Source organism: Lutjanus erythropterus, chromosome 14 (genome assembly GCF_056507025.1).
Source record: "Lutjanus erythropterus isolate fLutEry1 chromosome 14, fLutEry1.hap2, whole genome shotgun sequence".
Lineage (NCBI taxonomy): Eukaryota > Metazoa > Chordata > Actinopteri > Lutjaniformes > Lutjanidae > Lutjanus > Lutjanus erythropterus.
The window spans coordinates 3,651,850-3,723,128 of record NC_139330.1 but is presented as its reverse complement, the minus strand read 5'-3'; the positions used below and the strand labels follow the sequence as shown (position 1 = coordinate 3,723,128).

The following is a 71,279-nucleotide window of genomic DNA, read 5'->3' as shown; positions in this document are numbered from 1 at the left end:
TGTTTGGTGGACCAGAGCCTGCAGCGTAACACTGATGCGTGTCTGTGTTCAGGTGGAGTTTGGGGATTTTGAGCGCCCGTTCTCGGCTCCTGGATCATCACAGACCAAGTCCAACCAAACCCTGAAACAGGTTCTGGACCGATTCTATCCCAAACATTACCGCAGGACGACGTCTGAGGAACAGCTCAGGTACCAGAACACACTGAGAGCTGGCTGTGATTCAGTCCACACACACACTTCCTCCTCCTGCAGCGCGGAGGCATCAGATATCAGATGAAATAATCCAGTACAAAGTAGAACTGAAACTTCTCCAGATGAACCTGATAACTGTTCAGATCTTCTGTGCTGCAGCTGGGTTGAAGATGTGTGTGAAGCGTCCATGTTTTAGAATTTTTAGTGTTGCAGTCGACCACAAACTGGTTTTGATGTTTTTTGGCCATATTTAATCACAACTCAGTTTTTGACAGTTGCTGGTATAAAGCATGTGGTGCATTCAGAGCGTGTGCAGCTCCACTCTGCAGCACTAAGGAAGTCACAAAAGTCACAAAAGGATTTTATTTCGTCTCTTAATTAATCGCATGTGTTTTGGGCGTAACATGAATTAAACCAATCAGAGTGTAATCTCCTGTTCCCTTTGAGAACCAGGTTCCTGCCTGAGGCACATTTCTATTTAAATGACGGATTCTTAGCACTTCTTAAAACCCATTTTTATAGATTTCCCTTTATGTAATCTTGTCTATTGACATAATACAAAGTTGCCTTTTTAACCTTCTGTTTCTAAGTATGTAGAAATAAAAGAATAGTTTTATTGTTCTTTTTGTGCTGTACCTCTTTCATAGTTCTCTCTAATATCTTGTATGTTCTGGTGCTTGTGTTATAATTTCACCTCAGTTTTAACTTCATTAACTTCTGATCTTGCTTTGTAAACTCTGTTTTACAAAGTGCTGATTAATAACGGATGTGCTGCAGGATGAAGCGTGGGAAGAAGGAGATGCTGTGTGCACACAGCAACATGAATTCTGTGACATTGCTGCACACATGGAAATATTTCCACTTAAATGGCCAAAAGAAATTGATAAAGATGACATTCACACATCAAAAACACAATAAAGAAATCACCTGGGAAGTTTGCTCTGCCCAACATAATTTAACAGATGGTTTAATGATGAGACGTCCATGGACGCAGTAATGTCACTGCAGCAAATATCAGTGATATTTAAGCAGCAAAAAACTACAAACTGTAGTTAAAAACTTGACAGGGCAGAGGAAATTATTTTTTAGACAGTTCTGATGGATTTATACGGCTGCTTTATTTCACTGTATGAACTCTGACAGTTTCAAACAGAAGACTGTTTTCATGAAGAAATGTTTCTGATGGATTTATTCTCCTCCGTCCTCCTCTCAGACAACTGCTGCAGCGTCTCTCTGCTCGCTGGGCCTCCCTCAGGGGTCGAAGTTCATCAGAGTGTGTCAGGATCTACCTGACCGTCGCCAGGAAGTGGCCTTTCTTCGGTGCCAAGCTGTTTGAAGCCGAGGTAAGTGAACTGTAATCTCCTGTAAATTCAAGTTATCTTATCGTCGGCCGAGATATAAACAGTGTTAGAGAGAATTGTTATTTGCTCTCACACTAAAAACAGTGTTGAACAAACAAAGGTAAAAATATGAACTAAATAAACTCTTAGTTTACAGAAAAGGGAAAGAGAAAGGAAAGGAATAGAAACCTCTGTGCACTGTGGGAGTCTGTGATGTTTTATCTTGGCTGATCTTCACAATAGTCACAGTAAAAAAAATGAACATTTGACTGACGCTGTATCAACAGGAACTGATTGCACTTGTGCACGGTGGTTTCCTGTTTTTTTGTCACCGATAAAACAAAGCGTGACTGTGGTGTGTACACAGTAGTGTACAGCACCGTCTGCACGATGATTGAATTGCAGTGATTGTTGGAAATCATCCTGAAATCCCTTCGTTAAAGGGTTACTCGAAAGAAACAATTGTCTGGAATGATGAACTTTGAATCACTGCTATAAAGTAATAACTACTGCATGGATTGAAATCAGAGTGTATAACATGCAAATGAAGAGGAAGTCTGACTCGCTTGCATTTTTTTTATTTTAGGTAGACCATTTTTTTTAAGTGGCTAAAACACATTTTGCTGTCGATCCTGTCCTCAGCAGTTCATTGTTTAGCTTCCTACAGTCTGCTGCTGCGTCAGCAAACTGGAGGCATGTCGACCAACATTTCCTGTAAATAATGCACTGACTATCAATAAAGTACCTCATACAACCAGACTTAAAAAAAACTGAACTATCCCTTTAATATTTAGGAGTTATAATCCACTACCGTGTTTTTAATAAACCATCTAAAACATCTGGTACGTCCACTTCAAGTGTCTCCAGTTCAGTGAGGATCAACAACAGCAGCTCTGTAACATGTTTATACAACATACTGTGTGTAGTGCATCATGTTTAAGTATATTCTGACAGTGAATTAGTGATCGATCTTGCTTGTTTGTCTGTTTTCAGTCCATCACTCCGTCTCCAGAGCAGGGTGTTCGTGTCTGGCTGGCAGTGCATGAAGATGGTATCAGTGTTCTGGAGCACAACTCTGTGGTAAGCATTTCTTTTTTACCTCCTCTGCAACTTTTCAGACATTACATCTCTTGATATCCTGAGAAAGTTCCTGTGAATCGGGGGGTGGTTATCTATTTTGTCACACAATCTGTTAAAACTTATCTGATGCTTCATGTTTTGATGTTGAGCAATAGTGAGGCGGTGTTTAATCCAAGACCTTGGAAATCAACATTTCTTATTGGTTTCTTGCTATAATTTAGCTTAATTAATACAGAACGACTGGCTGTTTGTATGTATGGACTAAGATGTCACACAAATGCTGATAAGTGAAACTTTCGCTCACATGCTAAAGAAAATAGTTCACGTGAAGATGTAAATAAAACTATAAGAGATGAGTAAGGTGTGATTTTTGTGTGTCTCTCGTTGTTTTCTGTCTCTCGCTGTCATAATAACACAAACGTCTGTGTGTCTGTGTGCTCAGAAGCTGCTGGTGTCTCACCCCTACAAGAACCTGATGACGTTCGGAGGCTGCAAACAGGACTTCATGCTGGTTGTGGGACAGAGCATCGGCACCAACGCGAGCAAAGACAAACCTACGGAGAAACATCTGTTTGCTATGGACGCCTCCAAGGTCAGAGACAGATCAGACACACGTGACATCAGACGCTCAAGTCGTGGTCAGAGAGTCCATGAGGAGTTATTTCATCCAAATTCTTACACAGTTTCTTTATTGTTGAGCCGATCAAACATGTTTCACCTTTATGAGATGAAGTTACACACCGTGTGCATGAAGTGAATACATGTTTCTGAGCTGGTGCTGATTTTAAGGGGATTTTAATTTGTTTACTACCAGAAGATGCTATAAAAAGTACCTGTTGAATCTGTGCTCTACTGTGCAGTTTGAGGTGTTTCTGGAGAGCAGCATGTCTGCCCAACCCGAGTCAATTTTAGATCCTCAATTAAGATCCGGTTTGTTGTGTCTTTTCCATCTGCCTGCTCATCAGCTCTGTGACCCCTGAGAGGAGTTCACATTATAGATATGATCTGGATGGTGATACGACATGATGCTGTGATGTTTACACAGACTTGACTTTCTGCTCTCATTTTGATCTCTGCAGCTCCTGCAGACTCTCACTGCAACCTCAAGTGTTTCTTTATGCTATTTTTTTAGGTATCTAAAATACATTTTGCTCATCACTTCCAATACTGACTACCTCATATAACCCCACTTCAAATAATCCGAACACTGTGTTGACAATGTTTTTTTGTGGCATTAAAGTTTTCAGTGCCCTGATCAGCTGAAACAAACCATAACAAGGATGTCTTCACAGTCACTCACCCGTTGAAACACCCCAAACACACACTGACATCCCTTTTGGTTTTGTTTGGTCGACAGATCAGGGAGATCACCCTCCTCATCTCCAGTTACATCAACAGCGCACATCAGCAGAAGGCCGCCGCCCACCACCTCTCCGCGCCCGCCCTGATGGTGGCCCAGCCCGTCAACCTGAAGAGCAAAGAGCTGAGGAGCAAATCTCCGCCGGCGCTGGGACGCCCCAGCAAGGCGCCCACGCTGCTGTGATGGCAGGAGAATGTCACGCCACGATGTCTCTGAGAAATATCCACCTCACCGAGCTGCCTTTATTTTACCTTATTTAAGTTTTACAGCTGCACTCGGCCTGATTTTAACCTCATGTAGCTCTTCTTTCTTATCAGTCAGATCCTGTACATTTGTCTCACTGGGACAGATTCATCTCTGGTATGTCTGGTATGAAAATGTCACTTCTCAGCCTGTTTACACCTGCATTAGCCTGCATCTTATGTGATCCAGTCACAAGTACACAGTTGTGCAATGTGTCCCCACATGCACCTCGAGTGTTTGCTCTATATTTTTTTTTTTACAGAAAAAGATAATTTACTATATAATATTTGCCGAATTTACAAGAAAACCAAAATAATTCAGAATTTGTCGAAGACTTTGCTTCACAAAGTTTCTAATGTTTCTCCTCACTCAACAACTCACAAAATCGTGCGATTTTTTAAGGGAGTCTGGTAGACTTTCTCCACACAGACGCAGCCTTTACTGTGTTGTTTAGGACAGATCCCCAGGATGATGTGTCCAACTAATCAATCAAGAATTAAAATAACAACATCTAATTATATAGAATTATATATTTTATTTCAATAAAGATTTAATTAAATTATGTGATTTACAAAATATATAATAAAAAATAATTCACACATAAACACAACACTCTTAAGTGGTATGAACCACATTCGTCACTTTTTTCTACTTCTGTCATTTTGTGGTAAAAGTTTATGAAATCAGCACAAACATTTGTCTCAAAATAAGAGAAGCAGAAAAATGTTTCAGTTTCACTTCCTGTGTCACTTTAAGCTGTTACAGGGTTGATTATTAGAGGGTAGTTCAGCTCTATTTATGTGAATTATTAACGTTAAATTATCCCTCTGCAGTCTTTCAGGTTGACTGTTGAACCAAATTCCAGCTGTTTTATGGAAAGGCTTTTTTTCCACACAGTTTCACTGTGACTGGTACTTTGTCTTCCTTCACTTGCATCAACAGGAACAATCAGCACACGTCATTATCTCAGAAACATCATTAACTAGCCTGCGGTTAATTTGATTGCCTCAGATGTACGTGTATCAGCTGGCCTGCATGTGATTCATACCACTTAGCAGGAAAGTCTAAGATAAACAAAATCTTAAAAAAGTGTTGTGTTCATGTGCAAATTATTTTTTTATTCTATATATTTTCAATCAAAAATGTATGCAAGTTATTGAAATAAAAATAAAATAAAATCTCCTGTCAGGCTGTTGTCGGCTGATGGAAAAGTTCAGTTGCTGAACTTAAAAAAAGGAACAAGTTAAAGTCCAAATGGACGATGATGGACGTTTAACTGTTTATTTGCATACAGAGCGAGAAGTGAGATCTGATCACAAATGGTGACTGGAGATGTATTGTGATGGCACTGGACAAAAAAGCCACCAACACCCACTAACATCTGGCTTTTTTCCTCCGTGGGACAGGAAACAATCAGCATTCACTTCAGTAGACGCGTGTTTCTCATCTCCAGCTCTGATCTGCAGTAACATAAACATGAACTATTTTCACCACTTCACACTGGACGTGATGAAGGCTTCTCACCTCTTTTGTTCCTCTTGTTGTATAAACTTTTCACTTCCTATAAATTCTTCACAAGAAAAGCCTGCCCCCTTGTGATCAGATTAGCGAGCACGCATGTTAATACCAGGTGTAAACAGGGCCCGGTGCTGTCTTCTTAAAACGTGGGAGCTCCATCCAGATAAGGTGGGAGTTTTCTCATCCATTTGGTATAATTTTACGTCATATCTTTCATTTTAAGGTGTCTCCCTCAGAGAACACGTGACATTTGGGTGTGAAACTGGAGCTGTGAGCTGTACACATACTGTCGGTACAAACTTTTCTTTTCTCCACATTCACCGGGGAGATTTTTTTCCATTCCATCCCTGATGGATGTGTTGCTTTCATGTGCTGACTCCAAAGGGAAAAAGTCAACGGTATTTATTGACAGACTGTCTCATTAATCTATCTGTGCTGTGTGGTACATTCCCTTTTTGTAAAGACGCTGTTTGAAGTTCCTTTTTTTTTTTTATTCCTCCCTTAATGCACGGCCATGCACGATGCAGAGGAGGTGATGACGCTTTGTTCAGGAGGGTATTTATGTGTGTTTTTTTGTAGTGCTCAGTGATTTTACCAGGAGCTGAAACCCTCTCAGTGTTAGATCATGTTGTGTAATGAAGGATACTGAACACTACGATGAAAGCGGGAGACAATAACTGCAAAGAAAATGTGTATGTTTCTTGTTTGTAATGCAGCAGGTGGGTGACCTGTTGGGAAAGTTCATAAGAGGAAACCAGGTTGGACTCTGTGTGCTCTGAGTTACTGAATAGCCAGCGGAGTGGTGGAACTTTAGTCACATACAAACGTCCCTGTCGGAGTGAAGAAGAATTAAGAATGACGTCGGCAGGAGAAGTAACACAGGGCTGCGGTTTGGTCAGATCGTGTTTCTGTGGGTTAATACAGAGGAAGATGGTGAGAGGATGTGACAAATGTCGAGGGAACAGGATGGTGGAAATGTCCGGGGCTTTTCTGAAGGGGTTTAAGTGTTCTCTACCTGTGTTCTCACACAGAACATGAAGGTGTTCTAAAGTAATGAAGTAACAGGATCGTCTGGAGGCCCATTTCTGCCAGTGAAAACAATATCTAACTTCCCAAAAATAATTACTCAGATTCAAAGACATTAACCCGCTAATTTGAGAAACTGAATTATTATTTTTTTGTTAAAGTTTCTCATTATTTTGATACAAACTCAAGATACTGAATCATTATTTGTCATTATTTTTAGATACTCAGTCATTAATTTGAGATATTAAATCATTATTTTGAGGAAGTTTATGATTATTTTTAGACACTAAATCATTATTTTGATATTAAGTCATAATATCACAATACTAACTCATTGTTTTCTGACACTAAGTCATTATTTTTAGTTTGTCATTATTTTGAGATATTAAATAACTTTTTTCTGATGCAAAGTGATTATTTTGTAATATAAAGTCATTATTTTGAGATACTAACTTATTATTTAATGATTTTAACTGAATGTGAGAAAGTTTTCATTACTTTGAGATATAATCCATTATTTTGTAATGATTTTTCATTATTTTAAGATATAACTCATTATTTTGTGATACTAAGTCATTATTTTTGAGAAAGTTTCTCATTATATTTATTTATTTACAGGAACTTTTTTACCATCATATTGGCAGAGATGGGTTTCCATAGGATCAGATATTTACGGTGACCCATGTAACCTAAAGATAAACTGGAAAAACAGGACATTTTCTAATGTTAGGTACTTAAAAAAAAAAATGTTCCCTCCCAGTATTATCTGAAGCCTGTACAGAGTGAGTATATGTCAGGTGTTATATTTATTTGTCTTATAAAATAATCATCTTTGGAATGACTGTTAACATTATTGCTTGAATAAACTGAACTACAGGAAACAAGCGGCTGGTTTCACTGAGTGAATTAAATCCCTGCTTTCATATATGTCCTCTGGTAATCTGTCCAAATCCATAGAAACCAGTCAGACACTCATTTTCTCTTCCCACTTCACCGTTTCTCTGCTGTCCGGCGTCCTGATTGGTGCGAGCGCCGCTGACGTGCTGATACCTGCAACAGGTGCCTGACGGCGTCTGACACACCCTCATTCCTGTAGTCTTTCACAGAGGACGGCGGAGGGGGGAGGGGCAGGTGGAGGATATATGATACTGACCTGTCTGAACTAGTTACAGACATGCTTTTGTCCCTGCGTTGCTATGGAGACGAGGGGAGGCGTGGGGGAGGGGGAGAAAGAGTGGGTGAGACAAGGAAACCAAGGACTTGACAGACAAATGAAGAGTGCAAAAACTGTAGAAACACAGAGGAATCAAACAGGAAGTCCATGTTCATGTCCACAATGCAAATAAACTGCTGATGTGTCCTTTCAAAATATAAGATAAGATATTTTTTGTGACTGAAAAACGAAGCTTTAACTTTCAGCGGGGCTTCATTGTGACTTAAAGGTTAAACAGGGACGGCCTCCTTCACTGCTGCCTTCAGCCGTGAGCACAGACACACAAGACGTTGCTCATGTTGTGACAGGACACCCAGAGGAATGTTCTCACCTACATCTCTGCTCAGTGCGACATAATAAGTCTCCGGTTTGTTTTGCACCCATTTCCCATCTCACACTCTTCGGACTCTGACCTCTCGCCTGTGAATAAATTTTCCTGCAGTGTTGCTTTTAGTCCCTTTAATCTCCCGTCTTTCTCCTGTTTGTTGTGTACATACTGAGTGAGTAAGTTAATGAGTGAGTCAGAACCTGACCGACAGGTTGGACGCGATGCCAAACAGTTTCAGAGATACAGCTGGAAATGACTAACCACTTCCCTCGACACTGAGCTGTTGTCATATAGCGAGGTAGTCTCAGCCGAACAGTATCACCAACACATACAGAGTCTGTAAAAAGTTCTGGGTGTTTCCCCTTTTATTGCTTTCATAAATTGAATCATGGTCAATATAATCTAAAAACAGATTTCTGCAAAGTAACATCACTTAATTAAAAATATGCAGTATATAATAAGTGATTGCATAATTATTCACCCCCTCTAAAGTGACTGATTTAATTCAGCAGAGGTTCAGCCAATTAATGAAATGGAGATCACCTGAGTGCAGTGAACGTGTCGCAAGTGATTGTAGTATAAAGACACGTGTGTCTGTAAAGTCCAGTCACTGGTTAATCAGTATTTCTGGCTACAATTACACCGTGAAGACAAAAGGACACCCCAAGCAACTCTGAGAAAAGGTTATGAGTCAGGGGACGGATACAAAAAAATGTCCAAGTCACTTAACAGTCAACTGCATCATTAAGAAATGGAAGGAATATGGCACATGTGTAAATCTGTGGCCGTGCAAGAAGAAGACTAGCGAAGGAGGCCACTAAGACGCCTATGAAGACTCTGAAGGAGTTTAAAGCGTCAGCAGCTGAGATGGGAGAGACTCTGCAGACAACAAGTGTTGCCCGGGTCCTTCACCAGTCAAAGCTTTATGGGAGAGTGACAAAGAGAAAAGCCGCTGTTGAGGAAAGCTCAGATTAAATCTCGACTGGAGTTCACCCAAAGGCATGTGGGAGACTCCATGGTCAAGTAGAAGGTTCTTCGGTCCGATGAGACCAAAATGCAGCTTTTTTGGGCATCAGACCGGACGGTATGTTTGGCGGACACCAAACACTGCACATCACCACAAACACACCATCCCCTCTGCAGCAACATACAGGGAAATGTCCTGCTGGACGATCTGATTCAGTCTGCAAGAGAACTACAACCTGGGAGAAGATTTATTTTCCAGCAAGACAATGACCTGAAGCACACACCGAAAACCACACAGAAATAGTTTAAAGAGAACCGGGTGAATGTTCTGGAGGGGCCGAGTCAAAGCTCAGACCTCAATCCAACAGAGAATTTGTGGCAGGATTTAAAAAGGGCTGTTCACACCTGACAGAACTTGAGCAGTTTTGCAAAGAAGAACGGAGTAAAACTGCAGTTTCCAGATGTGTAAACCTGACTGAGACCTGTCCACACAGACTCAGTGCTGTGATTACAAACACTCATGTTTGAGTTTGAGCTCAAACATCCTTCACACAGGTAGTGGAGGATGTTTAAGTAAAAAACAAACCAAAATCCCAAACTCATGATAAATGACGCTAGAAGTCACATACAAATTTTATTGAAGACAAAAGGTTACAATTTCAATATTATATGAAGTTAAAGATCTTTTAAATCAATCAAGAATTTTGACTTTTATAAGACAGAATTAAACTTATTAGTTACATTATAAGAAAACCAGACAAAAGTGAAAGTTTAAAAAAGTAAATGAGATGAGACGAGTAGCAGCTCTGCAGGTTGCTGCCCAGTAAGACACAAACTGATTAATCAGTTATCAAATAGTTTATGGTTTCTACTAGAATTAATTGTTGCAGCTCTGTAACTAATCAATGATTTATTTTCAACATGTGCAACTATCAATTAAGGGAAATGCACAAAATCTGCAGCCGTAGTTCATGAAGGTAAGGAAATGAAGGAAATGATCTACAGGTGCAGCAGGGTTAGTTCACGCTGTAGTTACATCAAAAGGGTTTAATGCCACCTTTTACTGAGGATTTTCAGAAAAATTAAATATCAAATGTGAAAATATATGCCTGCTCTTTTGAGTAAATACATACTGTTAGTTGGTGGATTTAAAGAACATTTGTCCAAATGTGTTTATTAGCAAAAAACTAGACATGTGAATGCTGCCTCTAAATAAATTAAATGTTTACTTAAGAATTTAACTAATACTTTGATCCCTTATATTTTAACTTTTTAAGGCCCTGCAGCAACCCTGAATTAAAGTGGCCAATGAAGAGGATGAAATTTTTCCTCCAACAACTAAAACTAATACCAGGACAGTGACGCATTCAAAACAGGTCTGCCACACCCATTCAAAAAGTCACCTGGGCAGAAAATCTTCATTCAAGCTGCCTCCATGTAAACACATCCACCATCATCCAGGCAGCCTGAGATTTAAGAAAAAAATCCAATATACTGTAATGTTTGAGCATGAGAACATGACAGGACATTTTCAAACCAGAAAACCACAACATGCCAGTGTTCCCACCACAGTTTCCTCTAGCTCCTCCTCTAGTTCCCTTCCCCCGCGGCTCCATGTCATCTCTGCTGTACTTTTCCACTACAACCAAAGAACAAAGTCGCTCTCTACAATACAAAAAAAACCCTGCACCACATCATCTTTGTCTTTTAAAACATTTTTTATTAAAAACAATTCAACAAACACACATTAGTAAGAAAAGAAACTGTACAATCTATGAATTAAACCATTTGACAAGTTCTAACATAAAAACGGTGGCAGGAATATTTTAAAAAGCACAGTTCTTTATGGCATATAGATTGGATGATGATGCATTAAGACTTTACATAATTTATAAATAAATGTACCAATAGTGCCAACATTTAAAACAAAAAAACAATAAAGCAAGTTGATTGTTCCTTTTACAATTTACGTTCCTCAAGTAAAATGGTGAAAATGGCACACTCCCACTGCAGACAAGGTCACCAAAGCTGATGTACAAGCTGAATCTTCACAGCGATGAGATGAAGACTTTACATGGCGTCCATCTCCCTTTGCTGCATTACAAAGAAGAACATGTTAAAAATCGACAATTATGATGCAAAGATTAAGATTTAAAGAGTCTGACTTGCTCTAAAAAGTTCAAGGAAGTTGGTCTCACCTGAGCCTTGTTGTACCGCTGGTTCTCCCTCCTCCTGGCAAAGAACTACACAAACAAAAAGAAAAATTAGGACTCATTGATCAAAGAAAACATCACACTTAAGCCAAATAAATAATATATTAGGTAGCCAAAGCACTCACAAGGACAAGTAGGCCAGCGATGACAGCCAGGACAACAACCACGATGACGGCGATGATACCGCCTGACAGGTTCTTCATGGTGAAAGTGGGAGCCTCCTCGTCCACGTAGTACACCAGGATGTTCTCCATCTCCAGCTTCTGGCTGCCCAGAACCGGCTCGAACTTCTGCTGGTCCTTGAACAGAGGCAGAACCTTCACCTGCAGGAGGAGAGGAGATTTAAAATGATTAGAAGAATTGAAAAATGAACCACTCTTTGAGCCACGAACGCCGTGTAAACCGCTTCAACGTACATCTTTCTCCATGTAGTACGCCATGTTGGTCAGGTCAGACTTGCGCTCTCCCATCGGCTTCTTCACGTCCACCACAATCATGCGGGCGTCGGGGTCGTACTGCAGGACGACAGACGAGACTGTTCGTTAGTACTCTGTGTTTTTCTAATACTGTGCTGAGAATTTAGTATTTGAGATGGTATTTCTGTAATAATGTCCTGAAAAAGCACATTTACTGAGGTACTTCTGTAATATGACAAAAATTGTACATTTAATGAGGTATTTTGTTAATATTCATATGAAAGTAGAATATTTAATGAAGAATTTTGTAACACTGTGGCAAATTTGTGAAATTTAATAGGGTATTTTTGTAATACCACTCCATAAATTCACTATTTAATGAGGTGAATTTGTAAAACTGTTTCCTAATATTTAATGTTATTTTGCCAATACTCTAAGAAAATGAGGCATTTTCCATCTTTTACCGTTCTATAAGTTTAATATTTAATGAGATACATTTGTAATACTATTTTGAAAATTGAATATTTAATGGAGTAGTTTTGTAAAACTCTTCTCAACTTGAATATGTGAGGTATTTTTGTGAGAAAAACATTTTTGCACACACTCACCTCGACTTTGTCCACCATGTCCTTGTTGAAGTTGCTGTAACGTTTGTGAATGGCATCTGCGATGGCGCTGTATTAAGGAAAGAAATCAGTTATGAAATGTTGAAGCTGTGATGTTTATGTGGTTATGATTTTTTATGCTTGTTAAATAAATTTCACCTTTTCAGATTGGCGGCGTTCACTTGACCGCTCACTGGTTTGTGTTTCAGCTGAAGACGGATCCAGCTGGAGAAAAACGACAAAACATTTTAGACATTTAAATCATTCTAGACTTTCTTTGATCCTGACAGTGAACTGAATATCTAATCGATTAATCAGGATGAAATACTCACTAGGTCTCCACGAGTTTCTCACACTGGAGGTTCTTGTCTCCCTTGTCAGTTCTGCGAACGCCGGCGCTGTTCACGCACCAGCACTCCTCAGTGTTGTTGCACTGCTTGGCCTTGAACTTGCCGTCGCTCTCGCAATCCGGGTCGTAGATGCCGTCGTTGTCCACGAAGGCGGTCTCCACGGGCTTCCCTCCGAGCGTACGGGTGTCCAGGCCCTTTTTCGCTCTGTACATCTCGGCCTTCATCAGGAAGCACTTGGGGATCACTGAAGTAAAAAAAAAACAAATCAGCATGAAGCGAGAGCTACACGACCTGCAGGGAGAAGGAAGGCTGCTGCAGGGATCTTATACTCACATGTGCTGCAGTCCAGTACTTGTTTCTCGTTGTTGCCGACCAGGACGAAACACTGACATGGGGATCCATCACAGGTGGCCCACTTCATGGTGTCACATGAACCTGAGCAGAGACACAAAGGAAACAAAACACACACATCAATATTAAAGCCACAGCAATTAATACAGGACCTCTAGTAAAGGTTAAAAATCACTGGGTGTATTTTATTTTAAAGCAACAATGCCTGCATGTCCCAACTAAATAAATAAATAAAACAATTATGTCAGCAAGTGCTTTCATGTTAAATATCACTTAACATTTTATGTTTTTTAAAAACACTATATGAATTTTGAATTTTAATAATATACTAGAATAAAAAAAAATTTTCAATACCATGGCAAGAAGAAAAAAGTCTCACACACAAATAAATATATTTCCTTTCTTTGTTAACAACCTGCACACAGTGCTGGAAAAGAAAAAGCTGCATGCAAGACAATCAAAACTGAACCGGGGTCTCGACTGAGCACTTTTTAATAGTTTCAATACTATTAAATATTGGTGTTGTGTAGTTTTTAAACATGTGGTATTGAAAAGTATTGACAACGTTATGCTATACTGCGATTGTGTTTGACAATATACAAAAAAGGAGCCATTTCTACAGTGTAATTTGATTAAGAGTCTAGAAAAACACTTGATATGTGGGTGAATAATCATTAATTGATAACTCTGTGTTTTAATTTAACGGATTAAAAATGTATGTTTTATTTTTTTGTCTGTCTGAACCGTTTGCTGAACAAGGAAACTTTACATGAGTATTTATATTCTTATTAATGATTAATCAATTCTCTGCGTTTTCAACTATCAGTTAAATAAAATGCACAAGTTAGCAACCCTTACAAACACGCAAACTGTATCAGAGGCCTGCTTCATTAAGGATTTATTGTAGTCTTGTTCTATAGGCCTGTAAACTGCGGGGGGGAGGAGGGGGCAGGTAGACCAGCAGGTTTCTGGAACACCTGGGCGTTGGTTTCTCCAAACAGACAAGTCCCCGGAGAGCGGGACAAACCCTCCCAACCCCCACTCAGCAACGAAACTACCTGCGTTTGACATCCAAACACCTTCTGATCACACCTTTATCCCCCATTTTAAACTGCGAATACACGAGCGAACATTACACTGAAGGCAAGAAAAGTGAGGAGAGCTCATAAAAAGTTATTTTCTAGCTTTCTATTTCCGTTTTCGCGCTAATTCAAGCACTAATAAAGCGTTTTTTGCATTTAAAATAATATAGAATCACAATTAAGCCCAAAGTGCGTTGTTGTGAGACAGTTTTAGAGTAATAAAGTTGAATACATCAAACTTACAGGACTGAGCTGCTGCTCCCATTGCAAAGGCAGCGAGAAAAAGAGCAATCCACATCTTCATGATGAAAATAATAAAAAACTGAAAGAACTAAAAGAGAAAAAAATAAAACAAGTTTCCACTGGTGGTTTTCTGTCCGTCCGCAGAGTCCAAAGATTGACTCAAGAATGGCGTCCGACCTCTCACAGCTTCCTTTTTCTCTCCTCCTGTCGCGGGTGTGTCTCACCTCGTCAAACCTGTTCTGGGAGAAACGCGGCGAGCTCGCGCGCACACAGGTGATGGTCAAAACCGCACGAGCCCGCACGGAAGTTAAGAAAAAATATAAGCTACAGCCGTTTATCGATTATATAGACTTTTGTTTGTTGTTGTCGCACTGATAGAAAGCTATTATGTAGTAAATTTATTAAACAACAAGTCTCGTTACGTCACTCTGATTTGCATAGTCAATGACGAGAGGACAAGGTGGGTGAGTCAAACGCTCAACAACTTTTTCCGGTATGACCATATTTGGTGTCTCTCTCTCAGTCTCTATTGACATTTTACTGTTTCTTTATCAAGCAATGTAAATATTTATCCTTAATTTTCTTTGATACTTTTGCTTAAAATAGACTTTACTGAAAAGAAAACCTCTTACTTTTGTGGTTTATTTCCTACAGAATATTCTCATACGTCTATTTTATTATATGGCTTTGTTGAATTCTGGAGGAACAACAAAGTTACTGTGAAGTCATTTTAAAATAAATATGTTGTGTCACATAAATGTGCAACTTTTTTGTTAAGCCACCATGTAATACGTGGGATAATGTACAGTTAGCAGGTCATTATTGTGAAATAAGCCTCTTCTGGATAATCTTAGACCAGCATCATCCTGTCAGGATATATTTCACAATAATGATCTGCTCTTTGCATAATATTCTTGTAGGATGTCATAATACGAAACTAATTACTTATGTCATTCTATTCATATATTCACATTATAATATATTGTATTATTATACTATTATTTGATTAGTTAACACACTGTATTTTTAGCATTTTCCCTCAGATAGATCTCTCAGGTAGAAATCCCAGGGGGGACACGACCCCCCAATCCTGGGTAAAATATGATTTGTCCCCCCAGTATATCACTATAAACACAAATATGTAATTTAACTAATATAACTTTAGTCAGTAAGAACACTTATGCTGATTACAGACACTTAATCGTGTGTTTTTAAGTTTCAATTCAGTGTTGGCTCACTGGAAAGGCTCTGATACACTAAATGGAACGGGACCCTAATTGTTATCATTGGTAACATCTGAGTTTCACCTGTTTTTTCATATCTGCTGTAAAAAATGCGCTCTTGCTCTTGCTTTTTTTTTAAAAAACCCAAAATACCCCAGTATGTGCAAAAAATTGCACAGTATTTAAGTTAAAAACTCTAAACTCTGTATGCAGTCTGTTTTGTTCATTGTAAACAGAGGAAAACTGTGTGACGTGATGACATCATCAACTTTACGGACAGGTATCATACCTGACAGAAACCAGAGGCTGGAAAAACATTTCTCAGGTGAGTCAACGCGCTCTGTTGGATGACACAGCTGAGTCACAGCCTCAGGCTTCACGCAGATTATCTGTCTACGAAAAAGTATTGCACCCAATGTTTTAGTCCTTATTCATTAATCAGTGTCAGTCAACAATCACGTGGGTCAGAGGTTTCCAAACCTTTCATACAGAGCAAATCTACACTGTGATCTTTAGGATATTATAATGAGTGAGTGCTGCAAAATAATGATGTTATCTTAAAATAATATTTTTGTATCTAACAATGACTTAGTATCTCAAAGTGATAAGTCATTATCTAAAAATCACGAGTTAGTATCTAAAAAAAGTGAGTTCGTATTTCAAAATAATGAGTCAGATACTGAGTCAGAGAAGTTTCTGGCCCTGTCAACACCTACATAGGAATTTTTTAAAAACATAGCTTTTTCTATGCGTGTGGGCCTTTTGTCTACACAAAAGTGACATTACTGACACTAATGACTCTAAAACTGAGCTTTTTGAAAACTCCTCTCAACACTCAAAAGAAAAAATAAATATAAAATCCTTGACTCTGTGCATTTTAATTAGATGTAAATTTTCCATGTAATTTTATTACATAATTTTAATGTAAAGGGTTGTGTTAAACACAATGTTTTTCTATCATGTTGAGTCAGTGTGAATAAATTAAATACCTAAAGCCAAATTTAATGCAAACTTGTACATAAATTGTGTTGGAGTGTGATGCACATCGCCTCCTTGTGTGATCTAGTAAATAAAGTTTACTTGATTTGTTACATTCAGTTTATTCTAAACATATTCACATTATGTTTATTTTTTGGGACGCATAAACTTTATATATTTTAGCTGCATTTTATTTAAAAATATTGTTCCATGTTTATTAGAGCCAAGAGACATTGCTCAAGTGGAGGTGAAGATATTTAAAATCACCATTTTCAGTGTTGTGGCGTAGACAGGGAAACCGGTGTTTCTGGGTTATAACGTTGCCGCTTTCTCCTTTTGTTGACGCTGGCGTGCTCTCGTCTCCATCGTTTGTCATGAGAGATCTGAAATAAGGAGCCTGAACAATGACTCTGTGTTTCTTTGATTAGCCTTTGCAAAAGGATCAGCTCACAGACTCATGCAACCAAATGAAAGGTGTGTAAGAATAACATGGTGAGGAGCATTAACATGACAGCGTATTATAGGTAAGATGTTCTGCAGTTAAAGACAGTTTCACTTCCTACAGAGTAAAGTCATAATAAAGTATGTAAAAGGTCACACAGGTTATTCACAGGTCAGGTCATTTTGCATCACAGGTTACCCTGTTTGTTTATGAGGGGCTGTTTTGTGGAGGATGCTTAATGGTGAGGAAACTTTTCAATGATCGGCCTGATCAGCCTTAATGAAAGACTGCGTCTGCATGAGGAGGGAGCAACAATAAAAACAAGCCCTGTGGATGTCTGCTGTACCATCTTCCTGCATCCAGACTTCATCAAAAACCCTGAGTACAGAGCTGGAAGTGCAGGATCTTGTCATCAGGACCGCGTTCAGCCTTAATAAAACATAGCAAAACATTCATTTAAACAGAAACGGTGCTGTGTTGAACACCCTGTTGTGTATGCAAGCTCACTGCACTGTTGCACACCGCTGCACACCATTTAAAGGAGACGTGCCCTTCAATCTGGAAACCGTAGCAAAGCGGTGCACAGGTGTTTTCAGGCTGAACGTGCCTCAACTTTTACCTAACACACGGTATTGATGCCACACTTAAGTAAAATAACTCTGAGCTGCATCCATTTAATTTAAACTAATTTCATTTATTTGTTTAAAATAAGGGCGGATTGAGATGTAAATGAGATGTTGCTCAAACCAGGAGAGAAGGCCATTAGAGTTGTGCTCAGAGTGCCAAGTGTTAAAGTGACAGGTGCTAAAGTGTTCATGTTATTGCACATGATGTGTATCCAAACGCAGACACATTATTAGACACTAACAATATTCTTTAGCGTTCACGTTGAAGCAGCAATATTAGCTCTTTTTTTGTGCCACGTGTCAAAACAAGCCGTTGGTCTTAATTCGCAACACATCCTGTTTGCTTTTTGTGTGTTTCACTGACTGTAATCCTAAACTCCTCTTCATAATGCCTCTGGTCTCCTGCAACAAATGACTCCTGGCTGTTTTAGTGGTGTGACTGCAGGGACGACCAGCATATAATGAGAATAATGAGACTCCCAAATCAGAACAACAAGAAGTTTTCATTTTCTTTCCATTGTGCAGGTATTTCATGCACCTCACAATACATAATACACACTAGAGAGACTTCTTTATGGCAAAGACGACCACAAACACAGGTGTAACCAACTATCACAGGTCACTCAGTAGAGAACAGATGATGAAGCACCAACTGCAATGCTACCACAACTGAAACAAAATATACACAAATATGAATAGATCCTTAGTTTGATAATGATGTACAATGAAATGACGTCTTTTACTGTTACTCATGTTTGTTATTATCATTATTTATTCACAACATTTATTATTATATCATGATATACTTGTGATCTTCCAAGTAGCTTTTAAAATAAAAATATATCAGTAGTTTTGGGATGTTTTTGAAGCTACTAATGTTTATATCCAGATAAAATAAAATTGGAATTTTAAATGTGAGAGGCAATATGCTGCAATAGAATAAATATGAAATACCATCAAACCTTTTCCCACAAAACATGGCAGTGATTGCTTAGTTTTAATGCATTTTCAGACCTGTGATCAGAGTCATAGTGGCGAGTCTGACAGTTAATCTGTGGTTTTACTCTAATATTTTTCTATACTGTTCTCATATAGTATGTAGTACTATAATGCAGTTCACATATTAGTTTATTTTCTTGCTGTATTTTACGTCCGAATACAGTAACTGAAGTTACTGTGGTTTGCGGCCGTTTCTTAACAGCTTTTTGCAGTTACTGTAATTACTACCCTCTATTTTCTCCAAAATAAAACAAATTTGAGAAAAGATATTTGTCCACATGGACGTCTTGAATGTCACAAAAATAATGTTAACTCATTTTTGATAAAAAAAAAAAAATGAAGTATACCTTTTTCCCATGTAGGGCAGATTACTGTGTGCTGTTAGTTTGTGTTAATGTTGTCAGCTTTGGGACGAGTAAAGTGATTCAGAAAACTGTCCTGTCCTGTGTCCTGGAGCATATCCTATTTTGTCTACTGGAAGTGGACCCTATAGGGTACTTAACCATGTTGCCATAGAGAATCTAAGGAAATCAAAGGTTGTTTAGGGCATAAACTTCCATTTAAAAACTGCATACAAGATTGATGAAGATGTGTTAACCGCCAGCTAAAAACGGCATAAAAGCAGTTAAAAGCAACCTGTGGGGACACAGACTTATATGTCATGTACATGTACTGTCAAAGCAGATCACATTCATAAGATTGATTTATGTAACAATCCCCATCTGTGTTTGACCAAATCGAGGTTAAATTAGGGGCAAATATGTGCGTCTGTGACTGTTTGGTGGCTCATGAGAAAAGTGGTATCACATCACTGGAATCAGAAGTGATTGAAATATGAGCCACATGTTTTTATACAAGCTGATATTTGTAACAAATACAGAAGAATCAAACAGTAAAATATCACTACAAGGCTCCAAATCTCTTTCTCCCCTGATGAGCAGGTGAATGAAAGTCATTTTGGTGTCCTGCTTCTTTCTTGTCTCCAGCAGAGGAAGACAAACGAAGGCCTCGGGGCACAGGTCCACCTCATTGTGCGAGAGCTGACACATAAGCAGGGGAATATGGGTGTTCCTCTTCCCAGAGGTTTAAGATGTCAGGGCAGTACATGGCACCGTGAGGTGGGCCATTGTCCCGAGTCCCATGGGTGGAGGAATCAAGACAGAGGTGGAGGAGAGTTAGGCGGAGGGTGCTGCTGGACGACAGAGAGAGTCGAAGAGAAGGAGAAAGATCCAGAGGAGGGGAGTTCGCACTTTCTCCCCCACGAAAGACTCAAAGACCACCAGGAGACGGGGAAACATGCGGTGAGTGAAAATCACTCCTATCCTGTATTTTTATTTTTCTGTCTTTCTTGTTTTTGTCATTGGGTCCTTTTTTAGCGGAGACTGTTGAGACAATTTATAGTTACCCTAGTTTATAGTTTATAGTGACCCTGACCCACATTTTATATTTCTATTTTTCACCAGTTTTAATATTTTTAATGATTAAAGCATAAAGGCTTAATCATAAAATATGGACAGTATTATGTTAAATATAACCTTAAACCTGTTATTGACTTACTTACATGATTTTGTTACTCGATGTTTATTGTGTTTAAGTTATTTAAAACATTTGCTTTAAGTTATTAATACAGTTTTAATTCTCATTAAGAATTTTCTTACATATATGTTATGTACAAAGTCCTTTTCTTGGACTGTTCTATTTATTTATCCCTCTTAGTGGGGCTGCATGATTTGGTAAAAAAAAGCCATGTTGACTGAAATTGACAAGAAAAAATGTGGAGATGTGATATTTAAACCAACATGTTTTCTTTCATCTGGAGAAGAAGATTTTTAGGTCAGGACACCTCTGCAGCTCTACAGTACCTCATTATAATGATGTTTTCTCTCATTGTTTTTTTTTTCAACAAATGACGTTCTGGTTCTACGATTTGGATAAATTGGGCACCACGACCTCTTAGTTATTTAATGGTAATTTAGTGTCAGTAATAAATTGGTTTTTAATTCTTCTATTCACTGATGACATTTATTTAGGCCTATTAATTAGTCAAATGGATTTCACTCATGTATAATGAACAACTGGCCAAAATGGTCAGATTAACTAGGATGTTTTGGTAAATACTGAATTTATCAAAAAAAAAAAAACAAGCAAAACAACAAAACAAAATACATACAGAGTATTTCATTCATCCCAAAAGGAAATCACAGTTACAGCAGATAAGTCACATTAATACAGAAGATGAAGATTCAGGTAAATAAGAAACATACAAAAAACAGCCCAATTATTATTATTTTAATTAATTTATTTTACTTTAAATCACTATATTTTTTACTACTTTGTTGAAGCTACTTTATTTATTTCATTCTTATCAATCTTATATTTTCACTCCTCTACTGTAGTGTCTGTGTTTTTGTTCTTAAATAGGCATCTATAGCTGTTTTACAACATTTGTAATAAAATGAAAGCTGAGAAAAGAGCCTCAACAGGACAGTAAACTCTTATATGCACTGAATACACAGTGAGGGTAGATTAATAGTACAAGTCAGTAGATGATGTATTCAACGATCAGTTTGACACCGGTCTTTCATCGAGCCTTAATGGACAGTTTGACGATATGTTTATTCATTAGGAAATAAAACTGGAAATACTGCATCCGTCTTACAATCGAGAACAGGCCAACCCACGCCTGGATAATTCATTAAAACAAGATCCTCTGAATGTACAAATGATCGTTAATAAAAATAAATAATAAATACTAAATTTATCTAATGAGTTATCATGTAATGTGGGCTGTCTTCCAGAGCGAGAACATGTTTATCCTACCTAATAAGCAAAAGGTTGCAGTGTGATATAAGATTCGTCTTCCAGTTTAAGAACGACAGGAAAAAGGAAGAAATTGTGGTGGAATTTAATCCATCAATCCACCCTGTCCTCTCTTCCCTATGTACTTCCAAAATGTTCTTATTTCAACCAAAACCATGATTATTCCTTAATATAACCAAAACTGTGAATGTTTAATAACATTATCTGCGTCATGTATGTCACTAGACCTGGGCGATATAGCTAAAAAGTCTATCACGATAGTGAAGTTCCTTATCAGTAGATATTGATAATTATCGATCATGTAGCTTGTGACTGATGACATGTTTTGTACTCTGAAGGCTGGAAGCAGCTGAGGTTTTAAAAAAAGTTTGTTGTATAATAGTGTTGATCAGGACGTTATCTTTGTACTTTACACACAACGCTGTCCTGATAGTTGTCGATCCGTCTATTCGTCCATTTTTTTCCCCACGTATCAGCAGTTGGGTCCTCTCAACGTGAAAGACCAGCGGTTCTACTCCGAGTTCTGTCCGTATGAATGAGCCCCTTATCCTCTGATAGTTGTTCTCTGACTTAAAAAACAACAACAGACTGTCACACACACTTAAACAAACAAGATATAACATGTTAGAAAGCCTTAGACTTTTTTTTTTATCGTACCCTTGAGCAGAACCAGGATGTTTCATACTGTTTACACTCTTTATGTGAACCTGAGCTAACTGGATGATGGCTGTAGCTTCATATTTAATTTAATTAAATGTAAAAGTGGTATCAATCTTCTCATGTAACTCTTGGTAAGAAAGGAAGTAAACATATTTCCCAAAACGCCAAACTACTTTGTTAAAATAAGATTAATTGTAAAAGATATATTTACACTCACAGGAGGAAAATAAATGATAGATAAGGTCAGTTTAGGGTAAAGCTGAGTGTTATAGAGTAAAACAGGAAACATCAGAGTTATAAAATGCTTAAAGTATCAGTACTTGCAAAAATAGACTTTCCTTGGTGCACTTTTATGTCATGAACAGTAACGTTTCTGTACATTTCAAATGTTGTCTTGAAGCTATAAATGTTGCAGATGGTGGGACATTATGGCAGCTGTCACACTCAGCTCTGTCCTGGCTGCAGACCCTCAGGGAGGCTCAGTATGATTTACTGTAAAGCAGACAGGTTTGCATTTATGTAATGGGAGTCTCACTTCTCTCGCTGTCCATCCAGAGGGGTCTCCGGAGACACAGACAATAGTCCTGCGTGGCCTGGAGGGAATAATGGCATTCAGATGGAAACCTAATCAGAACAATAGGTTTTGGGAGGATTGTTGTCATTATTCTTAGGATTCAGCTCAACTATTTCCCTAAGCTTTGTCTGTAGAAAATATTGGGGTGATTGACAGACTTGCATGGAGCTTTGTGGGAAAACAATGTTCAAACCAGACGCCTTTGGTGTTTCTTGTAAAACACCATTTCAGTCTTTCCATTGAAACTGTAGCAGTAAGGAGTGTCTGGAAAGTTTCAAGACATCTGAACCAAAAAACACAAATGAAAAAAATCCTCCAATCAGCTCATGGAGCACTCTTAAATCATGTGATTATGGTGCGTTCCATTTATCTCAGGGGTTGGAAGTTGGAGCTTAGAATGATGTCACACTCGCAGGGTTCAGCAGTAAGGATTATCCGCGTGCCAGTGGCAAGTGAAGTGCCATGGTGGGCAAGTTAATTCAACAACTCACTCGCACTTGTAAAAACAAATAAGACAAGACACAGCACATTTTTTGTTTGGGTTTTTTTGGTGTACAAACACAATAGTTGAATGTCTACAGTACTGTTGCTGATTTGATGAAACACAAAAGACAGTTACTAACTAAAGACTAACTTTAACTTTAAAGTTATCCTCAACAAAAAAAAGTAAAATATGTGAACAAAAGATAGCTGCCAAAACATAAAATTCTTAGTTAATCTAACTTTAACTTTCAAGTTTTTCTAAATAAGAAAATTAAATTATCTGAACAAAACATTATTAGTTGGTAAAACTATTAGTTGGTAGTAAGTAAGTCTTCTCAGCTTTATCATTGTTAGTGAATTATAATGCTGATAAATCTAATTTTGAGGGAAGGACAAAGGACAAAATTGAAAAACCTTAAACTTTCATATTAAATATTTATGCTGTTGAAGCAAAGTAAAGTGTGTATGTCATCAGACTTCAGCCAGCAGGAAACTTTATCAAGAGCAGAATTACAGTAAATGACCTGTTTGGGTGGTGAGTCAGGATAAGACAAAAAGTTTATCTGTGTTACATCAGCTGTAACAATAGACAGCCAACCATTGTTCAGTGGGATGAAAGTAGGTTGTGTGGAAACACAAAGTGCAGTAAGAAAGGCAACACAATCAAGACTTTGCTTCTTATTTCAGGAACAGAACAGGGTGACATTTCAGACTTCATGTAACACACAGCTACAGAAATGAACTCACTACATGTTACAACAAAAGTGTGATAGCAACAGGCAACATGGCTGAAACTTACATTTCTTCCATGAATTATTGAAAAACAGAGCGACCTGTTAAAGCAGCCAGAACATCTGGCTCCAATCTGTCCTCCCAGATGACTTTGGAAAGTGTAAGAAATTGCAGAGCAGTCACTGATTCCACAGACATCAGACAACATAGTGTCAATCAGCAGCTTCAGTACAAAATAATCTGTATGAGACTGATATCTTAAAATAATACCGGTGGAGTCCTGTTGCTAAAGCACTACTAAACCTCATTACTTGTGAATGTTTTCAGAATGTACTTGCACTTCTTTGAACTAAAAAAGGAAACCTTAGGAGACGTTATTTATAGGTTATTATCCTGTGACTTTAATGGATCCACCCAGCTGAGATCAAATTGGACTGTATGAAGTAAAGTGAGTTTGACACCCCTGCTATAAATGGTCGTTTCTCATGATCTTCTGTTCTTTGCTTTCACAGGTTTCCACTCCTGTGGCTGATAAGTCTGTTTGCAGTAATGAAGTACTGCTGTGCAGGTAACTTACCTTCAGTGAAACTATGGTTGCTGTTTTTAACAGCTCACAGTTAACATCAAAGTGAAAAGGCTCCCTAAAAATATTTAACAGGATAGTTAGGATTATGATGATGATGGTGATGATGATAATGATGATGATGATGATGATGATGATGATGATGATGATGATGATGATGGTGATGTGGAAGTGTATGAGGTACTCATGGATAGTTGGTGTATTAGCTACAGTAAATGGCGGTTGCAAAGCAGAAAGCAGCACCAGCATGAAAGCATTTTCTGAAGCTCTTTTCTCTCTTTCTTCTTCTTCTGTCCAGTCGCTGACCGGAGGGACTGCGAGGCAGCAGGCAGCAGGTGCCACACTCAGGCCAACTGTCTGAAGGTCAAAAACAACTTCACCTGTGAGTGCAACATGGGCTACCAGGGCGACGGCGTGGTGTGCAACGACATCGACGAATGTCTCACTGGCCTGCACAGTTGTCACCCAAAGGCCCGCTGCAATAACACCCTGGGCAGCTACATCTGCGTGTGCCTCAGCGGGTACATCGGAGATGGCACCAACTGCCAGGACATCGACGAGTGCCAAAAAGAAAATGGGGGTTGCCATGCCAATGCCATCTGCACTAACTTCAAGGGTGGGCGACAGTGCCAATGTAAAGGTGGCTACAAGGGTAATGGCTTCCAGTGCACTGATGTTAACGAATGCGCCAACCAAAAGATCTGCCACTGGAACGCCACCTGCACCAACAACCCTGGCTCCTACGTCTGCACCTGTAATCCTGGTTACAAAGGCAACGGAAACTATCTGTGTCTTGACATCGATGAATGTTCAGAGACTCCTCACGTATGCTCCTCTTCGCTTGGCTACAGAGGCTGTAAAAATCTGCCTGGAAGCTACCGATGCACATGCAGCAGTGGCTTTGAGAGTAACGGGCAGAGCTGTGTGGACATTGATGAATGTGCGAGCAACATCTGCAGCCTATATGCTGATTGTGTGAACACCATGGGGTCGTATCGGTGCACCTGCGACAGCGGTTTTGTAGGAAACGGACTGACGTGTGCAGACATAAATGAATGCAGTCAAGCTAATCAATGCGATCCCAATGCTGCTTGTATCAACAGGCTGGGGAGCTATGAGTGCGTCTGCCAGGGAGGTTTTGTAGGAGATGGACGACAGTGTGAAGACGTCAATGAGTGTGCAACACCTAACATCTGCCCTTCTACCACCACCTGTGTCAACACTGGTGGGTCGTATTACTGTGACTGTGGCAGCGGCTTTGTCTTTAATGACTCCAGGTGCCAGGACCTGGATGAGTGCACGGCAGGTCGCTGCAGCCCCTACGCAACCTGCACGAACTCACCTGGCTCCTTCTCCTGCCAGTGTGCAGCAGGGTACAGAGGGGACGGCTTCACCTGCGTGGACGTGGATGAGTGCTCGCTGGTGAAGCAGTGCCACTCCAATGCCGTTTGCGTTAACTATCCTGGCTCCTTCAACTGCACCTGCCTGGCAGGTTACTCTGGCAATGGGATGATCCAGTGCAGCGATGTGAATGAGTGCCTGGTGGATAACGGAGGCTGCAGAAACAAAGCTACATGCGTCAACGACCAGGGCTCCTTCTCCTGCTTGTGCCAGCCAGGCTTCATTTTGATTAACCGGACTGTTTGCCAGGATATAAACGAGTGTAAGGAGCTGGACAATCCATGTGGAGTTAACGAAGAGTGCAAGAACATCGACGGCTCATTCGAGTGCCCCTGCCAGGTTGGCTACTACCGCCCTGCCAGCAACATGAACTGCGTAGACATGGACGAGTGTAAAGACAATCCTTGCCATGTCAACGCCACTTGCCTCAACACCATTGGCTCGCACACGTGCACCTGTAAGCGAGGTTTTACAGCAAATGGCACCCAGTGTGAAGACATAAACGAGTGTTCTGTTGAGGGTACATGCCACCCACGGGCTCTGTGCACCAACTTCATGGGGGACTTCTTGTGCTCCTGTCAGCAGGGTTTCATAGGGGATGGCTTCTCCTGTGAGGACGTGGACGAGTGTGTGCTCTCTGACACCCGCTGCCCCGCCTTCTCAAAGTGTATCAACTCCCCCGGTGCTCACGTCTGCTCATGTCTGAATGGCACGGTGGCTTCCAATGATACCTGTGTGCCGCCCAGCCCACTGTGTGACCCCGCCTGCCATGTCCACGGCCTGTGCCACCGTTCACCTGCTGGATACCAGTGTGTGTGCGACCTGGGTTACATGGGTGACGGGTTGACGTGCTCCGACATAGATGAGTGCCAGAGGGAAAATGTTTGTCCTGACAATGAAACGGAGTGTCTCAATATCCCGGGATCGTATTCTTGTGTCTGCAAAAAAGGCTACGTTCTCAATGGGACACGGTGTTTAGGTAAAACAAACTTAGCTTTCCAACTTAAATTCGTCAACTAACCCTGGTTTCACACTCGGAGTCAGTCATGAAGTGAAACAAAAGTGGCAGCTCAGTCTGATTTTTAGACTATGAAAGACTGAAAAAATTAAGGAATTTGTGAGGCAAATAGGATGTGGATTGTCCTAAAAACATATTTTCCATCCAATAAGCATCAAATATTGTATGATTTAGGTGTTTTAAGATTTTAGTTCGGATTCACCAAAGTCACACAATAATACAAACAGATCAACAGATTGAGGCAGGCAGCAAGCAGCTCCCATGTTCTGTGAGTTAAAATGACTGATTTTTCCAAAGGAGTTCAGTTGGTGTGGAGAAAGTGATATTTGACTTATATAACAGTAGTTTCCTTTTTGGAACAGGGTGGCTGATGGAAAGGTAAAGCTGTGAAAATATTCTAAATATAGCAAAGACATTTTTAGGTGGTTAAAATACATTTTGCTGCTTAAAAATCCACTTCAAATGATCAGAACTGCCCCTTTCACCACTAGACTATCAAGACACCCCAGAGACTTAGTTTAAACAATACTATAGAGGAAAAGAGATGATTTTCTTTCCAGTACAGGGAGTGTTTCAACTTGACATGACAGTACCAGTATAAGTTATTTGTTTTACCTCTGTAAAACTTTTTTAAATAAAACTTGGCTTTAACAAGACACAGAAATCATTAACTCTCATGATGGATTGTCCTCTACTACGATGCTGTTGAAATGAATTGTCTCCCTCTTTTTCTCTCTACCTCCCCATGTGTTCATCACCCTCGTAGATGTGGACGAGTGTGAGACAGGGCAGCAGGAGTGCAGTGAGTTTGCACAGTGTGTCAACACGATGGGCAGCCACTCCTGCTTCTGTCTCAGCGGCTTCACCGGTGACGGGAGGAACTGCTCTGGTAGGTATCGACTTCTCATTATAAACATCCATTGCCCCAGTTGCTTGTTTGTTTTTCCCCCTGAGTTCAGTCTCCTGTCAGCTTTCTTTTAGCACCATTTGGGGCTGTTTCCCTGACACTGTCCCGTTTTGGATAAATTATAGACTTTGATGAATGCCAAGTCCAAAATGGAGGATGCCACCCAGTTGCCAGCTGCACTAACATGCCTGGATCTTTCTACTGCGCCTGTCCACCTGGCATGGAGGGCGATGGCTTCGACTGCCAAGATGTGAACGAGTGCGAGCAGAACTCCACCCTGCCACACAACTGCAGTGCCCAGGCTTTGTGCTTCAACACAAACGGGTCGTACATCTGCCAATGCCAGGATGGATACCAGGGTGATGGCTTTGTTTGTGAGGACGTGGATGAATGTCAGCTCAACACGACCTGCAGCAGGAACATGACATGCAGCAACACCCCCGGCTCCTACACGTGTTCCTGCATCCTGGATTTGGTGTATGACGAGGGCACATGTGTGAGTGAAGACACCTGCGTGAATGCTAGTAGCCTCTGCCACCCTCTCGCTGAGTGTAACTCACACCAGGGGTCCTTCTACTGCCAGTGTGTGGAAGGTTATGAAGGAAGTGGCACCGAATGCTTGGATGTCAACGAATGCAACCAAACACAAGTCTGCCCTGCCTTCTCCTACTGCTTCAACACCAACGGCTCCTACATCTGTGACTGCTGGGAGGGATTTCAAGACAACGGGACACATTGTCAAGACGTAGACGAGTGTGTGACAGGGAACTTCACCTGCCCTGATAACAGCACCTGTGCAAACACAGAGGGGAGCTATGAATGTACCTGCGAACCCGGCTTCTCAGGGAACGGCTCCCTGTGTTTGGACATAAACGAGTGCTCCCTCGGCCTCGTCCAGTGCCCTAACTTTTCCGACTGCCTCAACACAGTTGGATCTGTTGCCTGCGAGTGCTGGGAAGGTTACCAAGGCAACAGCACCTACTGTGAGGACATCAATGAGTGCCTAGTCAACTCAAGCTGCCCTGATCACAGCATGTGCATCAACACCAACGGAAGCCACCTGTGCGTCTGTGATGCTGGATTTTCCAGCGTGTATGGCTTGTGTTTGGATGTTGATGAATGCAGTGACACAGAGTTTGGGGAGCTTTGCACCAATGGCACATGTATGAATGCTGTTGGATCATATTACTGCGAATGCAACCAAGGATTCTGGAGTAATACGACAGAGTGTGTGGATGTAGATGAATGCTCCCTCAACTCTTCAGTGTGTCAGCCTCATTCTACGTGCATCAACACCCTGGGGTCGTATCTGTGCCCCTGTAATGACGGATTTAGACTGAATGGTACAGAGTGTCAGGATGTGGATGAGTGTAATGACCCTGATGGTGCCCCTTGCCCTGAGAACTCAGTATGTAACAATACAGCAGGATCCTTCTCCTGTGTGTGCTCTCCTGGGTACGAACCGTTTAGCCTGGGCTGTGAGGATACCGATGAATGCAAGGACAACACCACCTGCCGCTTCGACCAGGTGTGCACCAACCTGCCTGGCACGTACAACTGCTCTTGTCCACGGGGATATCACGAGGAGAAACAGGCATGTGTCGACACCGATGAATGTGAGAGTTCACCGTGCCACTCCTCGGCACGGTGCTGGAACATGCCTGGCTCCTTTTCATGCCACTGCCCTCTGGGATTTGCAGGAAACGGCTCCTGGTGCAAAGACGTGGACGAGTGCGTCGCCCTGTCCAAACCATGCCACCCCCGAGCTCGCTGCCTTAACACCGTGGGGTCGTTTGTATGCGTGTGTAGTCCTGGCTTCCTGAGTATTGGGCCGCTGTGTGTAGATTTTGATGAGTGCCAGCAGGATAATGGGCAGTGTCACTCTGCTGCCACCTGCTCCAACCACATAGGAGGTTTCATATGTTCCTGTGGTCATGGCTGGAAGGCTACTAAAGACAATGGTCACGGAAAAGGAGGATGTGAGGACGTGGACGAGTGTGTGTCACCCATGACATGTCCAGGGCAAACGTCCTGCACCAACCTGCCAGGGTCTTACAACTGTTCCTGTCCCAAAAACAGCATAGAGTGCAGGATGATGACTCAGACGGGTTGGCTATCATTTGATAATCATTCCTAGATGACTGTGTTTTTTTATTAATAAGTCCTAAACCCTACTCACACGGGACTTGTATTACCTTGGGCCCTCTTCTAATTTGTGATCACATGAGGTCCCCTGGTATTACCAGTCCTGTGCAAATAGGGCTTTAGTACTTATTACTTGTCTTCGACTGACAGAACTGTTAGGCATTCTTGATGTGTTACATGATTGCTGTCACTGTTTGATTAGCCAAAATTATCCTTGGGTCAAAGCAGGAATCTGCATTTTTAGGTTTAGCCTATTTGTAGGTGAAATAAAAAACAGAAAAATAAAGTTTTCATATTGATAACAGCAACAATATGCTCCCATGTAGTGTGAAGCTAACTATATTTGCAAATGCCACTTTTAACTCAGATTCTCACTTCTTCAAAAAAATAAACGTGAACAAATGTGACAGGTGAAATACAGTACCTATATCTATAAGACAGGCGACAGAAATACACTCATTAAGGTGAGAAACGCGCAGAGATTAGATTAATGCCGCAGACCTTGAGATGGTCACCCAGCCAGACGGCCATTGCCTCAGAAAGAGAGCCGGGGTTAAGCAATAAGCTGACTTGCTTAAACCTCAGGGAGCGAGCCAGAGGAATGCATTATTGTGGGGTCACTTTGATTCTACACCAGTCCACATCCTCCTCCTCAAACCCCCCACATAACAAATCACAATGTCACACAGGGTGGGAATATGCCATGAGTTTGGAAAATGCAGTGGTAACACAAGTTTGTCTGGAGGTAGTGTTACTGCTGCTAGTAATCTAGTTAGCTGGACATGCTATTGTGTGCAGTGTAGTGTTAGTAGAGCAGATAAACACAAAGTTTAATCCATTTCTCACGTATGTTCTTGTGTTGCAGGTTTTCAAAGACTACAAAAACCTGAACTGCATTATAATATCCCACATATCACAATGGAATATGCTGTTTACATGACCTTTATCAAATTGAGAATATTGTCGTATTCTAAATAATAATGGGGATTTGTTGTGCATAGAAGTGTGATCAGTGACAGCACAGCCCGTTCAAGTGAACTGATTATTTTGGTTGATAATGTAGATATTTTTCATTTTATCACTTAACTGTCTGTGCTCCCTCACCAGAGAGCAACCTGTACCCGTTTGGAGCAGAGGCTGGTGATAAAGGAGTGGAGATGGACACAGAAGACGGGAATTCCCCGTACATCATACCACCGATGGGTTTCCCCTTTCTGGGAAAATTGTACAACAGGGTTTATGTGAGTTTCTATGTGAACTTATCTACAACATTAGAAGACTAGAAAGGAGAGTGCATTTCTCTGCCAAGGCTGTGTGATCCTCATAAATTGTTATTTTAAAATAATAAAAAAAAAAAAGAAAAGAAAAATGCTCGCATCCAATTTCAAAAGTCACTCACAAGGTATCTTTCAAGATATTTCTGGATCAACACCAAAAATGATTCACTTCTTCCTCGGCCCATGACCTTACATTCCAGTAACTAATTTATATCTTTAAACAATGTTTTGAAATATTATTCAAACAGGATTTAAAATGAAAACCTCCCTGGCAGAGCCAACAGTAATGCTCAGTGGAATATAACAGAATTCAGGATAGAAAAACGAGACATGTTGCTATAACAACTGAAAATCAGCTGTTAAGTTGTGATTTCATCAGTCAACCTGTTTGATATCGATCCTCCCTCTCTTTCCTCTCTCAGTTTTCTGATAACGGCCTCGTCCAGTTTCAGTCGGTGGCTGAGAATGAGCAGTACCTGCTCCCGGCTCCTTCGGCAGCTGGATTCCCCAACAACGTGAATGAGTCTCTGTTGGCGGCGTTTTGGGATGACGCTGACCTCACCCAAGGAGAGGGACGGCTGCTCTATCAGGTTAGATGTCAGCAGAGGTCAAAATTAGGCAGGGCTTAGTTTTTATTCATGTATTTTATATTTTTAAGAATATTTTTAAAGAAAAGGCAACAGCCTGGCCTTTATTTGATAGAGATGCAAAGCTGCCATGTCACATATCTAATAATTCAAGTATTTATGCTGCAACTTGTGTTTTATATTACTGCTCCTTCATCTTTCCTTAATCTTACAGGAATACCATGAGCTGGATATGTCGGATATTTACTCCCAGATAGTGTTTAATCGTACAGCAGACGAGGTGACAGAGTTTGAGAAGCAGAAAGGAAAACCAGCCTTCACCCCATCCTGGATCCTCAAAATCACCTGGGACCATGTGATGCCCGTCTCCTACCAGAAGATCAACTTCTCAGAGGTACAAAGCTTGTTTATCATGTCTTTAAAATTACTTTTGTAAATATTTGTTGATTGAAAGATGCTCACTTCACACTGCAATTAACAATACATAAAATACGTAAAAAAAAAAAGTTAAATCAATGAAATAGTTTTTGTCTTCTTTACAAACACAGTAAAGTATTTATATACCAGTCTTGATACATACCATTTGTGACTGGAAATTTAAAATAAAGATAAAATATCATATATATATATATCATAAATATATAAACTCATTGTCATTTGGAGGTTATGTGACTGACGGGTACAGAAGAGATTTAAAGGGTGTAGAGCTTCAGTCGGTCTCAGTGGGACGTGTAATGAAGGAGTGTAACTGTTTGCTTCATGTTTGTCCTACTTTGGATGTTATTGTGTGTGTGTAATGTGAGCCCTCTAACCTGTCAGCTCAAAGAAAACAGCTGTTCAGTCAAACCTCCTCGGAGACTCGTTTTGTTTTGTGTAACTTTGGTGCCATCTTGAATGCAGAGTGCAGTGATCTGCTGCCACCTGCCTACAGAACCTTTTCACAGCAGCCATATTGATATGAAGCGGCGGGATAATCACTGATCCCCTCAGTGTTTCAGGGCTTTTTCACATGAGCAGCCCTCCAATTGACCTGAACTGAACAGAACCTGAATTAGTAACACCTGTGTTTTGCTGCAGTGAAAAAGGCCTGTTGAATGTCTTCTTGCAGATCTTGTTCTTCTTGTACAGTGGGGATTGTTAGTCAGTAATACACTGAATAAAACCGTCTTAATAAAGATTAGGGGAATCATTGATTTAATATGTCCAAATAAAGAAAGAACTCACAGGATAAGGAAACAGTGAAGACCTGAACACGAGCAACATTCACACAGTTTTATAAAATCCATTTTAACAAAATGAAAATTACATGGCGCACTACAGTACAGAACTTTATTTTCATTTTCAGCTCTTTTATTTACATGCTAAAAGCAGTTTCATAACAAAAAATATAAATCTGTTTACCACAGTGTGCTTAAACTTAAAGGGATAGTTTACTCCAAAATCAAAAATACATATTTTTCCTTCCAGTTTAATGTAGGACCTGTTTTCTTTGTAGTAGATTCTGCTGCAGAAATAAAATAGTTCCTACATGAAACTGCTCACAACAAGGTCAGTGGATTATTTTGAATTATTATTATTATTTTTTTTTTTTTTGCTTTGAGCCCCATATGCTGAGTACCATTTAGTTTAGAGTGGCACTGATTAATCCATTATTGATTGATTATTAAATGGTAATCAGTTTAGGTAATTTTCTGTTATGATTTTGGGGTGAACTGTCCCTTTAAGCCTTGTCTGTGAAACCAGGCCACAGTTTCACTCGCGGCTCTAATTTGTCATTTTCAGACCAACACTTTCCAGTGTATCCTGACCACGGATGGAGTTCACTCATTTGCCCTCCTGCGATACGGGGACATGCTCTGGGGTCCCGGTCAGAGGCTCTACCACGATGCTCTGATCGGTTACACAAATGGAAACATGTCCCACAAGGAGCCCACTGTCCCCCCACAGAACCTTTTCGGGCCTGGCAGCAGATACAGGCCCCAGCAGGTGAAAGGGACCCTGGGGAAGTTGGGTCAGCTGGTGTATGATTTGACAGGACCAGCGGGGTCGGACGTGGATCCTCAGATCAGGTGCCAGGCGTGGGCGATGAAGGAGCCCGACCCTGCTGAGTGGACAGAGGGGCTGTTTTCATGTCCCTGCACCCGCACACAGGCTCTGGAGGACCTGGCGTTCCTGCAGGACACCGCTGATCCAGGTTCAAGGGTGAAGAAGCTGCGGGGTCAGCGATGGGGAGGAGCAGGGGGACACATCTTCCAGTCCATCCTGTCCAACAGAGACGGCGCAGGGAAGAGGTGTGTTTATGAACCAGATGGTCCCCTGCTGGCTGGGTACAGTGAACGCTACTTCTCTGGACACAGCATCCAGAAACACATCGGTAAGACCTGTGACTTTTAGTTTTTGGTCAAATACTGTACACCACATTCTGCAGATCAATAAAAAATGTGACAGAAGTTAGCAAAATGTCTTTAATATGATGCTGACGGGTCACAACTTGCTAAGACACAGTTTGTGTACTTTGCGTTTAAAGTACACAGAGACATCAAAACTCATCTGGAAGAAAACATGAATGCTTTTAGTTCTGTTTAGGACATTATGTAGTGGTGCGGTTCAGCCTCCTGTGGCTGAAATGAATATTACAACAACAAAAACTTTAAAAAATTATCCTTAAACTTCTTTTTCACTCATAAGCCTGTTTCAGAGATGAAAAAAAGTCTTTTGCACAGGAAAGAAAACTAGTTAGATCAGACTTAGAAAATGAATCACCAGATTTTTTTTCCCACTTGTACGTAAATCATGTGGGGAATCTGTCCAGCCCCACACAGCCCACTCTGCACTGACTGGGACTCTTTTTTTGCTGATGTGGTCATGAAATAGGCCTTAAATTGCTTTGAAAATGGTCTTAAGAAGTCTCAAATTTAACTTGTTGAGACCTGCAGAAACACTGGATAACATATATGATGATATATATTTAATTTATTACCTTTTTTCAATTGCAAATTGTATCAACATCTGTTTTATGTAATTACATAAAGTTTTCTGTCTGTTTATCACCCTTCAGTCATTTTTATTGCAGCAAAATTCAACTGTAAGGTAGAAAGACACTGTCATAAAAACCTACCAGTCCTGCTGCCTTCAACAGAAAATTACTCAGCACCATCTAGTGGACTGAAAAATGAGCTGATTTTATTATTCTAGTACCAAAAAGTTTAAATAGCATTACCAATATTGATAAGTTATAAGTTAATAAAAGATTAATATTTAATATCTGTGTATTGATACAATACTGCCGTGGAAAATTATACAACACTATATTATATTTAACTTCTACATCTTACTTTTATTGTTATTTTAATAGACACTGTTTCTTAACATTTACTAGAGTTGATTAATCAGTTGTTAACTTTGGTCTTCTTGGTCTATAAAATGTCAGTTGTTTCCCCAAGCCCAGGATGACGTCCTCAAATGTCTTGTTTTGTCCACAACCAAAATATATTCAGTTTATTGTCAGAGAGGAGTAAAGAAAAGAAAGCTGAAATCAGAGAATGTTAACTTTTTTCTTAAAAAAAAAACAAGACTCAAAACCAATTAATTGATTGTTTAAATTGATTAATTGTTGATTAATCTATTGTTAAATTAATAAATGATTAATTGCTGCAGCTACTTTATTATTATCATTGTGTTTACTGTAATTTTTTGATAATCTTGCACAAGAATTTCCATCAGGATTAATAAAGTTCTATCTTATCTTTGAATGTTTGAACATATAGACAGAATAAATGTTTTGTTTTTGGTTGGTACTGATCTCATGATTACTGTGTGAGACGATATGATGCTGGTGTCTCGCTCCAGGACAAAGTAAGACACACGTTTGTTGCTGGGATCAAACCTGGAACCTTCTACTTACAAGACCTACAAGCCTGTAGTGTAAATATTTAATCAAACTTTCTCTCTCCAGACGAAGATCTCCTACCGTTCCACTGGTGTTGTATCGAGTCTCCTCTGTGCCACCTTTACCTCGACAAGAGACCACTGGACCGTTGCCAAGGTTACAGCTGGGCCACCAATGATGACTGCAGCCCGGCCAAGAAGGCGACACAGGGTACAGGTGAGGTATTCAAGAGCACATACGGCACAGTAATCAGTGGAAATGTTTGTTGTTTTAAAGCAATGGTTTAAATCACGTCCAGTGTTTTCCATGTTCCCTCTGCAGCGATGGTGTACGGCAGTCTTCATTTCATCACCTTCGATGGGACAGAGTACTCCTTCAAGGCCCTGGGAGAGTTTGTGATATTGCGTCTCTCCTCCACCACCGGCTCTAATATCTTCACCCTGCAAGGACAGACGGACAAGCTGCACACAGACGCAAAGGGGATCATTGAGATCCCAGTGGTGGTGCGCATGGCTGCCTTCCACCAGGGCATCGGCAAGGTCAGGATGTGTGTGTGTGTAGAGGGAAGACAACAACTGTGTGAGCTTTTCTGCAGAAATTCATTTCCCATTTCACTCAGAGTTTGTGTTATGAAGGAATTTTTACATTTCTGAAAAGAGGCTTCTTCGCTTTCTTTGTGAAGGTTGGTTTAGGAAATTGATGCCACTCTTATGTGCATCAAGTGAGGCTTGATTTAAATTCTACCTACTCTTCAACCAGTCGATTAGGAAAAAACTGCATGTTATCTCTGGATTAATTGAATCAGATGGACTCTGCCTGGTGGCCTAAATGGTGCTAATCAAAGTTACACATATTGTTACCTTCAGGGCATGTCTATCAGTACATTTAGCTTTACTGTACATAAGGCAGTCTCTCTAATATTCATATCTTATTTTCAGATTGAATGGAGATGTGCAGAGAAAGGAGATGGACTGCGGGTGTTTGTGGATGATGTTGAGGTCCCAGTCACAGTTGGTAATGATCATCACACACATCAGACGTACAGATAAAAGTTTGGTTTGTTTTTGTATAAGACACAGTCGTGTAGAAGCAGATAGAAAAACAAAGCTGTTATATCCAGTTGAATGTTCCCGCCCCTTTTCGCCCTGTGCTCCAATTAAAGTTGAAAAAACTCGGTACCTCAACTATCTCCTTTTCCTGTAAAGGCAACATATAGGATCACATCTTAAGTTAGCTAACGTTAGCAAGCTGAAAGAAATAAATCTGAAGAAAGGTAGAGACAGGTATGCAGAGTGACAGACAGATATGGATGTTATGGAAAATCTGAAAGTTTCCGTGAATGCCCTAATGAAGCTGAATAAGGAAAACTTTGAATGGTTTGAATCAGTTGAAGTATGCTGAATTCAGGCCATGACGAAAAAAAAATGGCAGAATAATAAAAATACATTTTTTGGTAGTATGCTTGCAGCATTCACACCCAACTAGCCTCTTATCAAACCCATACCTGAAAGCTGTTGTAGACAGAAAATATGACATTTGTGTCCTAACCGTCGTTTCAGGTGTCGTGCACATGGGAGTGAAGGACTTTGCTGTGCGTTGTATTTCACTGAATCGCTGTGCGGCGGTCTACGCCGGGGGTCTCCATGTGGTTGTGTGGCGGTTTACAGGCCACAATCAGCTTGCGGCCATGGTGGAGGTTCCTCAGACCTTCTACAACCGTACCGTGGGTCTCATGGGACTGTGGAGCTCAAACCGCTCTGACGATTTCCTCATGTCCGACGGCAGGCTCCTCCCCTCAGCAGACCTCAACCCCCCCTCAGAGGAGAGACTGCATGACTTTGGCCTGTCCTGTGAGTCAAGAACAGATTTCATAAAGTTAGAATATTTAGCTGTATTTGAGGAGAAAGCTGGAAACATTTTGAGAAATAATATAGAAAAGTTCAAGGTCCTACGTGTAGGATTTAGTGTCATCTAGTGTCATCTGGTTTAACTTTGTATTATCAAGAAGTCTGATTCAGTGGACCGTGTGTTTCTAGGGGCGGTTCCAGTCCCAGAGAGCTTGTTGTTCTCTCAGCCTCCATTGGTTCCACTGGAGCCCATCTCCTCTCAGCAGCTGCTGCAGAGTGTCAGTCCTGCTGAGGTGGAGGAGCTGAGGAGAACCTGCAAAGGCAGCATGGAGTGCGTCCACGACACCCTCGCGTCCGGCAGCTCTGACCTCGGTCTGCAGACTCTGGACGCCAAGAAGCAATATCAGAACCGGGCTTTAATTTATGGTGAGCTGGATACATAATTCCTGACAGTTTTTATGTGTTTTCATTGTTGATTTGTGTTAATTTAATGCAGTCTTACTGTGGCCTGTTAGGTAACATGCCTCCCATAGTGACAGAGCCCTCCGTGATCCGCTGTAAGGTCAACTCTACTGTCAACGTTCAGATGGTCGCTCAGGACCCAAATGGAGACACCATCACCTACTCACTGCTCTACCCCAGGCCGCCACAGGCGTCCATAGGCAGCGGTGAGACACACACACACTCACACACACTCTTTTCCCTCAAGTCTTCATATCAAAGAGAGCCCCCCCCTCCTCCTTCAGTGTTACATATGACGTTACTGTTGACATTTGTTAGTGGGATGGTGAGCCAGCAGTTTGGGCAGATGGGACATTTCAGAGCTGAGTCAGTGGATGGGTCACGCAGACAGAGACAGGCACAAAAAGACTGTCAGAAATTTATCAAATACTGTTTTTATTAATACTGTTTCTTATTAAAGGGATAGTTTAAATGAGATATGATGAGGTACATACTGATAGTCAGTGTATATGGGAGACACAATGTACTGCCGTGGACAGGGTCAACAGCAAAATGTATTTTAGCTACCTATATATATTTAGAATATTTTTCATTGCTTTACCTTTACAGGCTTTTCTGACAGGAAGCCGCTTTTCTCTAAGCCAAATGTCGTTGTGACCCTTGTGCTTTTCACTGCAGGTGACGGCCTCCTGACGTGGACGCTCCTGTCCACACTGCCCGTCCAGCTGACCATCAAAGTCAGTGACGAGCTCACCAGCTCCCTGTTCATCCCCATCCTGCGCGTCTGCAACTGCCTCAACGGAGGAACCTGCCAGTATGACAGCATCACCGAGAACCACCGGCAGGGAAAGTTCCAGGTACTGTTTTTTTTTAAGGTTTCCAGGCGTACGTCAACAAATAAACTTACATAACATACAGGTATAGTGAGGCCTTGATAAACAGGCAAACAATCAATCAGAAGATATTAATACAAATTAATAAATTCTTATTAATTCTTATTATTCATCTCTGCTCAAGTAGGACAAGTAGCATCTTTTTTTGAATGTATGTGATGTTTTAATCTGTCTGCCTCTTTTCCTCTCTCTTCATTATTCTGTCCTCTCAGGTGGTGGGGTGTCTCTGCCCAAAGGGATTCAGTGGAAAGTTCTGTGGGACCGTCGAAAACGTGTGTCAAGGCAAACCCTGTTTCCGAGGAGTGCAATGCCGGTCAGAGTCAGAGCCCGGCCGGTTCACCTGCGGACAGTGTCCTGATAATACTGTCTCTGAGGGGAAACAGGGATACAAGTGCTTCAAGCATGGTCTGCAACACATTCATCATGTTTGTTTGCAGAAACTGACCCCATACATGATAACTAATCTCATTCTTGTTTCTCTGTGTGCCTCCTCAGACATGTGCGCCCCTCCTTTCCCCTTCCCCTGCCACAAAGATGCCGACTGCTTCAGCACCAAACAAAACTACACCTGCACATGTAAGCCTGGATTTACAGGGAACGGACACAACTGCACAGGTACTGAACACCGACACCTCAGTATGAAGAATATCATTTTTACTTCTACAGAGTTTTAATCACACAGCTGTCTTGATTTTATTTTGTAGATATAGACGAGTGTGCGGAGCTCTCAACGTGTCCCAACGCTAAGTTTGAGTGTAAGAACAAGCCCGGATCTGTTGACTGCTTCTGTAGATACCAGAACACCAAGGACACTGACGGATGTGGTATGTCCTGTACTGTTATTGTTATGCATTGAATATAAGATGAAATAGCCATAAAATGTGTCACTTAGGACTCGCCAGTTTACTGAACTATAGGAAAGGGGCCCTTTATACTCACAAGTTATAGAAGTCCAAATGATTTTCAGCTTTAATTATCTTAAAGTGCTTGTAAGGTATCATGAAATGACTGGTCGGTGTCAAATTAACATGCATTTACACTGTAAAAACAAAAAAGCTGAGAAAATGCAACATCTCAAGCCAACTTACTTGTCTAACTGTCTAACTCTAATCTTTTGTTGAGATATTTTACTTTTCTTCTTTAGATAAACATGAATGAAGATCAATTAGAGAATTAGAACTAGAGATTATAGATCCACCAAACTTTGTTTAATGTTTATGAAAACCTGATTCAAAACTCAATAGTGAAGGCAGCTGTCTTGAATTTATGAGTTTTTTTTACAGTTAATTTTATAACATTCAAATAAAATGTAACTTTAATTACCTTAATTAAAAATCATATTTGAAGTTTAATTAAATACATAGAAATATCAGCATAATTTATATAATAACTAATATTCAACTGCAAACATTAAATCGGCCGCTAACCTTATCAGAGGTGTAATCAGTAACTGAAACTGCCAGTGTGATTTGCTTCGCCCTGATACAGCAGATAATCTGCAATAATCTGTGCAGTAATGTCCTAAACCACAGTGCTAGTTTGTCCAGTGTGTCTCTTGTGTGTTTAGTTCAGCTCTGATTGGTGTGTTTCTCTGCAGGTGACTCTGCCAATCCTCCAGGTAAGACTTCTCATATGGTTCCTTCCTCGTAGCTTTACTCTTCCTCTGCCGTTACCATGGTAAACATGCCTATATATGGTAATAAGAGGTTATCATCACACAGCTGTTGCTGCTGTTGTGTGTCTGCAGGATGTAACGTGTTCAACGTCTCTGTGGGCTGGAAGAATAACAGATCTGATGGACTCAAACAGGTGAGTCTATGTGTGTGTTTGTCTGTAATAATATAATTTAACACATTTCTCTCCTGCATTTCGCAGCAGCCACGTTCATATGAAACAGTCGTGTGAACACAGGCGTTACCAGGGATACTAATCAGGGTCCAGTTCCATTTAGTGCAGCAGAGACTTTCCAGTGAACCAGCATGCACAATAACAGCACCCTGACTCTGTTTAACCTGAATGGAACAGAAACTTCATTAGATATTATTAGTCACACCTGTGTTTACTCATTTAGTTCACACGTTTTAACCTAAAAGTATGGATCAGCTTCGCTTTTTTGTTTTCTGACCGAGAGAAAAAAAAGTCTTCAGGAATCATATGAAGGGAAAATTTTAAAAAATGATCCTGCTGAAAAATGCATTTTCTTTTTTTGTACAGACATTATGTGACAAAAAAGGGAAGAACCTCACACAAATTAAAACAGAAAATCTGACAGATCTAATAAAATATGCTATGCATACAACAAACAAAAAGTTCTAAGACATACAAATGTTGATTGATAGGTGTTTCTTCACCCTGACACCAGTTTTTGCCTCCTAAAAAAATAATTCAAATCAACATCACTGTATGAATAAATATATTTCATCCACTTGGATTTCTTCAGACTTTTGATATGTTATATGACGTTTAAGAGACCAGAGCAGTAAGAGTTTTTGTTGGGTCATGATGTCTAATCCCTGTACCGGTCGGAAATAATCTGCTTCTCTTTCTTCTTCAGCTGGTGAACATTCTGTCGATGGGTTTCCAGAACAAATTCTACAACGCCAGTAAGAAGGAACCAGCTCAGGGTTCCAGTCCAGGTGTGTCTGAATATCGCATCAACGTGTCCAGTGACACGCCTCACTGGTACATCAGAGACTACCTGGCCCGAGTCAGCAGTCACTACGACATCAGAACTGTAGAAGTCGACGGTAAACTACCAAAACTTTTTCAATTATAATATCACATATTACACTGTGAGTTTGAGTTTGTCGTGGTATTGTTCTGCAGTTTCTTAGTGATGGCACACTGCTTTTAAGACTTCTTCTCTCTCCCACTTGCTGTTGGACCGTTCACACCTACAGATCTGGATGAGTGTAAAGCCAAGGAGGCGGTGTGCGTCCGTCATGCCCTCTGTGCCAACACTTACGGAGGCTACAGGTGTGTCTGCAACGGCACGACTGATGTGGATGAAACCCAGTCCTGTGTATTAGGTGAGGATCTCAGCTTACTTTACATCTATCCTGCAGGTACAGAAATGACTCTTAGGGATAATAAACTCCAAAAATCAATATTATGACAGAGTGGTAAACCTCATAAAATTCCTTTTGTACTGTTGTAGCCAATTTGCAGGTCAAGCAAGTATTTATCGCATCCTTCCGCGCTCTGTAAAAACATTTTATGACTGTGTTGAGAGAATTTCACAAAAACGTTTGTCCTGACGTGGTTCGACTCTCTGCACCCTCTGCAGACAGAGACCAGGTGAGCGATGTGGAAGTAGACCTGGTTCTGGGTCTGGTTCTGGGCATCGGCATCCCTCTGCTGCTGCTGCTGCTCCTGGCTGCACTGGCCTGCTTCTGCTGCTGCAAAAAGACCGTCACCGGAGAGTGAGTAACACCTGCAGGAAGTAGAATTCACACACAACATGGAAGTTTATAACAATATTAGCCAAACCAAGTTAGCGGTTTCCAGTCTTTATGCTGTTTTAGTAATCAGGTGTTCTATCAGCTGTTCTGGTGATAAATTGAATAATGGGATAAAAACTATTGTGCATTTGTTTTTTGCATTATATTTAGGGATGGATAATTTTAAGATTTTATTGATACTACTGCTGTGACTGATACTGCTTATCAATCTTGTACTTTAACAGGACACTGCTGCCTCTACCTCCTTGTTGAGGCCGTTCCTCAGTCATTCCTTAGTATGTTTGTTGATGATCTGCCACATGAGCACAGGTCTCCCACAGAGAAAACGATGGCTATGGACTCTTTTGTCTCACTAGTGTTAGAGTTCTAAGAATAGAAATTTTGTCTCTTCATTTTTCGTCCAACAGTCGTCTCCTGGTGTGCACTGAGCTTCAGACATGTTTTCTGGTATATAATGAGCATCACAGGGTGTTAAGACTGTTTGTAGCCACACAGGCCTTCAGTGTCCAGACCATCGCGGTGCAGTAAAACTGCAAAAAAAAAAACAAACTGTGTTTAGGTGGGTCAGCATCTCCTCTGGGCAGGGTGAGACAGGGTTCACTGCAGGTCACTACAAAGTGTACTGCAGCAGAGAATGACCAGGCCGAACACACACACACACACACACACACACACACACACAGAGCTACACACACACTCAGTGTTTCAAGGTACAGTAGTCAAGTAGGTCTGCCCAGAGACAATCCTTCAGAGCGAGTTGAAGGCTTTAAATCGTGTCCTCTGCACTGCTGCTGCAGCACTGTCTTCTTCTTCTTGTATTTAACTTCTCAGTCGGAGGACGGACTGCCCACTCTCTTACTATATTAAACAAAAACACTTCCTACTAACAGCTTTGGTCCGAGTTATGAAACTGCACTTGGTAACACTGAGGAATGATTTCAGATAAAACAGTAAACAAAGAGGGAGACACATCCACAGACTAAAGATGATGTTTGCTCGCAGGAAAATGCCTAAACATCATGATCAAATCATACAATGTAATTTCTTAAAGGAAAACTTTGGCTTTTGGGAAATATGCTGATTTGCTTTCTTGCTCAAGGCTACATGAGAAGACTGTCACAGCTCCTCTTATCTGTACAATAAGCTACAACCAGCAGACAGATAGCTTAGCCTAGCATAAAGACTGGAATGTCCCAGACTGATTTTGTCCCAGACCTCTTGTTGCACATGTACATTGTAATGGAAGCCCATCTCTGCCAGTAAAACAAAAAGATAGCCCTATGCTAAGTTATGATTAGGAGATAAAAAGTCTAAATTATGAATTTTCATTGATATTGCAGTCATGAATTGTTTTGGCCACAATAATCGATAATAAACCAGTCTTTATGTTGAGCTAAGCAGTCTGGAAGAAAGCTGTCAGGCATATTTCCCGAAATGTAAAACTATTCCTTTAAATGTGTCTTAGAGGCCCAGCTACGGACAAATTAGCTTAGGCTATAAATGCTATGGTGTGTGGCATTGATTTATGCTACCCTATACAAACAAACATTAAATAAATAAATAGAGGAAGAGTTTGTTTTCTTTTTAGGATTCAGCCAGACACAGTAAAGAGGAATTATGTAACCACACACACAGAGAAATATCAGATCACAGAGGGATTTTAATGCAAATCTGCTGTTAACTGCTAAAGTACATCTCACAGCCGTGTGTCTGTTCATGACTTTGTGCATCATGATATTAATGTGTCCTTGGCTCCAGCATGTGTGTACAGATGTATGGCATCTGGGCCAGGTGTTAGTGGGCCACAGAGACACATAATCCCCCTGATGACTGGCCTGCTTTCTCTGCTATCAGTAAACTAGACCCTATGGATATAATGGCCAGGGTGAGCGCCAGCATTGTGGGATTATGTTGTTAGATTAGACTGAATAAGCAAAAGTCAGGGAAGAGGTTACGCTGCTGTCTTTAAACAAGACACACAGATAGACATACTTGGATTATGTGGTATGATATAATAGCACTGGAGGATCCAGATGTGTGGGATATGATGGAGGAGGAGTGGTTTCATTTAATGCCTCCAATGTTCCTTAACAACTTCCCATTAAAGGTAGCAACAGTAGATTTTGTCCAAGCTGTTCGTAAATGCATCAAACACGGCGTCCCGAGCAGCAAAACAATGAACCACAGGCAGGCAGAGGGCTGCAGGGTCTCTGCAGATACACAAGCAGACACTTCCAGTCAGTCAAAAATGAAGACTGAAAAAGATTTTGTTTGTATGAGTCCGAATAAAATCAGCATCATACTGGTTATAAAAATCTGTAGACTGACAGTACAATTTGGACTCAGCTTCAGAGAGTTTGGATTCAGCTAGAACCTGATCAATGATCGATCGGTTGACTCAGGTTGACTTTTTTTATATTCTGTATATTATATTCTGATAGAAAAATATTGTCCAACATGTAGTTATCAGAATTCTTTTACCCCAAATTAGCATCAGCCTCTCTCAGTCAATCGTCACCCTGGATACAACATTTCACAACATTAACTTTAATCAAGGACCAGACAAAGGCTTTGAATAGTCAACAGGCAAGTTCACGAGGAATCGTTGGCATGGATTGTGTTATTCGACTTTTATTCACAGGATGATTCATGACACACCAGGTTGCGCCGTCTGTACCTCATTATCAGAGCGGATATACATATTTGCACAAAGCACAACCATAATGATATACAATCCAACACATCTGAGCTGTGAATCAGACAACAGCGAGTCTGGAGAAGCATCGGGGATGTGTGCTTCATGTTTTTAATCAGCTTTAGCCCCAGATTTCAGCATCTTTCAACACTCAGAATATCTAGGCTAGAGCCTGCATGAATATTCATGAGTCACTGAGTATTCCACAACAACTGCTGCTGCTGCTGCCGCTCGTCCAAACATCTCCATAAACTGCCTCAGATAATTGTTCACTGTAAGGAGAATTATAGACAGCTCTGATCAGAGCCAGGAATCCACTGCAAAAGGTACAAAATGTGCAGAAGTATCACAACAACTTAAAGGAATAGTTCAGATTATTTGAAGTGGCGTTGTATGAGGTTTCTATCCACAGTCAGTGTGTTACCTACAGTAGGTGGCGTTCAACACGCCCCCAGTTTGGAGAAGCAGCAGGAGTACTGGTGTAGGAAGCTAAAGCTGTTTTCACACTGGACAAAAAAAACCCTCTAATGGGCTTTTCACACTGCATTGAGCCCCAGGTTAAGAGAGCAGTCAGTGCCCAGTAAGGCAGAGTTTGCATCCACTTGAAGGTGTGTTTTTACAGTAATGATGTGGGGCTGTAAAACAGTAAACAATACACAATTTTGTTATCCCAAAACTTTTATTATGAAGCAGCAAAATCAGGAAAGTTTTCATCGTCAGAAATTAAAGCAGCAGAACTCAGTCATTTCACCTCGCTGGCACGTGAGTTGCTGCTCTACTGCTGCCCTGATCTGTTCTTTGTTATTGTTCTGTTTCTTTCTGTTATTGTGTTACTTCACTGTTTTAAAGTGTTAGTTCAGATTCACCAAAGTCACACAATAACACAAACAAACGAACAGATGGAGGCAGCAGTAAAGCAGCAACTCTTGTGTCCTCTGAGGTGAAAATTACTGATTTTGTCGACAGAGTTTGGTCGCTTTAGAGAGAGTGGTGTTTGGCTTAAGTAGCGTAAATTTTCCCGTCAAAAAACACCGTCTGACAGGAAGGTAAGGCCATGAAATTGTCTAAATATAGTGTACACTTAAACTGGTCGAGTTTTTCCTTGTGGTCACAGCAGTATGTTGCTTAGCATCCTCCCCTGTACTCCTGCTGCTTCTCCTAACTGGGGGCAATCTACTGTAGTTAATACACTGACTATTGATTCCTTGTTCCCTGCTGCATTCTGATTGGCTCGTGTGTTCTCTTCCAGCCTCCCCCACTTGTTGCCAGACTACATCCAGGAGCAGTACAACCCTCCACCCTTCAACTACTCGGACCCTGCCCTCCACTACATCACCCACGTCAGCCCACGGATCATAGACAACATCACACCCAGGCAACGCGTCAGATAGCACACACTAAAAACACACACACACACACACACACACTTGTATAAACGCAGACACTCGCACACAGAAATGCACAGGCTCACAAACACAGTGCAAGCACTTTTGGAGCCGCTGTATGTGTTTTATAACGACAAGATGAATGACTCTTATTTATATGGTAACAAACGAGTAATTAAGCCTGAGTGACTTTTAAAGTCAATTATTTCTAATCGTCTCTGCTGAGCGATGGAGCTGCCGAGTTTGAATGGGAGCATTTTTTCGCCCGGACGACAGTTTACAGTCGAGAGTCTGACCCAGCAGAACTCGACCACCTCTTGGCTGGAGACGGTGATGAAAAGTAAACCACTGCAGAAGGCTTCGGCTTCCAGCTGATACCAGGCCAACTGCCTCTTTGATGGCAACATTAGCCAGAATACCTGCGTCAGGCTCCTGCCCTCCTGCCCTCTGATATTCACCATCAAGGTTGTTATGGTTCACGTCCAAAATGTGCAGTTTCTCATCCACATATCTGGACATTCAGTTGATTATTTTGCAAACACTTAAAGTCACTCTGGAATTACACTCTAAATTATGGTCTATTACTGGATTATGTCCCACGTAATTAAAAGGGACAGTTCACCCAAAAATTTAAAAATACGTATTTTCCCTTTGAGTTATAGTGCTGTTTATCCATCTAGATCAGTTTTGGAGATATCAGCTGTAGATATAAAATATAATGGGACTAGATGGCACTCAGCTTGTGGTGCGCCAAATAAATAAATAAATAAATAAGTCTTAACAACAATGTCATGACGACATCATGACCTGGTTACCAAAGATAACCCACAGACCTTAATGTGAGCAGTTTCATGTACAAACTACTTTCTTTCTGCAGTAGAATCAGCCAGAACTACTTTTGTTCTGGAGGAAAGATAGTAGTTCCTACATGAAACTGTTCATAGCAAGGTCTGTGCGTTATAATGAGTAACCTGGTCATGATTTCTGGAACGAGATAATTTTGTTTGTTTGAGTTTTTGGTTTGAGCACCACAAGCTGAGTACCATGTAGTCCCTTTGTATTGGAGAGAAGTCAGACATCACTACAGCTGGTATCTCCAAAACTCTGCAACTCACACCAAAACTATCTAGGTGGATAAACAGCTCTACAAGTAAGAGGAGATATAAGTATTTTTTATTTTGGGTTGAACTGTCCCTTTAAAGGGAGAAATCCGCACTTTTTATGTAGATATCAGTGGTGATGGTAAATGTAGTAAAGTGCTGCTGTATTGACCAGGAAACCTGACCACATTCGTCCAGCCAACCTCAGCATCCTGAGCCAGAGCAGCGCCTGTCACTCTGCAGACTGTTACAGTAACAAAATAAAAACACTAAAACTGCCCCCAAAAATACAACTGCCGATGAACTCAGCCAATCCTCCAACCGTGTAGCAACTACAGAGAGGGTTCATCCATTGGGTGGGTGTGTACAGGTCGGCCAGTCTGCTCTCATTGGTTAATCTCGACATTTCAAAGTGACACTCGTGGTCCTGGAGAGTTTTCTTCAACCATTTTTCAAAAACAAGCCAAAGATACTAAGTTTAAGATAATATGTGAATTTGTCTGCCTCCAGCAAAACATGTCATTGTTTAACAAGAACAGAAAGGTGGTCTATAGCCTGTAGGTCTTCCTTGGATTACCAGGACGTCTTTGGATGCAGGAAGAACAACAGGTTTTGCAGCAGGAGAATTCCGCTTTATTGCTTCAACTGACTACATTTACCATAATCACTGACTGGACATCCACATGAAAAGTGCTGAATTTTCCCTTTAATACAGCAGAGTAATTCATTGTTTCAACTGGCAGCTGTCTTTTGAAAAGCTGGACTGTCATTGCAAGTAAAAAATATGATGTGTAAATATAATGTAAATCATTAAAAGTGCCACTTTAGCAACACTGTGCCTCGGAGATGTCATTTCAAGACAGAAGCAAATTGGGTGTTAGAGTTGTAACAAATACATCACTTTAAAAAAAACAAACACCCATGAGACAAATATGCTTTATGTGTGAAAATTTGAATGATGTGTCGATCTGCAAAAATATGGCAGGACAAACAATTCAAAAAACATACAGAAGAAGAAAAAGAATAAGACGTGTGAAAAATAACGAGCAAAGATAAAAATGTGCGATCACTGGAGCAATCACACCACTAGATTATTTGCATTTCCTGAAGATACCAACCTAGAAATTGCTTCGTTCAAGATAAGGTGTGATGGTATTTTATTAATGGACAGAAGGTGGAGCTGTTGCTGCCATCTTTCAATATGTTTTGGAAGTGCTGGAGAAACTGAAAAAAGTTTCATCCCATTAAAGACAACAGAATTGTAGATCTGTCATGTTTTACTGTTACTGCAGCGCCCCCTGTGGGTAGAATTGTTTCAAACGTTGCACACTTTTGTAAAGTGGCCATAAGTGAATATTCACAAATTTACTTTCAGTCTATTGAAGAAGAGCCTGTGGCCACGCCTCCAAGTTTGGTTTTATTCATTTTATTCAGGGTTCTCTAAATACGGTACATAAATATAGAACACGTTTGGTGAAGAGAGGATCTGATTTGTTCCAAAAGAACGTGTTTGATGTGTTTACAAGAAGATCCAAAAGGCAGAAGATTTTTAAAGGCAGAAATGGGCGTGTCCCATAATCAGTTGAATGGCCAAAACCAGACCATCCGGGATTTCACAACAGCATTTCTCAAAGTTTGCGATGCATGTCGCCTTGTTTTCAGCCACTTTTTGCAATGAAATTGTGGGAAATTTGCATTTTTTTGTATAATCAATTTAAAATCAAAGGCAACTTGTTCCAGGGAGAATAAAACTGCACTTGGTTCTATACCTCACCAGAAAGGCTCAGGACAAAATGTGCTTTATTTATAAATGAAGACCCTAAACCCTAACCTGGAGGGTATTCTGTGGAAGATTATTGGTCGGCAAAACCTGTTCAAGTTTAACTTAAGAGTTTGAGTTGAGCTCAAAACTCAAAACTATTCTAGTATGTTGAAATTTTGAGTTTTGTCAGCTAATTTTTAATTTTTAGCAGTGTGAAGTGATTCTTGCATTTGCCAACTGTAAAAATATAAGGCTTATAGACCAAACTTTAGAAGAGGTTTTTATATTACATCAATTGAAAAAGTGTGTCATAGCCTGCGTCTATGGCTCGGTGCCTTTTCTTCTAAATTTTGCCGTCTTCTTGAGTCTCCATGAGCTCACTGTGGATGCCAAATCAAATAAACAGAAAAAATGGCTCTTATGATTATACAGGTTGCAGACCCCTGAAGTATGAGAAGAGGGTCACTGCAGCACGAAATACAAATACTCAGATAAAGTACAAGTATCTCAAAATTGTATTTAAGTTAAGTCTGAATGTGCCCAGTTATTTTCCACTTCTGCATCTCACATTTTTCACCACATCTTTCCAGCTCTGCTGTTTTGTCAGCTGCCTGCACTTCCCTGTGCAGCCACCAGGTGTCACAGCTGAGTCTTCCACAGGAGGCAGATCAATCCTGTTTGTTTATGAGGAAGGTTTAGGCAGAAACGCAGCACACACACAGGCGAGCAGACACCTGCTCTGCAGCCTTCATCAGGAAGTGGCCACAGCCTGCGGTGGAGCTCGCTGCCCCCCCTGCAGAATGAGATCATCTGAGGGCTGGGGGTGGCGGTGGGTGGGGGTGGATGTGGAGCGAGACAGCCCTGCAGGTCCCTGCCACTGCAGAGACAGACCTGGTCCACACCACAGCCAGGGTCAAGGACGGGGCGCTGCTGAAACACTCACTGCCCCGTCACTTCCTTATTGTTGTTACGCACTAAAGTACTCGTTCACACAGTCAGACACCACTGCATAACCTCTGCAGTGCCTCTGGATCCTCTGGTTTCAGTTTGTGCAGGAGTGATGGAGGGAAAACTGAGATTAAAGCTCGACAACACAAACACAACCTGAAGAGGAAACTTCTGTTGAGAATAAAAATCAGCAGCCAGTCGAGCTCCTGACACCTGTTCTCAGGATCAGGACGGTTACTTTAAAAATTTATTCCAATACAATTAGTAACATAATCCAACTATCATAATATTAAAGTAATGTAACTTGATTACTTTCTGTTACTTTCTGATTACCTCAGTACCAAATATGGTGTAACTGTTTAGCCTAATATAGTGTTTATGTTTGTTGTAGATTTATGAAATGATTATTTCTTATTTTGTTAGCACAAATACATGTTTTGATTAATAACATAAATTATGGTTAGTGTTTGTTCTGTGTAGCTAACGTTAGCAGTTTGTTTGTGCAGCTAACATAAGCGTTTATTCTGTGTGGCTAACATTAGCAGTTGGTCTGTGTAGCCAACATTAGCTTTGTTGTGAGACTCACTGTGCACTGTGCATGGTAATGTATAATCCTTTATGTATAAAATGTATTTTAAAATTGTAATCCTGCGACATAGACTAATCCCTGTTTTTCTTAAGCGTAACCACAGGATGATTATGTCTTTATTTTCTGTACCTGTACTGGACTTCAGTTGCCTTTTCTTTGTATGTTACTTGAGTAATCTCATTACTTGTAATCTGTTACTCCCCCGGCCTGCCTGTTGTTGACAGGAGCAGCAGCTCTGAGGATGAAATCACCTCGGCGAGCAGCTCTGTAGAGACATTTTTCTGGAAGGTTCCAACTGTTTCATGTGCTGCTGAAGTCTGCAGCGTTTGAACTCCAGAACCACAGTGACTGCAGCAGACAGGCTGGAGACGAGCCAGAGAGGGGACGAGGGGGACGGGGGAGAGACAGAGACAGAGAGGGGACAGACAGACAGGGACAGAGACAGATACAGAGGAGGGACGAGGGGGACGTGGGGAGGGACAGAGACAGAGAGGGGACAGAGACAGATACAGAGGAGGGACGAGGGGGACGGGGAGAGACAGAGAGGGGACAGACAGACAGAGGCAGATACAGAGGAGGGATGAGGGATACTTTTATGGTTTATAAAGGTTCCACTTGGAACCCTTTTTGAGAGTTCTATCTAAAACCCAACAAAAATGAGAACCAGCTGTGAATGAACCCCATGAGAGGTTCTGCAGAGAACCCTTCTATGGTGTCATAGTTCCACACAGATCCCTCCCTGGACGTTCTATCCAGAACCTCTCCACCTTCTAAGGGTACAAATAAGAACCCATCCAGGGGGGGTCTACTGAGAACCTTTTTGTGTGCCAAGTGCTTTATTTAGGATACACCAGGAGGGAACTACCAAGAACCCTTTAATATCCCAACAGTTTTTTAAAGGATCTTATCAAGAACCCATCCAGAGGATTCTACCAAGAGGTTTTATCTAAAACTTACCAGGAGGTTCCACTAAATGCCCTTTAATTTCCATGGATATAATCTAGAACACATTCAGAGGGTTCTACTGAGAACATTTTTATATTCCAGGGGTTTTGTCTCAAACACACTCAGGGGGTTTAACAGAAAAAGTTTATTTTCCAAAACTTTTATCGAGAACCCGTTTGTAGTATGGTACAAAGAGTTCTTCAAGGATTTCAACAATTCTTGAAAAACTCCTTCTTCAGAAAAGGGTTCCTTGGATGAAAATGGTTCTTAATTGAATCCTTACTCCTACAAAGAACCGTTCACAAACATTTTCTTCAGAAAATGGTTCTTCAGAAGCAAATGGTTCTGGTAGAACCACAGCCCTTCAGATTTCTCAGAGTGTGTCTGACAGCCTGTAAGTGTACTTGCACCTGACTTGTGCAGGTTCCTATGAGCAGAGGCGGGAACACGTTCTGCAGACGGAGAACCCTGTGCATGCTCAACACTATATCCATTTCATCACAACATGATTGAAACAGGCAGCGAGTAGCAGCCCGACCAAATCCTCTTATCCGATTTGAGGCCATTAATCATTCCTGCCTCATGATGTAATTTTGGAAAACATGTCATTTCTCAGTAACAGGTAGGCCAGGAGGCTGCTGGGATTGGCTCGTGTGCAGCTAGCCTGCCTGTTGTTGGACCTTAAATGGCTAAATGTCCTTATTGCACCGCTATAAAACCATTAACACTTACTGGGAGTGGTCTGCTGCAGCTCTGCCCACTGACTGGGCCACAACCTTTGGCCGACGTTTGCTGGGAAACATTACTGGTAATCAGGAATTCTACTCAGAGACTCGTCAGATGTGGCAGAGATGGCCTGCAGGTCATAAAAAATACATGCGCACATGAACACGCCCTTTCCTGTTGTATTTACCATCAGTGCATGTATGAAGTGAACACAGAGGCAGATCGTGGCATGTCTTTTCTTTAAATGTTATTATTTTTGGTAGGAGTATCAGCCAGGTCTCTCTCCTGGCACTGATTATTTATCAGTCAAGTTTTTGTTTTTCAGTTTGAGTCAAACCACACAAAGGCTGTAAATAAATCCAGATCTAAACCCTGCACACTGGAAGATGATTCAGTTAAACAAGATCAACACAAACACAAAAGTTCAGTGCAAAACCAGAGTTAATGTAGCGGATGATCTGTGTAGCTAATGTTAGCACTTGGTCTGTGTAGCTAACGTTAGCGGTTGGTCTGTAGCACATTAGCATTTGATCTTTCCTGAAATGTCTTTTAATTAAGGATTTAGCTCTTGGGTGATGACAGTTTTTTCACAGCTGAAGGCAGAACTGTCACTGTGCTGTGATGTTGTTCCTTTTTCCTTTTGTTTGTATTTATTTTCTGATAATGTCGAGGCCGTTAAAATGAATTGACAGGCGTCAGATTAGCTGGTTTCACTGGAACTAGAGTGGTAATCCCATTTACATGTAATCCATTACTCCCCACGCCTGCTACACTTTTTACAGCGTGTCATTTATCAGCCAGTCGTATTAGACACTAATATGTGTTACATGAACACGTCACCACTCTTCTTTTGGTGTTTCTGACAGTATTAAAGAATATCCGTGGTGAATTGCTTCAATAAAGCCGTTGTGAGGAGACAATGGTTTTACTGTTGGGTCATAAATATTTCAAAATCAGAATAGCTCTCTACTTTGTCCTCCTGCCCAATTTCTATAGCCGTACTTTATCCAATGTGCAGAATCAGCCGTTTGCTCGGTTGATGACATGCCCTTTGATGATCCCTGGCTCTCCGAGGACCTGCTCCAAAGGTCAAAGGTGATTTTAGGTTGGAAGTTAATATGGATGGGGAATATTGGAACCCAGGAGACGTGACTTAATGGTCTATAAAACCTGAAACCAATCTCCGTGATGTAAGACAAAGAACATTGAGCACAATACAGTGTGTGTTACAGTATTGTTTTTGCATTATGGATGTTAGGTCTTATGTTTTTTTCTCAGATTGATCCGTGTGCCGGCACATACGTACACGCTCAAACCACTGCTTCTTCTCTTATCAGCTCTGTGAATATGTAACCACCTCACTTAATGACTCCTTATCGCACACGCAGCCCAACCCGGAACATTTTTATAAAACGGCACCTTTCATTTTCACAGCACACGCGGGGGCGGGGGGGAGGGGGGGTCAAAGGTCACTTTAGTTCAGCAGAGGCAGGGTCGGAGTCACCCCTCCATCTTCATTAATGTCACCTTCCAATGGCCTGTAACATCACTCCGGCTGATAGCACTTAGCATTGTTCCCTTTGCAGAAAAACCAACCATGTGGGTTCAATTGTTGGCACGTGGTCCCTCTGTGCAGCGGCCGGTGTGTTGTTGCACAATCCTGCTTTAAAGTAAAGCAGCTTGCAAGCAAAAAAATTGCTAATTTCTGTCCCTATACGTGGCATGTGAGGGACAAATATGAGAAGATGTTTACCTGTGTAACTGAAAGACGCGGACGGCATTATTAATGAATGGGCTCTGTAATGCACCTGCTGGTTCCGTGCCAGGGGAGCAGATCACCTTTCATGGGAGAGAATGGCAGTTGTTTGTGCATCATGGATGTCAAAGCTACTATTAGTGAAAAGGCCTTTACATTGTGTGGGTGTGTGTGTCTGTCCACCTGCAGGCCTGCATGTTTGCATTGGGTGTGTTTGAGCATCCACACACATGCGTGTATATGTGAGAATAGCCTATATTGTGACAACACCCGGATTCTTACAGCTGATACGTGAATATTTTTAGAGTTAAACAAGAAATCTGTAAAAAATTTGCTGTAATAAATCATAAAATAACCATGATATGTCATTAGAGACTAAGGAAACATGTTAAATTGAAATACTTGACAACACTACAGCCCAGCCAGTAACTCGTATTTTATTTGTTTCACATTAATTAGAGTTCAAATTAATGCCTAATGCAAATTAGTTAGTGTCTGTGCATGAGCCGTAAGAAAATATTAATAATCTTTACGAAGGAGTAGATGTTTGTAATGATTGAATCGAGAAAAATGTTTTGATCACTGGGTGAATGCGAAAAATCTAAAATCTACGTCAATATCTATCTCATATCACAATATTGATATATCATTTCCTCCAGGAAATTGCAATGTGTTTGTATTCTCCCTGGAACAAGTTGCCTTTGATTGAGTTATCAAAAACATTTTTGTAATGTTCACTTGCTGTCATTGCAAAAAACTCCTAAAAACATTACAACATGCATCACAATTATTTAGAAAAGTTGCTGTGAAATCAGGCATTTTAGGTCACAATAATCCTCCCAGAAGCCAACAGAAATGCAAAAATATCTCAAATCTAAGTCAATATCTATCTTATATCACAATATTGATATTACATCAGTTCATCCAGGAAGTTGCGATGTTGCACTTGCAACAATTTACGCAAATTCGACCAGTCTCTGGGAATTCTGCTTCACTTTTGTAATCCTGACTCTTTTTGGTAAGTAGGTTACCTAGAACATCCAGAATGGAACAGGTTACCTTTGATTTTTAATGAATTATTCAAAAAACAATCAAATAAAAAATCGCAACCTTGTTCCTGCAATTTCATTGCAAAAAACACCTAAAAACATCACAAGATGCATCACAAGTTTTTAGAAAACCTGCTGTGAAATCAGGCATTTTATGCGGCAACAACCCCCCACCCCCCAAAAAAGGCCTTTGAAATCATGGAGGGTCTGTGTAATGGAGACTTTACAACCTGGAAAAGAAAACTCTATCATGATATAATGCTGTCCAAGATCTAAGGTGTTATCTACTGTAATATAATATTATTGATATATTATTGATTTATGACCCAGCTCTGGTATCTACGTTCACATTTGACAGAGTTTGCCAAGTATTTTCTGAGAGCCAAAAGGTGACTTCACACACCTCCACACAGCCGCTCACACATGCTCCGGCTTATCTACTTCTTGTGACGGGCCTTTGTGCCGTCACCTTTGGCATTACATAATCTGCACAGTGACAAAAACCCTGTAGCAGAAAAACAGATTTAAATGAAAAGAATCCAATGTGCTCCAGATTAGGTAGGTTGGGAAAAAAAGCCTGCCTCATTCTAAAGCTGCTCAGCAGATCACATGGCGCAGGCAGCATCACCTCTGCAAACAGTGCAGATGGAAGTGGGAACCACTTTGTTGGATCCTCGTTTCTTGCATCTACATGTGAGATATTGAGCTTCTCACCCCCCCACCCCCCCACCCCCCTCCTGCTCTCTGCTTATAGTGTGACATCCGTGTCTAATAATAAGAGTAGAATTGGGAGGAAGAAGAAGAAGAAGACGAGGGGGGTGGGGGCTGTTTTGGGACATTCTAGTACATTCTCTGCTGAGTGTTTCTTCAAATCCTTCCCTGTCCACCCTCCTCCACCCTCCACAGCATCTCCCATGGGAGCCGGCCAGAGACAGGTGGCCACTGGGAGACAGGAGAGCAGTCAGGCATAAGCAATCAGGCTATCAGATACTCCCCTCCACACCAACAGCAGTAGCAGCAGCACAATTAGACCTGAGAATCCAGTCACTGACAGCAACGCCTGTGCACACACATGCATACATGCGTGCACAAACTCTTACAAACTATTATACCCAAACACTTCAGCTCTGACACTGTATCTCATTGTGCATAAAACGGTTGTTTCATGCAGGAGCAACTTTACCCTGCAATTTAAATTAAAAAAGCATAATAAAATGCTAATAAATCATCAGAAATGACAAAACGAAGCACAAAAACTCATGTAAGCACAAACTGGGTCAATGAAAGCCCCCAGTTACACGTATCAAACTCTGCTCCTGGTGGCTAATAGCTTATCAAAACTATTTTATTGGGTCTCCCTGAAGATGATGCCCATATGTATGTACACACTATGCAACAAGCTTGTCTGCTGAGCCTGTGGCTCTGACTGGGATGTCTATGGACAAGATGCAGCGGCAGCGCAGACCATGGGAGTGACGCATTGCAGGTACGAACGCACCAATCAGAGAGCGCGATTTCTCTCAGCTACGTCTTGCGCCCCATCGCAGAGTAGCAGAAAGTATTCATACGCCGCGATGTAGACCGTCACATACACGCGATATATTTTGTAGCATCGATGTTGAGACGCTCACGGCCGTCGCGGGTTGGTTTTGTAGTTGTTCCTTGATTTTCTCGAGTAGCCAATCTCTTATTAAAAAGCCGTATTTGATTAATTTAGCAACAGAGGAAACGGGAAGTCGGCGGAGTGATATCGGAAAGAGGAGGAGTTTAGTGCAGCCGTTAAAGGCGAGACCAGTTGTCTCAGAGTGTTCATAGAGAGTGTCAGTCCGCTCAGGCTTCGTGTTATCCCTGGTTTGTAACGGATTTTTTGTCGTGAACCAGCCGCTGCATCCACATCCAAATGGTAAGATAAACGGGATTCTAACCTGCCTTTAGTGTAGAATCGGTCGGCAGCACCTTAGCTACCTTATTTCGTTTAAAATGAGGGCAACTGATGTCGAGAAAACGTAACGTCACCGGTGGCTCTAGCTGAAGTCACCTGTAGTGGTCGTAGCTGCAGTGCTCTCTGAATAAATGGCACTGTAATGCTAGCTTGTCAGTCAAAGCTAACGGTAGCTAAACCTGTGTTAGTCTGAGGGGAACTGTTTTCATCCGTGTGCTTGATGTTAGACATCATTTTCACTAATAATGCCGTTATCAATTCAAGCTCAGCTCCATCTCAGCTAATGTTGGGCTCGCTAATTTGTAATGGTGGCTCTCTTTATCCTATTCCTGTGTTAGGAGCTGATTCATAAGGGATGTGCCCATTTCCGATGCCTCACTTGTGACGACTGCTGTATTAGTCAGTCATCCTGCTAAAAGTATGCAACCGTAGTGTGTGTTAGTGTCTGCAGGCTCAATAACCCTGAGCCGGTACATAACGGTAGCTAGCTAACTTTGGCTAACATTTACCGCCAAATCCTATTCATTCATTGTCTCTGGCAAAGCTGGCGTCATCTACATTCAAATACTGGTAGATCTAAAGTTTGAACGGCACACAGTGGCGCATCATTTCCGCATTTTTGCCCTCTCGAAGTACAGTAACATGATTGTTAGCTCACATGCACGAAAATGTGTCCGGTTTATGTAGTAATAACGTTACAGCGGCTGTCATAGCTATTATAGCCTTCATAGTAATTACCAGCTGCAGAAAGATGTGTTCAAATAAATTGGTGGCTGTAGCTGTGAGGCCATTCATTTTAACATAATGAATTCAGATAACTAGCTAGTTGTGTAATTTTTTGTTGTTTGTGATACTATTAATCGCTTCATTAATTAATTAATCATTTCATTTTTTTTTTTGTTTTTTTTTTTTGTCCAGGCTGATCAGCTTACAGAAGAGCAGATTGCCGGTAAGACATGGCTGCATTGACCTACTCCTTTCCTCATATCCTGCAGAGTGGCCTGCGTTATGGATCCTTGCATCCCTTGCAGTGGATTTATACTTTTGCCTTTTAAGGCATTCCACAGGGCAGCCTACAGGTCATAAAACAGGAATGAATGAAACGGCTGTTGCTTGCTGGCTCTGGAGTGCAGAAGGACTCCCTCATGGAAAACTTTGCATTTTCATGGTTGCCATGCAATAAATGATGTAATCTGGAAGGGCTGTGTATACTGGCGAGCTGCTGGCAGTCATCTTTTACATGCTGTGCATGATGTGTCCTTTGCCCTGGGTGTGTTTGGAATGCTTCAAGAACAATTGCAGTCGCCACTTGTGCATAGTATACTGGTATTCTAAGATGAGACATAGATGTTATCTAGATCATGCAGGAGGCGTGTCTCTTAAGGCTTCGCTGCCCAGAAAGACTTAATATAATGTGTGCATTCATGTCTAAAATGTAGCACAGTTGTAGTGGCTTCACTGAGAATATCTTTTGGTTTCTGTTGACTTGATTCAGCTTACGTCTCAGATTTCACAATATGCTGATTGTACTCCAGCTGCATTTTGTAGTATCAGCTTTTTGTGGGTAAACCCTGTGTTGATGTTTTGCTGAAATTTGGCTCTTTTTTTCACGTCGTCAGTTTGTACAAACAACATTGTTACATGCAGTACCATGTTCTCCTGGAACTTAATCGTAATTTCAAGTGTAGTGAGTGACTGCAATGATGTGTGGTTTTAATGGCCTGCACCAGAGATGTTGGATTCCCCTCCCCTCCCCCGCAAACACACACACACACACACACACACACACACACACATTTCCTGCAGCTGATACAGACAGTGGGCCTCTCCTCATAACAAAAAGGGTGTTGCCCTGTGTGTTTGACCCTGCAAATGGCAGGGCAGGTTGTAGTTTTTATGACGCTGACAAGCTGCTGCATGCCACTACACATTGCCCATTGGCCTCATCACACTTGATGAGTGTGTCACCCTTCCTCATCCCTCACGGCTCCACCAAACCACACACAGGCTGTCATTTGCTGCTGATGTAGCCCAACTACGCTGCTGCTCGATCCCGTGGTTGCTGTCCTTGTTTAGCCAAAAACGACTGCAGCTGAAACTCAAAACAGAAGGCCTCATCAGTCTGCTGTAGCTAGTTTATAACTGAAACATGAGTGATGTAATGCCCTTTAAGTCTTGAGCTAATTCAGGGTTTGGGTCAGTGTGACTGGTAGACTGAAGGATAAGGAAGGCTGACAGCATTTACATGGACTTTTAATCTATTTTTTAATCTGAACAAATTTTAATCTAGATTGAGCCCTCTGCAGTATTTGTTTTACAGTGCTGTCATACCATCTTGCCACTTTTGTTGTACATATCCAGTTATTGGTGTGACATCTCTGCCTTCCTAAAGAAGCCCATCCCATTTTTTTGTTTTCTGCAACCAGAGTTCAAAGAGGCATTTTCACTCTTTGACAAGGATGGAGATGGCACCATCACCACCAAAGAGCTGGGTACAGTCATGCGCTCTCTGGGCCAGAACCCCACAGAGGCGGAGCTGCAGGACATGATCAATGAAGTGGATGCTGATGGTGAGAACTCAATCTGGCTGCAAAACCTGCTAACAACACGCATACTGTTGTTCTGGATGGAAATCCCTCATCAATGTCTGTTTTTGGTCTTCAGGAAATGGTACGATAGACTTCCCAGAGTTCCTGACCATGATGGCCAGGAAGATGAAGGACACAGACAGCGAGGAGGAGATCAGAGAAGCATTCCGTGTCTTTGACAAGGTAAATTACTGTCTGCAATCCCACACACGGCAGTTGTTGTGCAGCAGTTTAAAAAAAAAATTTGCTCATGGACTGATGACATTTTCAGGATGGCAATGGATACATCAGTGCCGCTGAGCTGCGCCATGTGATGACAAACCTTGGGGAGAAGCTGACTGATGAGGAAGTGGACGAGATGATCAGAGAAGCAGACATTGACGGAGACGGACAGGTCAACTATGAAGGTTGGTACATGTTGTATTTTTTTATTTATTTATTTTTTTTTAATCTCCTTGAGTCACTCATCGGACACAACAGTCACAACATCTTTTTTGTTCTCCTTTCTTTGCAGAGTTCGTACAAATGATGACGGCGAAGTGAAGGCCTTGTACAGATTTGGTATATAAATAATTTGCCTTTTTTTCTTTGTGTAATTTATCTGTAAAATCTTAATAGCCCCCTTCGTCCCTGCCCCCTCTGCTGTCCAAAGGAACTGCATGTAAACTGCATAGGCTCTTGTCCCCATGTCCCTTTCTTTTGCTGTCATGGTGTTTTGGAGTGACGGAATGGTCATACAACCAGATGCCTGTGGAGGCCCCTGGGAGCCGGAGAACTTCGAATCTTCCCGTCTTGTGTGCTCGGGGCCCCTCCACGCATGGCGACATTGGAAACCTGTCAGCTGGTTGTCACTTGGCAACACTGTTGGCATGGAAACAATGTAGAGGAGTTTAAACTCTGCATGGACTACGGACAAAGTATATATGGAAATCTCTCAGCATTGCACTACTGCAAAAAAATGACACGGGTGTATCTCCTAGGTACTCGTACAAACTCTTTTTGTATCTGCTGTTCTATATACCAGAAAACGACTAATCTTACCATGCTTTTTAATGTTTTACTCACTACTTTTACTTTTCTTTCTTTTTATTTTTTTTTATGACCTCTGGTCATGCCTCAAATAATCCATTCCAAGTTGTATATTTTTGTTTTCCAATAAAATTTACAATCTACCCGGATTTGAAAATTGTCTTGTTTTCTCAGTTATAATGGATCCTTGAGTTTGTATACCCTGTAATAATTCCCATTTTTGTATTGAGGACAGGATGCTCCGTTTTTTGATAGGAATCTTTTTTTCTTGTTGCTTAGAATACATATGAAATGTTTACCATTTTAAATTTAAAGTGTCCCCCCAACCCTTGTTAATTCCCAAAAGCACTGAGGAGCATCAGCCAATGCCTCTTAATGTTCAGATAAGCTCAGATCAAATCTGTATTGTCATTAAAATAAAAGCACTGAGTGGGATCAAAGGCTTCTATTTTGAAGTGCACACAATGGTACTCAACATTGGATTAGCCTTGTACTGTCCAGCTCCCCTTCTGACTACATAGGCCATGTGTTGTCTGCTGTTGGCACGGCACCATGTAGAAGCTGCCTCATGTCTTATTTGGCGTTTGCCCCCCCCACCCCTCCCCACCCTCAATGATGAGGTGCAGGTGATTGAGCGTACATCAGAAACATGGTGTAAATAGAGGTGTACCTGTTTTTGTTTTTGGGTTTTTTTTGGGTTAATTTCTGATTATTGAGTTTGTTACAGTAGCTTGCAGAGATACTAAGTTTGTTATTTTGATGAATGACAAAATAAAGCTCTATTGTGGACCTCTACTCTGCCTCCTGTGTGACATTTATACCAGACACTGTCAGTTTGTGCCCTTGATCCTAAGCAGTGGTTTGACTAGAAAACTCTCATTTAATTCTTTTATATAGGTATGTGAATTTTTTTTTTCTGTCCGTTGGGAGGATTGAAGGCTCCAGTTGTTTGCAGCTCAGTCAATCATGCATATCAAGTGGTCCCTGTGGATGTACATTAAAACATTTAGAGCATTACAAAGCGTACATGCACTGATGTACAGAGGTAATTCACTCAGTATCCCCTGATTAGATTTTCATTGAAACTGGGGAATTTGAATTAACTTTGGGTCTGGATTGTTATGGAAAACACCTGTATGTCACAGCTCTGCAACAACTGCTGTAAAACTGCAAATTAGTTTGAGAAAAAGAAAATGCATCATTATCTTTGATTACCATATATTAGTAGCATCAAAATAAGCAAATATTAAATGGATGGTTCACAGATGTCTGCCTTCTCTCCTATATAACTAAATGGCACTCTGCTTTGGGTGCTCAAAGTACCAAAAAGAAATGTTTGAAAAATTCAAAACCAGCGTCTCTTTCCAAAAATCACAACCCGATTACTCAAGGTAATTCATAGACCTTGTGAGTTTCATGTAGGAACTACTTTCTTTCTGCTAGAAACAAAGTAGTTCCAGTAGATTTCTACTGCAGAAAGAAAACTTTTATTTTGTTAAATATTTGTATTTTCATCTTGTTAGGTTTTACTACATTATTTTCCTCTTGTTAAGTCTAGTTATGTCGTTTTGTCTTGTCACAACTTTTAAGTAATTTTCATCTTTTTTTGTCTTGAACATTGTTTTCATCTGATGTCTTTTAACCCTTTTTACATCTTGTTATGTCTTTTACATCCTTTTTGTCTTGTTAGGTCTTCTTGCGTAATTTTTGTGTTACTACATCTTTCATACATTTTCTGTCTTGTTACATCTTTTTTGTCTTGTCAGGTTTTGTTTAGGCTGTTTTTGTCATGTTATGTCTTAAGTAATTTTCATCGTCTTGACTTTAATGTCATTTTCATTTTGTTTGGTCTTTAAACCTCTTTTTCCTCGTCAGGTCTTATTGCATCATTTTGTTTGTTACGTCTTTAATGTAACTTTCATCTTGTTGTGTCTTGTACATTGTTTCGTTTTGTTACGTCTTTTGTTGTTTTTTTCTCTTTAGGTCTTACTACATCATTTTTGTCATTACGTCTTTCATATAATATTTGTCTTTTTTTGTCTTTGACATTTTTATGTTGTTATGTTTTTTAAGTAAGTTTTTATTTTGTTCAGAATTTAATGTTTTCATCTTGTTACATCTTGTTACGTTGTATTTGTCTTACATCTTTCAAATAATTTTTGTCTTGTTTTCTCATTAACGTTTTTGTCTTTTATGTTGTTTTTGTCTTGTTACATAATTTTTGTCTGGTTACATCTTTTACATGCTTTTCGTCTTGTTACGTTGTTTTCTTTTCTGTGTTTTATGTGTTATTGTTCCATTAATTTAGGTTGAAATCGTTCTTGATGTTTGGAAGGTAGTACAAAATGATGCCAAATAAAAAATTCCCATGAAAAACATTAAAAAAAAAAACAAAAAAAAAAAAAAAAACAACAACTTGTTTTGAAAATGTAAGTATAGTAAAATAGAGAGTACTTTTACTGAAACCTGTCCCTTTTTATAGTCTGCATAGGAACAACTTCTGTTCCAACACAGAGAGGAAAACCACAACCCACATCCATTTCAGGTGTGAACTGATGACACAAGTGGCTCTCATCCTGGTGAAACCAATTATCACAAGACTTAAAAAAACTCAGTCGAAGTGCCATCACAGTCTACTTATAAAAGCTGTTAATTACACAGCACATGTAGCACCACCCGTCTCTGCCTCCCTGCCCCTGTCCAAACACAACCGTCAGGTACTGTGATGATGATGAAGAGGAGGCAGAACAACCTCACACAGCAGCCCGTGTGCTTTGTGTGTGTGTGTCCTCATACTCCTGGGTCACATGAGATTTCCTTGACAAGCAGTGTAAACATGAATTCTTGGCTCCGTCGAACCATGTGTTCAATGTCGCCAAGCAACCAGGCCGAATGTTGTGCTTTTGCTCCCAGAGCGAGATTTTCACTTCAGGTGATGGTCTTTAGTTCTGCCCTACTGAGAGAGGCAGTGTGTGTCTGTGTGTGTGTGCCTGACATCACACCTCAGTCTAGTATGCCACAAGAGGTAAGATACTTAAAAATTCACACACCAAGAAGTGCGTTAGTTTGAAAGATATTTTAAAACCTGCAGTGTTCCTTAAAGGTAGTGAAGGTGGTACGATATATCATCTGGCTTCTCTGACGACAACACTGTCGCTGTGGTGTTCCCCTCTGGGCCAGAATAACTGTTTTTGTTTGCCTGTTTCACCTTAATTAGAGTTCAAATTAATGCCGAATGGTCGCTGAATGAGTTAGCGTCTGTTCTATGAATTGTAAGAAATCATTAATAATCTTTTAGAAAGAGTAGATGTTTATAACGGTTAAATTGTGCAAAATGTGAATGGAGTTTGGCAGGAGTGAGACAGACAGTCACTGAACTCCAACTCCAGAGTGTGTATTTTAAGAGCAGTGGGCTTTTGTTTTCATAGTTATAACAAAATTATAAACTTTCTTTTCCACGTCAGACGTGAAATGTAAACGTTCGGCCCCTTGGTACTTCAGATTTGGCCCTTTTAAAAAAGTTATAACAGACCCGACCTTTCCCCAAATAAAGGTGCTAACTAGAACCATAAAGGGTTCTTTGGCTTCCAATAGGAGAACCCTTTTTGGTTCCTGGTAGAACCATTTATAAAGGCTGCACTTTCCCTTTCCAAGTGTTATACCTAGAACCTCCAAAGGTTTTATCTAGAACACACCTGGGAGGTTCTACACAGAACTTTTTTTGTTTCAATGGTTTTATCTAGAACCCACCTAGGCCATTCTACCAAGAATCCTTTAATATCTTAAAGAATTTATGTAGAACCCACCAGGGCGTTCTATCAAGAATCCTTTAATATCTTAAAGAATTTATGTTGAACCCACCAGGGCGTTCTATCAAGAACGTTTGATGCAAAGAATCCTCGACAAACCCTTGATGAAAAAGTTCAAGGATTTCAACAGTCCTTGAAAAAAGTCAAAAGGGTTTTTTTGCGGATGAAAAAGGTTCTTAATAGAACCTTGGTGATCCCTGTCCTAAACAAAGGGTTCTTCTGAAGCAAACGGTTCTGTATGGAACCTAAGCCATTCAGAAAGAACCTTTAGGAACCCTTATTTCTTGGAGTGAAGACATTTGGAAGAATGAGACTTGTATTACTGTTTTGTGTTGTACTGGATTAAAATTTACACTCGAGTGGTAACGTTTGAGCTGTACATTCTGATCAATAATCAATATCCCAGTGTCCAGTCTCCAGATATCAGTGTGTACCTCAGTGCTTTGTTATCCATTGTGTCTTGCTCTGAGTCAAACTGGTCGGTGAGTCTATATTTAGCCTCCACCAGGCCAGCTTGTTGAAAAATTGATCGATAGTGGAGTCGCTGCTATAGTAACAGTGGCAGTTTTACTGGCGGTCAGGTGTCACCGGATCTCCAGCCGAGCAGACAGTGACCAACAACGAGTACAGTGCAGTGTACTGCTGCACCACGGAAACACAGAGCCGTGTGCTGGAGTCTGTGACATGTCTCGTGGTGGTAATAGAACAGATAAGGTAAGACTGTAAAGAAGCCTCATAACTCTGTGTGGTCAATGAGGACACGATGAAGTGCAGGATGATACATGTGGAGATGCATCAACACATTGTTGGCATAGCAAAGTCATCACGGCAGAAACAATCCAGTGTGTCTTGGCTTCTGTCCTGTGCTTATCTGCAGGGTGATGACAAGGTGGAGCTGTGTGGCCGGGGGAGCTGGTGGCTGGAGACACTGAAAGTACGTGTCACACTGCAGTTTCACGAAGGAGAGGCTTCTACATCCAGGTCTGGAGAGTAATGGATTACATATTACAGGATTTAATTAATTAAGATAAAAAAAAAAAACAAAGATATGGATTATTAGCAGGATTACAGTTTTAATATACATTTTTTACATTTTTTAAATTATACACTGGTTTGCTAACATTAGCTACACAGAACAAACACTAATGTTAGTGACAGACCAATTGCTAACTTTGGTTACACAGACGGACCGCTAACATTAGCTACACAGACCAACCCTTAACCAACTGCTGGCAGTAGCTACACAGACCAAATGCTAACATTAGCTACACAGACCAAACACTATGCAACTGCTAATGTTAACTATACAGACCAACTGCTAATGTTAGCTTCCAAGGCCAACTGCAAACATTAGCCATACATACCAACCCATAACGAACTGCTAACATTAGCTACAGAGACCAACCCTTAACCTAATGCTAACATTAGCTACACAGACCAACCCGTAACCTACTGCTAACATTAGTTACACAGACCAACACTTAACCAACTGCTAACATTAGCTACAAAGACCAACCCTTAATCAACTGCAAACATTAGCTACAAAGAACAATCGCTAACATTAGCTTCACAGACCAAATGCTAACTTTAACTACACAAAACAAACCAATATCGTCAACTGTGCAGAACAACTGCTAACAATAGCGACGCAGAAAAAGCTTACATTGGCAACACAGACCAACTGCCAACATGCTACAAAGACCTTCTAACTTAAGGTCTCTTTAAGCATTTGCTATATGGTACAAAAAAAAAAAAAACCTAATAGCTTTTCCTATAAGCAGAGCTCATATGCAGTTGAGCCTGAGAGCTGGGATCACATTAAGATAAACTGATAATTAATTAGTTCCATGCATTATTACCATGAATGCACTGTAAGGCACTTAGCGCTGGACTCACTGTAGTGTAAGAGTATTAATTTATTTCTGGCACACATCACACTCTGGACACAGACAATGGGATACTGCTGTGCAATAAAAGCCATTAGCTGAAAATCTGCTGTATCTACACATGAGCTAATAAACCACCGCTAATTGACAACCTGAAGTCGCGAGTGTTTAAAGCCAATGTGGCCGGGGTTGAAAGGGGGAGCCAGTTAAAAGGAAGAAGACAGATTTTTTTTTTTTTAAAGGATAATTTTATTTTTAACATTGTATTTTGTGTATATTATTGTGGAAACACTATAGCTTTTATCCATAGATGGCTTGTAGTCCCTTTAAATATAGTGTATGATCCCAAAAAATTGGGATGTTTTATAGATACAACTAGATTATAGATTACTAGTTACTTTTAGTAAAGATAGGGGTGTTAGCAGGATTACAATTTTAAAATACATTTTTTAAATGATAACTACACAGACTATATGCTATTGTTAACTACACAGACCAACCACTAACATTAGCTACAGAGAGCAACCACTAATCTTAGCTACAGAGACAGACTGCTTACATTAGCTATACAGACAACCACTAACTTAAACTACACAGACCATGAACATTAATTACACAGAACTACCAGTAATGTTAGCACCACAGATGAAGTGCTAGCCTTAGCTACACAGACAACTGCAAATGTTAGCTACAGAGACCAACCAATTTTCATGGCTACAACAAGCTAACAATATAGCGCAATGTTTATCTAAACACCAAAACTTCTCTCCTTTAACTTTCTTGCAGGCCACACCCTCCCCGGGTCTCTATCACATCCGAGACTTCATCGAAGAGGCTGAACTGAACCCGGTGAAGAAGACGTACGGCTTCAAAAGTGTGGGCAGAAGAGTCCAACCTTTGGGCGTGCGTAAGGGGGATCTGCTTCTACCGGGGGCATATGACCACACTGACTCCATCAAGGAAGTCCTGATGAACCAGGCGTCCTACTCTTTCAAAAACTGTCCACGGCCCGACATCTTCACCCTGGGTATCAGGGACAAGGTGGGATTCAGACATCACCTTTACTGGTCCTGTTAGTTCTTAATGTAACCGTTAGTGTTACAAAGAATCCTTATTGAACGCTTTTATTCAAAAAAGGGTTCTTCAGAAGCAAGTCATTCTTGGTAGAACTTATACCCAACAGGAGGAACCCTGCTGGAACCCTTATTTCGGTGTGTCTGGACTTCAAGTAGAGTGGTAAATTTTGTCATGAAGATGTCATTAAATATTATAAGGCCAATTTGACAACAGAGTACAGTACCAAGGTGATTTCGCTTACAGAGTTAGCTGATTGGACAGTGGTTAGCTAGTTTATTTGTTGCTAAAATAGGCTAACCACTGTCTGTTGTTATCTGTAGCTGGCATTAGGTAGTTAGCTCAGCCTCTGAGACCGATGGTGGCCGGTTTGACAACAAGGAATACAGTACTGTGGTGGCTTTCTTGCTGGGCTTAGTCAGCTAATTAGGGAGTGAGCTCAACAGCTAACTCAGCTAACTACCTTAAGCCAGATACAGATAACAGCAGACGGTGGTTAGCCTACTTCAAAAACAAATAGCTACCCGCTGTCCACCAATCAGCTAACTGACAGACAGTGGTTAGCTTGTTTATTTGTTGCTAAAGTAGGCTAACTGCTGTCTGCTGTTATCTATAGCTGGCCTTAGGTAGTTAGCTCGGTTAGCAGTTGAGCTAACCGCCTAATTAGCTGACTTTAAAAAAACCATCACAGTACTGTATTCCCTGTTGTCAAACTTTCCATGTTCCCAGACTTGCCAGGATCTCTAGTCCAGCCACACTCAGCTACATGCTAATGATGCAGCTAGCTCAACAGCTAACCAAGCTAACTACCTTATGTCTACTACAGATAACAGCAGATAACAGTTAGTCTACTTTGGCAACACATAAACTTGCTAATCACTGTCCAATCAGCTAATTCTGTAAGCTAAATCACCTTGGTAATGTACTCTGTCATCCAGCTGGCCTTATAATATTTAATGACAATTTTATGACAAATGCAAAATATAAAATGAGACTTCTTAAAACACTTAATCAATAATATTATGAATTAAACACATTTTTCCTTGAAGTTGTTAAATCGTATAAGCTGTGATGTCATGTTAACTCACTTACTTACTTTGGTTAAAAAATACAGTAGGTGCTCTTCAAAATGTGCCTGCAGCAGACAAAGTGAGGGAAAACAGAGGACGTGTTAGAAACAGAAGCCAGCTGTTGGCGATGTGACACAGCAGACAAAAAAAAAGGCGAACTCACGGTGATACTGTCATATATATTTAAACAATTTTTTTTTTAATCTTTATTCCCCATGCCAGCATATAAACACTTCACCGTGCGACTACAATGTGACAGCAAAACCAGTGGAGAAGATTCCCTGCAAGTAAGCACTCGACAAACAGCCTCTCACATCACAGCGCAGCAGACAACCCATGAATCATCCCCTTGATCGCTGAATCCTTCCTCCTCACACAACTTCTCCTTCTCTCTCTCATCTCCTCACAGCACAAAGACGGAGGAGCAACCACCAACCTGCTCCTTCGTTTTCTGTGCCTGTGATCAGGCTTGTAACACATGTAACAGGATTACAGTTTTATAAAATAAAAGATATGCTACCATGCACAGTACACACACATTACAACACTTCACGGGACTCACAACACTACTCTGGTCTTAGTGAAACCGGCTAATCTGACAGCCTCCAATTTATTATCATGGCCTCGAGTGAAAAACATGCTTCACTGGGTGGAAATTATTTTGCCATTATTTTGTCTTTAAATCATAAAAGAGGAACAGCATCACAGTACAGCGACAGTTCTGCCTTCAGCTGTGAAAATACTGTCATCATCCAGGAACTGAACATATAATCTAAATAAATATTTACAGGAAAGGCCAACTGCTAATGTTAGCTACATGAAGTAACTGCTAATGTTAACTATACAGACCAACAGCTAATGTTGGTTGCTTTTTAGTTTGCACATTTCACAAAAAGCAGAAATAACGGAGTGCATCTAAATGTACAGAATCACTGCTAAAGTTTGACAAATAATAAACTTAACGACGTACATAAAATATTCACTTAGGCTTAACAATTTCACCATATTTGGTACTGAGGTATTCAAAAATAACAAAGTAATCAAGTTACATCACTTTAAAATTGTGATATTTGGATTAGGTTATTGAGTACTTTTTTTGTATTAAAATACATTTATTAAAGTAATCCTCCTGACCCTGCCTGTGATTGTGCATGCTTTATCTTTTCTTCCCCTCACTGTTCCTCTTCTCTGTTCTTCTTTTTTTTTTTGTTTTTGGTTGACAGCCTCTCCCCCGTCTCTCTCCTCTGCTCTTCTTGCAGGCATGTGATGTTTCGGTCGACCGTGCAGCGGATCACCTTTCCTCCTGTAAGTATCCAGTCACCATGACCAGTTATTAGGACCATTCAGTCTTTCCATTGGCCACAAAAAGGCTTCATTACAATACACTTTCAAAAGGTTTTGGTTACAAGCTATGGCCTGATGTGTATCTGCACAAGAGCAGGTTATGACAACCACAAGGGTCAAAGACAACTGATCCCACAGCGTGTCTGATTGTATCATTTGTCCCATTTATGGGCCTGTTATGAGACGTAACTGAGTACAAATACCCTATTACTGTACTTAAGTAGAGTTTTCAGGTATCTGTACGTCACTTGACTATTTATTTTTTATTCTTTATAACTTTTTACTATTAGCTTCTACATTTGAACACAAAATGAAAAACAATGTAAAAGACAAGATAAAACAAAATAAAAAGGATGTAATAAAACAAACAAATAAAAGATGTAACAAGACAAAAAACAAGAAGACGAAAAATATGTAAAAAAATATAACAAGACTAAAAATACATGGTAAGATGAAAATGACAGAGGGACACCTGACCATGGAGAAAACGTGAGGTGCAGTTAGCTTTTATATTTATACTTTGAGTACATTTCAGAGCCAGTACTTTTTTTCACTTTTACTGCAGTAAAGTAGCTGAGTCAGTGCTTCTACTTTTACCAGAGTTCTCCTTTTACTTCTACTTGAGTAAAACATGTGAGTACTTTTACCGTCTCCGGTCATGACACTGTACTCAGTGAGCAGTCAGCTGTGGTTCATGTTGCAGGGAGCTGCAGCCTCAGTTGTGTGTCCGTGCTGGTGGCTGATGGATATCTGAGCTGTGCTGGCAGCTGCTGAGTGTTGACAGAGAAGGAAAGGCGCTAAGAAATCCCGAGGGTGTTATTACTGCAGAGTTGGGAGCAGTTTTCTGCTGTTAGTGGTGTCACAGCAACTCTAAGACAAGTTTATTGTCAAAGGTTAAGCAGCTACACAAATCCCACAGTGAAGTTCTCTGATCATTCATGTCGAAGGTGGACATGCATTAGCGGTTCAAAACTGAAGACACCAACAAGGATTTATCTCTAACCCTGATTAAATCATGGTTTTCTGTTAACTTATGTTGCACCAGACTT

The 71,279-nt window shown here is 40.7% G+C and overlaps 5 protein-coding genes across 6 annotated transcripts in view; 4 read left to right on the top strand and 1 right to left on the bottom strand.

The window, feature by feature from the left end:
• Nucleotides 1-4,641, top strand: part of plekhh2 (pleckstrin homology domain containing, family H (with MyTH4 domain) member 2) — a 34,297-nt gene extending 29,656 nt beyond the window's left edge. Inside the window, exons 26-30 of the mRNA XM_084736169.1 lie at nt 53-189; nt 1,406-1,535; nt 2,526-2,612; nt 3,055-3,204; nt 3,970-4,641. Of these exons, the coding sequence (XP_084592295.1) occupies nt 53-189; nt 1,406-1,535; nt 2,526-2,612; nt 3,055-3,204; nt 3,970-4,155 (690 nt within the window). The 3' untranslated portion in view covers nt 4,156-4,641. The remainder of the gene's footprint in view (nt 1-52; nt 190-1,405; nt 1,536-2,525; nt 2,613-3,054; nt 3,205-3,969) is intronic.
• Nucleotides 4,642-10,965: 6,324 nt separating this feature from the next.
• On the bottom strand, nt 10,966-14,715 carry epcam (epithelial cell adhesion molecule). Its single transcript, XM_084736329.1, has 9 exons — nt 14,527-14,715; nt 13,184-13,285; nt 12,833-13,094; nt 12,660-12,725; nt 12,504-12,570; nt 11,896-11,994; nt 11,605-11,802; nt 11,465-11,509; nt 10,966-11,360 (listed from the first exon to the last, which is right to left on the bottom strand). The coding sequence occupies exons 1-9, from the start codon at nt 14,585-14,587 to the stop codon at nt 11,337-11,339; spliced, it is 924 nt and encodes a 307-aa protein (XP_084592455.1). The 5' UTR covers nt 14,588-14,715; the 3' UTR covers nt 10,966-11,336.
• A 5,055-nt stretch (nt 14,716-19,770) lies between these two features.
• Nucleotides 19,771-47,181, top strand: LOC146315048 (uncharacterized). 2 transcript variants are annotated; one of them, XM_084736486.1, is made up of 25 exons: nt 19,771-20,095; nt 24,576-24,631; nt 24,945-27,026; nt 27,832-27,954; nt 29,817-30,080; nt 31,225-31,358; nt 31,817-31,984; nt 32,196-32,375; nt 33,764-34,355; nt 35,937-36,086; nt 36,192-36,409; nt 36,809-36,884; nt 37,430-37,720; nt 37,907-38,143; nt 38,233-38,385; nt 38,858-39,036; nt 39,285-39,477; nt 39,568-39,687; nt 39,777-39,896; nt 40,670-40,690; nt 40,820-40,881; nt 41,627-41,819; nt 41,973-42,101; nt 42,359-42,494; nt 46,478-47,181. In XM_084736486.1, exons 1-25 carry the CDS (start codon nt 20,091-20,093, stop codon nt 46,617-46,619), a joined length of 6,024 nt encoding a protein of 2,007 aa, XP_084592612.1. In that variant the 5' UTR covers nt 19,771-20,090; the 3' UTR covers nt 46,620-47,181. The 2 variants fall into 2 exon arrangements, with proteins under 2 accessions (XP_084592612.1, XP_084592611.1); XM_084736485.1 differs by lacking the exon at nt 29,817-30,080.
• A 10,075-nt stretch (nt 47,182-57,256) lies between these two features.
• On the top strand, nt 57,257-61,196 carry calm2a (calmodulin 2a (phosphorylase kinase, delta)). Its single transcript, XM_084736693.1, has 6 exons — nt 57,257-57,391; nt 58,349-58,379; nt 59,857-60,000; nt 60,095-60,201; nt 60,290-60,425; nt 60,533-61,196. Exons 1-6 carry the CDS (start codon nt 57,389-57,391, stop codon nt 60,559-60,561), a joined length of 450 nt encoding a protein of 149 aa, XP_084592819.1. The 5' UTR covers nt 57,257-57,388; the 3' UTR covers nt 60,562-61,196.
• A 4,177-nt stretch (nt 61,197-65,373) lies between these two features.
• stpg4 (sperm-tail PG-rich repeat containing 4) overlaps nt 65,374-71,279 on the top strand; it is an 11,740-nt gene continuing 5,834 nt past the window's right edge. The window contains exons 1-5 of the mRNA XM_084736694.1: nt 65,374-65,570; nt 65,734-65,790; nt 67,529-67,783; nt 69,109-69,173; nt 70,146-70,191. Of these exons, the coding sequence (XP_084592820.1) occupies nt 65,541-65,570; nt 65,734-65,790; nt 67,529-67,783; nt 69,109-69,173; nt 70,146-70,191 (453 nt within the window). The 5' untranslated portion in view covers nt 65,374-65,540. The remainder of the gene's footprint in view (nt 65,571-65,733; nt 65,791-67,528; nt 67,784-69,108; nt 69,174-70,145; nt 70,192-71,279) is intronic.

What these genes read in the sequence shown, in the direction of transcription:
- LOC146315048 (XM_084736486.1), top strand. An exon ending in AGGGACGGCTGCTCTATCAG is followed by an intron (nt 31,985 to 32,195) that starts GTTAGATGTCAG and finishes TTAATCTTACAG; the next exon opens with GAATACCATGAGCTGGATAT. An exon ending in TCCACCAGGGCATCGGCAAG is followed by an intron (nt 36,410 to 36,808) that starts GTCAGGATGTGT and finishes TCTTATTTTCAG; the next exon opens with ATTGAATGGAGATGTGCAGA.
- calm2a (XM_084736693.1), top strand. An exon ending in TACAGAAGAGCAGATTGCCG is followed by an intron (nt 58,380 to 59,856) that starts GTAAGACATGGC and finishes TTCTGCAACCAG; the next exon opens with AGTTCAAAGAGGCATTTTCA. An exon ending in CATTCCGTGTCTTTGACAAG is followed by an intron (nt 60,202 to 60,289) that starts GTAAATTACTGT and finishes TGACATTTTCAG; the next exon opens with GATGGCAATGGATACATCAG.
- epcam (XM_084736329.1), bottom strand. Translation starts at nt 14,587, where the DNA reads ATGAAGATGTGGATTGCTCTTTTTCTCGCTGCCTTTGCAATGGGAGCA. An exon ending in ACATGGTGGACAAAGTCGAG is followed by an intron (nt 11,995 to 12,503) that starts GTGAGTGTGTGC and finishes GTCGTCCTGCAG; the next exon opens with TACGACCCCGACGCCCGCAT. An exon ending in CGTACTACATGGAGAAAGAT is followed by an intron (nt 11,803 to 11,895) that starts GTACGTTGAAGC and finishes CTCCTCCTGCAG; the next exon opens with GTGAAGGTTCTGCCTCTGTT.